General features: G+C 44.4%; 1 protein-coding gene across 3 annotated transcripts; it reads left to right on the top strand.

Moving 5' to 3' along the window:
• Positions 1-26,119: 26,119 nt before the first annotated feature.
• On the top strand, positions 26,120-47,681 carry LOC121009230 (peptidoglycan-recognition protein SC2-like). Of its 3 annotated transcripts, XM_040442206.1 has the most exons (7): positions 26,120-26,148; positions 31,358-31,430; positions 32,281-32,398; positions 34,610-34,697; positions 39,279-39,480; positions 40,442-40,560; positions 46,416-47,681. In XM_040442206.1, the coding sequence occupies exons 4-7, from the start codon at positions 34,649-34,651 to the stop codon at positions 46,610-46,612; spliced, it is 567 nt and encodes a 188-aa protein (XP_040298140.1). In that variant the 5' UTR covers positions 26,120-26,148; positions 31,358-31,430; positions 32,281-32,398; positions 34,610-34,648; the 3' UTR covers positions 46,613-47,681. The 3 variants fall into 3 exon arrangements, with proteins under 3 accessions (XP_040298140.1, XP_040298142.1, XP_040298141.1); XM_040442208.1 differs by lacking the exon at positions 31,358-31,430 and having other exon boundaries at positions 26,134-26,148; XM_040442207.1 differs by lacking the exon at positions 26,120-26,148 and having other exon boundaries at positions 31,266-31,430.
• The last annotated feature ends 24,408 nt before the right edge of the window (positions 47,682-72,089 follow it).

Raw genomic sequence — 72,089 nt, 5'->3', positions numbered from 1 at the left:
TCTGGGTATTTAATGGCTAAGCTATGTCGTTTTCAGACAACTATAATAGGATATGAGATTATAGGTTCAGTCCTTAGAGTTTACACACGTAGTAGTTTTTGAACATCAAAGGGTTTTCCTCAAGTGAAAAGAACTGTGACAAGTGGTATTGAAGCATCAGCCGTGATCGTATAGTGGTTAGTACTCTGTGTTGTGGCCGCAGCAACCCCGGGTCACGGCAAGTTTTTATTTTTCTTACTGATAATTTGTTTTTGCTATTTCATTTGAATATGTACTGTATATCATTATTTTCAAATTCCTCTTCTTTGTGCTTTTTTGTTTAATATATATTTACAGATTTAGTTTTACTGACTTAGAGGGGTTGTCCGAGTTATGGGAAAAATATATATAGCACTGTAAATCTGATGGTCAGCAATATATAACTAAGCTAAGCAAGTTTTAGGCAAAAAAAATTCCTCATTTCCCCTGTTCTCTTCTGGCCCATTGCTTACATGCAATAAAAACAATGTCTGCCCCTCCCCCTGCACTTCTAAGAGAGTGAATACAAGTGCTGCCCTGAGTGACATGTCTGCCTGCTGGGAGACTCAGCAGCATGTTGTATGTGTAGGACTACAAGTCCCAGCTGTATAATGACACTGCTAAGGGAGTGAATACAAGTGCTGCCCTGAGTGACATGTCTGCCTGCTGGGAGACTCAGCAGCATGTTGTATGTGTAGGACTACAAGTCCCAGCTGTATAATGACACTGCTAAGGGAGTGAATGCAAGTGCTGCCCTAAATGATATGTCTGCCTGCTGGGAGATTCAGCAGCATGTTGTATGTATAAAACTACAAGGGGGGGGTGGCCGGATGCCGGGAGGAGAGGTTGCATAGTGCCTGAGCTCCGTCTGTGGAACTCCGTTCAGCGGCACAAAGCGACTAAAGCAAAAGCGATTTCTCTCATACTTACCTGCCCCAGGACGGATCTTGTTCCTGCAGCTCCGCCGATGATGACAAGAGGGAAGAAGAAGGGAGCGCAGCCTCAGAAGATGACGGCGTTCTTCCATCCAGCCTCTGGGTCTTCACAAAATGGCGCCGATTCCCGCCACACAGAAGGTGAGCTCCGTTCCTCCTCTGCAGCGATATGCGACCAGCGATCTTCTGGGTCTCCCTCTTCAGCAGGCTCCAGTCCTCCAACTTCACAGGAACCTAAAAAACTTAAAATTGCTGATCTGGAGGATCGCTCCAGAAGAAATAACATTAGATTCAGAAGCATCCCTGAAAGCGTCTTAGACTCTCAGCTGCAAGAATTTATTTCAGACCTTATAGTGTCATATTTACCAGATACCCCAGGGTCAGAGTTAATCATTGACCGGGTACATCGGGTTCCTAAACCCAAAGCTCTACCAGCCTCTATTCCCAGGGACATCCTTGTCAGGATCCACTTTTACCATCTAAAAGACTCCCTGATGAGAGAAGCTCAAAAAAAGAGGAAGGATATCCCTGAAAGATTCTGTAATGTCCTCCTATTCACCGACCTCTCGCCAGCGACACTGAGGAGGAGGCATGATTTCCAAATCTACACCAAAGCATTAAGGGATAACAATATCCCCTACAAATGGGGTTTCCCTGTTAAGCTGATAGTGAGATACCAAAACTCATCAACTGTTCTAGTTTCTCCTCAGGAAGCATCAGAAGCATTTTCCAAATGGAACATCACTGTGCCACTGGAGGGAGCCAAAGACAAAGACAAAGCAATGAACTCTCCTTCTAATAAGTCCTCTTCTGACAGAAACCATCTCAACCTAACACCAGAGTGGACCAAAGTAGGAAGAAACCCTCCGTGATTTCCATTCTGGACAGTAACTAAAATACCTTATGTTTACTCCCATGTTATACTAATTTTACGGGGTTCCACACCCTGCTGCTCTACCTCTCAGAACACATATTCCAACTAAGTGTTCATATTCCCTAATCCATTGTTTCCCGTACGCCTCTCATACTAAGTGAGACACATCACATTTTGTGGTCACTGTTGGACCATTGTTATGTTATTGTTATTTATTACTTACTTTATTTTTTATGTTTTATTCTATTGTTTTGCAAGGTTACACATAAGAGGGCTACCTCTATCTCCTCGAATATCTGAAAGCAAAAGGTACAAGTTAGTCATGTACTTCTAGACAGCTTAATCAGATCAGAGACTCTAGCATGTTGCTCTGAAGTTCCAAGATGGCCAGTAAAGGTATAAAAATTTTCTCAGCAAATGTTAAGGGTCTTAATAGTCCCTTTAAACGCTCCACATGTTGGAATGAGGTGAGAAGACAGAGAGCTGACATTATCTGTATTCAAGAGTCTCATCTTAACGAGGAAGACTCCTACAGATTCTGCCATCCCTCCTTTCCGCACATTTTTTTTTCGCCAGCTTCAAAAAAAAGGAAGGGTGTGATTATAGGCTTTAAGAATACTATTGCTTTTCAATGTCATAATATAATTTCAGATAAAGAGGGCAGATATATCATTATTATATGTGACATAAACAACTCTAGATACACAATAGTGAACCTATATGCCCCTAACTCCGACCAGATAAATTCCATCAAACAAACTATTAAACTAGCTCAAGATTCCAAACAGGGATCTTTATTGATCTGTGGCGACTTTAATATGTGTCCTGACTCTTCAATAGATAAGCTACCCTCCCCTCCCACCTCTCTTAAAAAATCCCACCTCCAAGATTTCTTATTTCAGGAAGGGCTCCTTGATATTTGGAGGGTCCATCATGCCAATGGAAAGGATTTCACTTTTTTTTCACATCCACATAACACATACTCTAGAATTGACCTCTTTATCTCTGATAAATGGCTTCTCCAAAAAGTGCTGGAGGTATCTATTTCCAATATTACATGGTCTGATCATGCGTTTATAACCCTCATATTAGATGACATGTATAGCAATAGAGTATTTTCCCCGTGGAGACTTAATAATTCCTTACTCCAAAATTCCTCTATACGCACAGACGTAGAAAACTCATTAAAAGAATATTTTAAAACCAATGACAACAATTTGGTATCAGATATCACATTATGGAGTGCGCACAAAGCGTTTATAAAAGGTGTGCTGCTAAAACATGCGGCTATTCAGAAAAAAAATAGAAGGAAAATTCTAGATAAATTACTAGCTGACATTAAAACCCTGGAAGAATCCTCAAAATCTTCTCTAGATCCCCAAATTTTCAGTAAATTAAAAACAGCCAGACACCACCTCTACCTCCACCTTCATGAAAAACATGAATTCCATCTTCGTAAAGTTAAATCAGATCACTACTCTCAAGGTAACAAAGCCTCAAAAATTTTAGCAAATAGAGTTAAAAAAAGAGAAGTCAGGTCAAGAATCCCCTTTCTATATGACAATCAGGGCCAAAAACTGTGTAACCCCAAACACATAGCAGAGGAAATCGCCAAGTACTACGAAAATGTATACAATTTAGAAAAATCTACTGACATTGTCCAACCTACTACTGAATATATTAATGATTTTCTTAGTGGCATTTCCCTCCCAACTCTATCCCAATACCAAAATCAATCCCTTACGCACTCGGAAATCTCCGAAGCAATCCAGTCCCTCAAAAATAATAAGTCCCCTGGCCCAGATGGACTTACAAATGAATATTACAAGAACTTTTCACACATTCTAAATCCCTTCCTGAACAGAACATTTAATTTAATAGCAGAACAAAACTCAATCCCAAAAGACATGTTAAATGAACTGATCATTACGCTCCCAAAACCTAGTAAACCTGCAGATAAACCGGCTAACTTCAGACCTATATCTCTATTAAATTCTGATATAAAGATCTTTGCTAAAATCTTGGCAAAGAGATTATCTAGCATTCTACCTTCTTTAATTTCCAATGATCAAATTGGTTTTGTCCTCAACAGACAATCATCAGATGGTACTAGAAGGTTTATAGATCTTTTAGACGTGGCATATGCCACCCGGACGCCTTCTCTGCTTCTTTCCTTGGATGCGGAGAAGGCGTTCGATAGAATACACTGGAAATATATCTATGCAACTTTAAAAAAGTTTGGATTTGGGGATTTCTTCCTATCCGCAGTTATGTCCTTATACTCTAATCCAAGTGCCTCTGTATATTCGTCTAGTTTCCTGTCTGCCCCATTTAATATTAAAAATGGAACCAGACAAGGCTGTCCTATGTCACCCTTAATATTTGCTCTTGCAATGGAACCCTTTGCGGAACATATTAGATCCTCCTTGCTTATTAAAGGGATAATGGTAGGAAACACAGACCACCGTATAGCTCTTTTCGCAGATGATGTTTTAATCATAATGTCAAATCCAACTACTGCACTAACTGCTATTAATGATATTATTTCCAACTTTGGCAAAGCATCCTTCTATAAAGTAAATATCAATAAGTCCCAAATTCTTGACTTAGGTTTATCCCCAACTACCAAGCGTTCAATTTCCAATTCATACAAATTTCCCTGGGCTGATGGATCACTAACATATCTAGGCATCCAACTTGCCTTCCCCACTAGCAATCTGTACAAGGTCAACTTCTGGCCTCTATATAATAAAATTAGTGATTCTTTAAATAACCTAAGAATGGATTCTCTCTCATGGTTAGGAAGAATAGCTGCAATAAAAATGGTCATTCTTCCCAAAATTATTTACATGTTCCGTAATATCCCAATTACTATTCCCACTGGTTATATAACCAAACTTCAAGCCTTAATTAACTGCCACATATGGGGGAAATTTAAACCCAGAGTGAAAGCACTTATCCTTAATAAAACACTCAAAACAGGGGGTCTTAATGTCCCCTCCATTAAACATTATTATGCCTCCTCTATTCTTGACCAATTGAGATACCTGGTTAAAAATTACATTTCAAAAAAATGGGTCTCACTTGAAAAAAGTTTAATGGGATCTCATGATATAAGTTTACGCCTTTCCGCTACGGCGGTCTTTGGTATCAAAAATAATTCTTCATTATTAACTCTAAATGCAATACATAGCACCTGGTACTCCATTGCTAGAATAGAAAAGCTAATTTCCACTTCAGTTTCCTCATTACCTTTGGAAATCTGTGAATTAGCCATCCCAGACCTACGTTTTAAAAATTGGGTGTCCTCAGGCGTTACTGATATTGGTCAACTAAGGGCTCTTTCACACTTGCGTTCTTTTCTTCGGGCATAGAGTTCCGTCGTCGGGGCTCTATGCCGGAAGAATCCTGATCAGGATTATCCTAATGCATTCTGAATGGAGAGAAATCCGTTCAGGATGCATCAGGATGTCTTCAGTTCCGTAACGGAACGTTTTTTGGCCGGAGAAAATACCGCAGCATGCTGCGCTTTTTGCTCCGGCCAAAAATCCGGAATACTTGCCGCAAGGCCGGATCCGGAATGAATGCCCATTGAAAGGCATTGATCCGGATCTGGCCTTAAGCTAAACGTCGTTTCGGCGCATTGCCGGATCCGACGTTTAGCTTTTTCTGAATGGTCACCATGGCTTCCGGGACGCTAAAGTCCTGGCAGCCATGGTAAAGTGTAGTGGGGAGCGGGGGAGCAGTATACTTACCGTCCGTGCGGCTCCCCGGGTGCTCCAGAGTGACGTCAGAGCGCCCCATGCGCATGGATGACGTGATCACATGGCACGTCATCCATGCGCATGGGGCGCTCTGACGTCATTCTGGAGCGTCCGGGGAGCCGCACAGACTGTAAGTATACCGCTCCCCCGCTCCCCACTACTACTATGGCAACCAGGACTTTAATAGCGTCCTGGCTGCCATAGTAACACTGAACGCATTTTGAAGACAAATGCGTCTTCAAATGCTTTCAGTTCACTTGCGTTTTTCCGGATCCGGCGTGTAATTCCGGCAAGTGGAGTACACGCCGGATCCGGACAACGCAAGTGTGAAAGAGCCCTAAGGAAGGATGGTGTTTTTGTTGAATTTGCACATTTACACAGAGAATTCAACATCCCCAACTCAGATTTCTATAAATATCTAAGAATTAGACACTTACTACAATCCCCAAGAATCTTCAACTTTAACTCACACAACCACATACTGATGGACTGGATACACATGTCCCATAGCCTAGATAAAGGAATCACTAAAGGCTACCAATTATTGAAAGAATCAAGCACAAACCCCTTACAACATACCTTGGATCTGTGGAATTATGAGTTGGGTTTTGTTCTCACGGACTCAGACTGGAAAGAAGCTTTTATTTCTGTATCTAAACTCTCTAAATGCTCTGATCATTTAGAAGGGGCAAGGAAAATTTTATATAGATGGTACAGAACCCCTGTATACTTAAATAGGATCTTCCCTGAAATATCTTCAGAGTGTTGGAGATGTGGCCATGCTCCGGGCTCATATCTTCACATGTGGTGGGACTGCCCTACAGTTAAGTGTTTATGGGACTCAATTTTTAAGTTTATATCATCTCTAGCCTGTTATCCTATTAGACCTTCATCTAAGATGGCTCTCCTATCTATAGGTCTTATAGACCTTCCCCACCACTTCAGGTCTATAGCCAGCCACTTAATATTTGCCACTCGATTGAAAATTGCTGCCTGCTGGAAATCTGGAAATCTTCCTAATATTAATAGAATTTTTAGAACTCTGGATAACAGCTGCTTATATGAAGGTCTATGGGCATCCTCTAGGAACTCGAAAGTTTCTTTCCTAAAGAACTGGGATGTGTGGCTAAATAATAACAAATGTAAAATACCTCCTAATGCATCCATCAGATTATAAATTTCTTGCTCTCTGACTTGGATTTCTGCACATTAGTACTTACCTCATTATTCATGTACCTGTTATGATGTATTCTCTTATTGGTATAATAATATCTGTCTTAAGAAGTGCAATTATTTCCAACTTTATATGTTTAACAACTGCCTTAATTCGCCTTGTTACAAACATGTTCATATGACTGTTATCCATTCAGTATGTAACCTATTTTTATGAAAATGATAATAAAAATTATTGTAAAAAAAAAAAAACTACAAGTCCTAATGACACTGCTAATACACACAGGATCTTCCCCCTACCTGCAATGCTCTGCAGAACTTCTCTTTCAGCTCATGTGCCCAGCATTTGTCTCCTCACTGCCTGCACTTACACAGTAAACACTTCAGTTTGTGCAGCTGAAAGGGTTAAGAATCCTGTGAGAGCAATAAGCAGCAGCTGGCAGTGCAGGGGGCGTGGCCAGCACAGTGACTTGTGCAGGAACATTATCAGAGCAGGGAGAGAAGCTGACATCACAGGTCATGTGACCCTCAGTGAAATCTGAGAAACCAGCCACTGGAGATAAAGTGAGTTAATTGGAAAGCGGTTACATTTGCCTAGTTAGAAACATAGAAAGAATAAAAAAAATAACTCGGACAACCCCTTTAATGCAGCCCTATTGACTGAAGACATTTATGAAACATATTGTTAATTAAGATACTAAAGAAAAGAGTAATATATACAAATTTGTGATATTATACAAATGATAAGGTGTCATAAGCGTTGAGGCAACATCTAATTACTCTTTATTGGTTTGAAGCCTATATTTAAAAAACAAAACTTTCTTCAAATAATCTATTCACATAATTGAAATTATCTCATATTTTAGAGAAGAGCTTTGGTTTTTCCTATCCATATGGCCCAGGCTCTCTATCTAACATGAGCAAAACTATGGTGGAGTTAAGCTGGCCTTATACATTAGATTAATGTTAGTGAAACTCACTGATTTTGGTGAGACCAGCTGACTGTCTTATATGTATAGGAGCATCCTGACGGTAGATGCCAAGAAGGAGAAGTATTGGGCAGTTGATTTCAACATGCTCAGTCCTTATGTTCACAGATAAGCCATCGTTACGGTGTCTGGGAGCATCTTTCTAACCTTTATTGAGAATAACATGCCAAGTCAAGCATGCATATCTATGGGGGAGAGGTCAGGAGGGATAGCCATTGGCCAAGCAAGCTTTCCGCTAGCAGCCACCTAATGGCCAGATTTACATTCACATAAATGTAACAGATCTTAGTATTTAGAGCTCAGTGCTGCCCCTGATGCTTCATTGACTGAACGAGTTGCATTGTGGAAAAGATGGTATTCATACAAGGTACTGTAATGTTTTTTGTGGTTTTGGAACAAAATCATGGGAAAACGTATATTTCTGTCTTTGATGCAGATTTCACCCAGTGCTGTGCAAGATTGTAAACCATACGTATAGGGTCTCAAAAGTGGACCTTGAATCTTTCAAGGGACACACAACACATTCAGTGTAGGGCCAGACAGACACAAGTACCGTACCTAAAAATGGGTTTGGATGAGATTTCACGAAAGAGAAATCAGGAACTGTTTTTTTTTTGTTTGTTTTTTTAAATATACCACATCATACCGGGTTTAGTGTCTTTTTTTTTACAACAATAACAAGGCATAGGAAGATAATATCCATATATAATAATATCAGATGGCTGGGAGCGGTGGTCACAGGATCACCGGTTTGATTCCTATAGGGCAGGTTTGCATTGGCGTTAGGGAATTTCCGTTATAGGATAGTAGTATTATTTGGCCCCATAGACATGTATTACGACAGACCAAAACGGAATGCCTGTTAAAGGCTTCCGTTTTGCATTCCGTCCTAGAATTCCCTAACGCCAATGCGAACCTGCCCTGAGGTGTAAAAAACAAGTCAAAAAAGTGTTTTGAATAATAATGTTTAAGATTTCAAGTGAAAAAGTGCTTGTTTTTCACTTGCAAATGGCCTTTATTTTCTTAAAACAAAATAAAAATGATACATAATTGCTATCACAGCATCAATAACAACTAGTGAGGATGGAACATGCTCGGCCGAACACCTGTTCGACTCGAGCATCTCGATGCTTGGCACATGGCTGTACTCGGGCTACTGGCAATACAGTGATTGGCTGGCCGGAACGCAGGGCCGATCCTAGGGTCACAGGCGCCTGGGTGCAGAAATATTTCTGGCGCCCCCACATGGGCGTGGTTATCTTACTAACTCCTCCCCTTTACAATGTTTCTATGGCAACAACTTCAGCCCCCAACTTCAGCCCCACGAATCGGCGGCTCGGCTGCTCGGCTTAAAAAAAAAAAAAAGTCAAAAAAAAAAAAGTCCCGGCGGCTCGCTCGGCCAGGGCCGGACTGGGGATAAAAACCAGCCCTGGAAAAAGTTGCACACCAGCCCCACAGCATTGCGTCATTATTTACTTGTTTATAATAGGAGAAAGCATTCATTTTAAAACACGTGTGTAAACACGAATATGAACTTTGCCCCACGATAGCTCTTTTGTAGAACCCCCATAAAAACTTACAGTTACTTGACTTGGCCCTTGGGGATCTCGGACGCCACTTCAACACTTTGGCCGGGGGCTCGGCGGAGCTGATGTTGTGCTTTAACCTAATGAGAAAGATTTCATAATAAGGATTTGGAGAAAGGGCAGAGGGATAGCAGAGCAGGGAGAGGCTGGTGCTGCTACTAGGGGGTCATACCATGGGGGAGTAATAAAGCCCACCATAATGCCCCCCCAGTAGTAATAATTCTCCTTATAATATGCAAAACATTTGTAATGCCCCCAGTTGAGCTAATGTTCCCATAATGTGCCAATATAAAATACCCCTTCTCAGTGCCCCCGTAGATGACCCCCATAGTGCCCCCCCCTTCCCCATAGTACCCACCATAATGTGTCCCAGTATAAAATGCCCCTATACAGAGCCCCCATATAAAATATCTTCTTTTTTAGCCTCAGTAGATGCCCCTATAGTGCCCCCCAATAATCTGCAGTAAGATGTGCCCCCATAGATGCCCCCAATCATGTGCCAGTAATAAGAGCCCCCCCACCATCATGTGCCAGTAGCCAGAGCCCCCCCATATCATGTCAGTAGCCAGAGCCCCCCCATATCATGTGTCAGTAGCCAGAGCCCCCCATATCATGTGCCAGTAGCCAGAGTGCCCCCAATCATGTGCCAGAAATAAGAGCCCCCCCACCATCATGTGCCAGTAGCCAGAGCCCCCCATATCATATGCCAGTAGCCAGAGCCCCCCCCATATCATGTGCCAGTAGCCCCCCTTATGTGCCAGTAGCCCCCCTATGTGCCAGTAGCCCTCCTTATCATGTGCCAGTAGCCCCCCTTATCATGTGCCAGTAGCCCCCTTTTCATGTGCCAGTAGCCCCCCTTATCATGTGCCAGTAGCCCCCCATATCATGTGCCAGTAGCCAGAGCCCCCCCCCCCATATCATGTGCCAGTAGCCAGATCCCCCCCATTATCATGTGCCAGTAGCCAGAGTGCCCCCATATCATGTGCCAGTAGCCAGAGTGCCCCCATATCATGTGCCAGTAGCCCCCCATATCATGTGCCAGTAGCCCCCCTTATCATGTGCCAGCCCAGTAGTCCCCCCTTATCATGTGCCAGCCCAGTAGTCCCCCCTTATCATGTGCCAGCCCAGTAGTCCCCCCTTATCATGTGCCAGCCCAGTAGCCCCCCTTATCATGTGCCAGCCCAGCCCAGTAGTCCCCTTATGTGCCAGCCCAGTAGCCCCCCTTATGTGCCAGCCCAGTAGCCCCCCTTATCATGTGCCAGCCCAGTAGTCCCCCCTTATCATGTGCCAGCCCAGTAGCCCCCCTTATCATGTGCCAGCCCAGCCCAGTAGTCCCCCCTTATGTGCCAGCCCAGTAGCCCCCCTTATGTGCCAGCCCAGTAGCCCCCCTTATCATGTGCCAGCCCAGTAGTCCCCCCTTATCATGTGCCAGCCCAGTAGTCCCCCCTTATCATGTGCCAGCCCAGCCCAGTAGTCCCCCCTTATGTGCCAGCCCAGTAGCCCCCCTTATGTGCCAGCCCAGTAGCCCCCCTTATCATGTGCCAGCCCAGTAGTCCCCCCTTATCATGTGCCAGCCCAGTAGCCCCCCTTATCATGTGCCAGCCCAGCCCAGTAGTCCCCCCTTATGTGCCAGCCCAGTAGCCCCCCTTATGTGCCAGCCCAGTAGCCCCCCCTTATCATGTGCCAGCCCAGTATTGTACCTATATAAAAAAAAATAAAAAAATAATACACTTATACTTACCTCCAGCAATGCGATGCGATGCAGGCCGCCTCTTCCGTCTGTGTCCCTCGCTATACGGCTCAGGCGACGCGATGACGTCATCGCGCCATCACCGGCCTCTGATAGGCTGCCAGCACTAAGCCGGCAGCCTATCAGAGGAACAGGAGGGGACACACCTCTCCCTCCTCTGCCGCAGCACAGGCATCTGTATTGCCGTCCTGAGGACGGCAATACAGATGACTATGGAGATGAGCGCTTCCGCAATGGAGGCGCTCATCTCCTGCTCTGCCCTGCCGCCGGCCGCGGCCGCCCCCACTTGTCACCAGGGCCGCAGCGCTGGGGTGCGGGGCACCCACTGCACCCCGTGTAGGATCGGCCCTGCCGGAACGCGTCATCAGGTGCTATATAGCACCCGATGACGCATGTTTGGCTCATTCGTAGTCAGGGAGAGCTGTGCTGAGGAAGGGACAGAGAGTGTAGGGAGTGTAATTGAATATTTTTTTTGTACAAAAAAACGTTTCAGAAACCCAAAAGTCCTTTTAAGGACTATTGTGTGTGACAGCAGCAATATATATTTGTAGTGCAACCTGCGCTAAATTGCTCAGTGTTAGGGAGAGCTGTGCATAGAAAGGTACAGACAGTGTAGGGAGTGTAATAGGAAGATTTTTATACAAAAAACTTTTCAGAAACCCAAAAGTCCTTTTAAGGATCATTGTGTGTGACAGCAGCAATATATATTTTTAGCGCATCCTGCGCTAAATACCATGTCATAGCCAGCTGCAGACAGTTAAATTATTCGCGCCACATCTCCTGTGTAAAGTGTGCGCATCCCTAAAATATCAGCGACATCCAGTGCACTTTTTCCGTAGACGATGTCCGCAGCGGACAGTTACAATATCCGCACCACATCTCCTGTTTAAAGTGTGAGCATCCCTAAAATATCAGTGACATCCAGCGTACTTTTTCCGTAGACGGTGTCTGCTGCGGACAGTTAAAATATCCGCACCACATCTCCTGTGTAAAGTGTGCGCATCCCTAAAATATCAGTGACTTCCAGTGTACTTTTTCCGTAGATGGTGTCTGCTGCGGACAGTCAGATTAGCTGCGCCACATCTCCTGTGTAAAGTGTGCGCATCCCTAAAATATCAGTGACATCCAGTGTACTTTTTCCGTAGACGATGTCCACTTCTGACAGTGACCTTACCAGGGTCACATTTGCAGTGTAACATGTGGGCTTCAAAAATTTATCTGTAACATACAATGTAATTTTTCCGTAGACGATGTCCACTTCTGTCAGTGACCTTACGAGGGCTACATCTGCAGTGTAACGTGTGCGCTTCAAAAATTTATCTGTGACATACAATGTAATTTTTCCGTAGACGGTGTCTGGTTCTGACAGTGACCTTACCAGGGCCACATCTGCAGTGTAACGTGTGCACTTCAAAAATGTATCTGCGACATACAGTGTACTTGGTCAGCTTTCAAACGATACTCCCCCCGGAACCCAAAGACTTTGATTTCCCGGAAGCAGCTCGGCGTGTCATGGGAATAACGCTGTCAGATCGCCAGTTGTCATTGTTTATGATCGGATGGCCCCGGCTGTCCCTCTTAATCATGGCCCCAGTTCCGAAAACCAACAAAATAGAACCAGAGTCCTATTCCATTATTCCTAGCTGAAGTATTCAGGCGACCCGGCCTGCTTTGAACACTGTAATTTTCTTCAATAGTCAGCTCAGCAGCAGGCACTCAACTATAATGTTTTAGATGGTCAGCTCACCAGCAGGCCTTCGCATATAATTTTTTAGAGGGTCAGCTCACCTGCAGGCCCTCACCTACAATCTATTAGAGGGTCAGCTCACCAGCAGGCCCTCATCTACAATCTTTTACAGGGTCAGCTCACCTGCAGGCCCTCACCTAATAGGTAATTTGTGCGCGTGCTGCCTTGCTTGGAAGTGGTAGCCGTAGCTGTTTCTCAGGCTCCCTCTCCGGAATCAAAACCTGATTCCCCATTGCCCATGGTCACTGTGGTTCTCGCTGAAAATAACATTGAAAGTAGATAGGGCAGACATCCGAATGGATCGTCGCCGCCACGGGTATGTGCGATCGGGCCCCGGTTATCTAGAGTCAACAAAGTGGCAGCAGGCCCTCGCCCATAATGTTTTAGATGGTCAGATAAGCAGGCCCTTGCTCCAAATGTTTTTGAGGGTCACCAGCAGGCCATCAATCATAATTTTTCAAGGCTGTGTATGATGCCCTCCTTTATGTGTAATAAAGGGTGTATTGGAGTGCCGGTTCCTTGTAATTTTTGGCAGCCCTTTCACTTAGTGCATAGGCTTTATGAGTGTAGGAGTCCCACTACCTGAACAATTGTACCACAATGTGAATGAGGCCCTCCTTTATGTGATATACAGGTTGTATCGGAGTGCCTCCTCCTTGTAATTTTTGGCAGCACTTGCACTTTATATACAAGTAAATATACAGGAAAGAATGTTTCCTAACAAATTTTCCTCTAAAATCGATTTTATCTTCGGTTTTGTGGATATTATTGTCAGTCTGTAAAAGTGGCGTACTACTCGGACAACATCGTTCCCAGCAGCGACCTGGGAGTTCAAGATGCATCCAGACATCCTCCCCATGCTGTTCCCGAACCATTTTGGTGGTGTTTCCATCAATTTCTGACCTTTTATTATGAACCAGGCACCCTCCCCTCTTCAGAGCAGGGGATGCCTGGTATAATGCTGGGTTCTCCCATTGTCTTCCCGATGTGTTCGGCCCGAGCCCCCGAGCACTATGGTGCTTAATAAACACTAATAACAACCCATACAATACAAAAATTAAAATCTGCAGAAATTGCCATTGTCCATTTCGCATCCCAAAAAATACAATAATAGTGATAAAAAATGATTATGTACCCCATAATGGCATCAATGAAAACTACAACTCGTCCTTCAAAAACTAGCCCTCACAGAGATCTGTCAATTGAACAGTAAAATTGTTAGGGTATGACCAAACAGCGCAGTTGTGTCGCACTTGCAACGTGATTGTGCTGTGGTCAAGAACCATGTGGCCATAAAAGCAGCAGCGGGCTCTAATTAAACAAATGAGACCACACTGTTTAGACAGTCTGCATTGGTAATGGCTTCACAGATTTGCGGGTGCTACATGGCCATTAACAACGCTGACTGACTAAACAGTGCGGTCTCATTAGTTTAATTAGAGCCTCCTGTGGCTTGTACAGCATAACCGTGAGAGATTGTTGGGACGGAAGCGTTCCTTCCCGACAATCTGCTGCTTGCTTGTGGAGGACACAACTGCATTTACATGCAGCGATCTCATCCAGAGAAGGGGAGGAGCGATCACTCTTCCCCATAATGACTGATTGTTTCCCGGCAGCAGATTGTGTTTACACAGCACGATCTGCTGCCGGGAAACGAAGATTTTTGTGTTCACACAAACCATCCAATTACTCGATGAACGAGCATTTTGCATTTAAACCACCAGATCAGCGCTTATGACTGTTACTATGAACATTCGTTAGCGATGATCTATGCGATTCTCTGCCCATGTAAAGGACCCTTTAAATATAACTAAGTCGTTTTTTTAACTAAGTGTAACGTCAGGGCCGTCTTTAATATTGATTGGACCCTGGGCAAAAATTTACTTGGGCCCCCTGGATCCCGCCTTCCCACACCCTTGCATGCAATCACGGCCTCCACCACAACACACACACACAAAATATCCACACACCTGGTAGAGTACAGTGAATGACTGTAAATACTTCCAATTCTTAAGACTCCAGCGGCTCAGGATCAGTGCTCTGGGCAGCTGGGCTCAGGCTTGAAGTGGGCACCACTCTGCAGGAAGGAGACCGGGGCTCGGCTCACCCTAGCGTTACAGTGCACCCCACAGTATGCAGTAAAGCACCCTATTGTATACAGCACCCCACATTATGCAGTAAAGCACCCTATAGTATACAGCACTTCACAGTATGCAGTATAGCACCCTATAGTATACAGCACCCCACAGTATGCAGTATAACACCCCACACTATACAGTATACAGCACCCCACAGTATACAGTATACAGCACCCCACAGTATATAGTAGAGCAGTATAGCACCCCACAATATACAGTAGAGCAGTATAGCACCCCACAATATACAGCACCTCACAGTATACAGTATGCAGCACCCCAAACTATACACTATACAGCACCCCACAGTATACAGCACCCCACAGTATACATCCCTCCACAGTATACAGCACCCCATAGTATACAGTAGAGCAGTATAGCACCCCACAGTATAAAGTACCCCACAGTATACAGTACAGCAGTATAGCACTCAACAATATACAGCACCCACAGTATACAGCACCTCACGGTATACAGCACCTCACGGTATACAGTATACAGCACCCCAAACTATACAGAATACCGCACCTCACATAATACAGTAGAGCAGTATAGCACCCCACAATATACAGCACCTCACGGTATACAGTATATACCACCCCAAACTATACAAAATACAGCACCTCACAGTATAAAGTATACAGTAGAGCAGTATAGCACCCCACAATAAACAGTACCCCACAGTATACAGTACAGCAGTATAGCACTCCACAGTATACAGCACCCACAGTATACAGCACCTCACAGTATACAGCACCTCACGGTATACAGCACCCCAAACTATACAGTATACAGCACCCCACAGTATACAGTAGAGCAGTATAGCACCCCACAATATACAGCGCCCCACAGTATACAGTAAAGCAGTATAGCACCCCACAATATACAGCACCTCACAGTATACAGTATACAGCACCCCAAACTATACAGAATACAGCACCTCACAGTATATGGCATACAGTACAGCAGTATAGCACCCCACAGTATACAGCATCCCACAGTATACAGCAGCCCAAAATATACAGCCCCCCCACAGTATACAGTATAAAGCACCCCACAATATACAGTATACAGCACCTCACAGTATACAGTAGAGCAATATAGTACACCACAATATACAGCATCCCACAGTATACAGCACCCCACAGTATACAGTAGAGCAGTATAGCACCCCACAGTATATAGCACCCCATAGTATACAGTAGAGCAGTATAGCACCCCACAGTATACAGTAGCCCACAGTATACAGTAGCTTACAGTATATTAGTATAACAGCCCCTGTCACTTTTTCCTGATGTAATCTTCACAAAAAAAGCTCCACAGTTAAAGGGGTTATCTCATCTTAGACAATGGGGACACATTGCTAGGATATGCCCCCATTGTCTGATAGGTGCGGGTCCTACCTCTGGGACCGGCACCTACAAGGAGAACGGAGCGGAGAAACTTGAGGAGGGCGCACCGCGCATGCGCGGCCACCGCTCCCATTCATTTCTATGGAGCCGCCGAAAATAGCCGAGCGCTGGCTCGGCTATTTCCGTCTGCCCCATAGAAATGAATGGGAGCGGCGGCCGCGCATGCGCAGTGCGCTCCCATTCACTTCAATGGGAGAGGCGGGGAGCCTTGCCTGGTGGTGGACGGACCCCGGGAAACCCGGGGTCCTCCAGCCACAACTCTCCCCGGCTCCGTTCTCCTTGTAGGTGCGGGTCCCAGAGGTGGAACCTGCACCTATCAGACAATGGGGGCATATCCCAGGAGCAACTAGGCCCGGGGAAGCTGCCCCTTTTGCCCCTGTGTAATGTAGAATTTATGACAGCAGCAGGCTTTTAGTGCAATTCTTCTCTAGTTCCACCAAGGATATAGAGGTAGGTTAATTGGTGGCAATTTGGCACTTAGGTGATACTAGCCTAGTGGTTGTTTGGTGATGGGTGGCTTGGCTATAGTCCCTCACCTTACAGCAGAGTATAAAGGTGCTGAGGTAGCAGTTCACTCTGCTGTCTGGAATCTCAAGACTTTACTTAAGAACAATTTAGAATGGGTTCCTCTGAAGATTAGGTAGAAGGAGCACTGCAAGTTGCTTCCTTTACAGGGGGCAGAACCATCCCACTCCTACCAGAAGGGGAGAAACGGGGTGGTTAACCCTGTACCTGCCAACCTTTGCCATTCTTTCTGGTAGTAACGAACAGGAACAACAATAAAATACAATAAATTATACACAATTTGTAGTACCTGGGTTACTACACACAGTCAATACATTGCCCCCTTAAATAGGCAGTCCAAAGATCCAACTAGTTTATCACAGTGGCTCAGAATGGATATTAAAGCAGTTATCCAGGAAAATATATTTATGACTTATTCTCAGGATAGGTCATCAATATCAGATCTGCAGGGGTGTGAAACCCGGGGCCACCACTGATCAGCTGTTCGAAGAGGCCTTGAGTGGTACAGCCGCTTTCTAGGCCAGTCACATCACAGTCACATGGCCAAATTGCAGCTCAGCCCCATTCAAGTCAATGTGACTAAGCTGCAATACCAAGCACTGCCACTATATGATGTACGGCACTGTCCTTGGAAAGCTGCCAGGAGCCTGCATCAATGAAAGGGGCTCCTTCAAGTGCAGTGCCTCCCTGAAACAGCTGATCAGCAGGGGTGCCAAGACTCAGACCCCCACTGATGTGATAATGATGACCTATCTTGAGAATAGGTGATCATTATAATTTCCTGGATAACCTCTTTAAATTTGGTGCACAGCTAGACACTTTTGAATAGCATTTAATAGGACAACTTTATACCACCTGTTATATAGTTTACTTGCTGCCCTCTTTCCCACTAAGGCTTTGTTCACACCAGTTATTTGGTCAGTTATTTCCATCAACTATTGTGAGCCAAAACCAGGTGCGAGTGCATATCTAATCATTACACCTGATCCCTAAGTAGGCTTCACTACTGGGTTTGGCTTACAATAAGGCCTCATGCACATGACCGTGGTGTGCTTTGCGGTCCGCAAATCTCGGATCCACAAAACACGGATGGCGTCCGTGCGCGTTCCGCAATTTGTGGAATGGCATGGACAGCCTTCAATATAAATGCCTATTCTTGTCTGCAAAGAGCGGACAAGAATAGGACATGTTATATTTTTTTAGCGGGGCCACGGAATGGAGCAACGGATGCGGACAGCACACGGAGTGCTGTCTGCATCTTTTGCGGCCCAATTGAAGTGAATGGGTCCGCATACGAGCCGCCAAAACGGCGGCTCGTATGCGGACCAAAACAACGGCCGTGTGCATGAGGCCTAACTAATACAAATAATTAGTTAGGCCTGATTAAATAACTGAAGTGTGAACTCAGCCTTAGCCACACCAATTTCATGTTAGGTTACACTACTTTGAGGAAAGGGCCACAGTAGATTTTGTATTTTCGCTTACTGGCTTCATACAGTAAATACACTCACCTAAAGAATTATTAGGAACACCTGTTCTATTTCTCATTAATGCAATTATCTAGTCAACCAATCACATGGCAGTTACTTCAATGCATTTAGGGGGGTGGTCCTGGTCAAGACAATCTCCTGAACTCCAAACTGAATGTCAGAATGGGAAAGAAAGGTGATTTAAGCAATTTTGAGTGTGGCATGGTTGTTGGTGCCAGACGGGCCGGTCTGAGTATTTCACAATCTGCTCAGTTACTGGGATTTTCACGCACAACCATTTCTAGGGTTTACAAAGAATGGTGTGAAAAGGGAAAAACATCCAGTATGTGGCAGTCCTGTGGGCGAAAATGCCTTGTGGATGCTAGAGGTCAGAGGAGAATGGGCCGACTGATTCAAGCTGATAGAAGAGCAACGTTGACTGAAATAACCACTCGTTACAAGGTATGTAGCAAAGCATTTGTGAAGCCACAACACGCACAACCTTGAGGCGGATGGGCTACAACAGCAGAAGACCCCACCGGGTACCACTCATCTCCACTGCAAATAGGAAAAGAGGCTACAATTTGCACGAGCACACCAAAATTGGACTGTTGAAGACTGGAAAAATTTTGCCTGGTCTGATGAGTCTCGATTTCTATTGAGACATTCAAATGGTAGAGTCCGAATTTGGCGTAAACAGAATGAGAACATGTATCCATCCTCTGATGGCTACTTCCAGCAGGATAATGCACCATGTCACAAAGCTCAAATCATTTCAAATTGGTTTCTTGAACATGACAATGAGTTCACTGTACTAAAATGGCCCCCACAGTCACCAGATCTCAACCCAATAGAGCATCTTTGGGATGTGGTGGAACGGGAGCTTCGTGCCCTGGATGTGCATCCCTCAAATCTCCATCAACTGCAAGATGCTATCCTATCAATATGGGCCAACATTTCTAAAGAATGCTATCAGCACCTTGTGGAATCAATGCCACATAGAATTAAGGCAGTTCTGAAGGCAAAAGGGGGTCCAACACCGTATTAGTATGGTGTTCCTAATAATTCTTTAGGTGAGTGCATGTCTATAATGTTATGTGCCATATTAGGCAAAATATGCTCAAAATGTTGATGCAGATTTGTTCACCCCCAGGGAATTTTAAGGTAAACCTCTCCATGTGGCTGGACCTGCGGAAGGAAGCATACTTAACTCCCCCCCACCCCACCACTGGGTTCCGGCTCCTTCTCTCCCTCACCGCCATCACTTTCCGTCCTCTTTGTGTCAACATCTTATTTGACTCTGGTAATGTGTCCGCTGCAACCATGACCTAGTGACATGACACATGAGGGACACATGTGGCCAGTGAGTGGCTGCAGTGGCTATGTGACCTAGGTCAAACTGGATGTTGACAAGGGAAGAGCGGCTAGATGTTGACACCAAGGTGATATAGACAGAGGTTGTCTTCATGAGACAACCCTTTAAAGGCCACATTTCAGGCCCCCACAATAGGTGGGGTTGACCACCGCTGAATGTCATGAGTTGTCTCCCCTTTAAACAAAACAAGTGGCTCTCTACAAAAGCACAGCTCCCAGTATGCCCTGACAACTGCAGGTTGACCTTTCCTTCCAGTTATAACTGGCTCCAGGAAGTAGTCAAATTACAGCAGCTATGGAACTATCATTTAGTCACAGTGTCACCCAGGCATCATGGAAATGTATAGCCCCTGCTGTCTCCTTCCATCACCTTCTCTTCTATCTCCAACTTCTTTTAAATATAATTCAATGCTGATCTATTGCAGTCTGGGACAAAGCCATTGTGAGGAACAGCTCCATATGGAGTTTAATACCAAAAAACTGGAGATCTGGTTTAATATTATTATTTTTATACATAAATAGTCTAATCTTCGCAAAGGTTAATTTCCATCTTAATCCTATTAAAACATCATCTGACTTGCACAAATTATGTTTCTTAATATATAAAATGACAAAGTTTACTTTACCAAGGCAATTAAAATAGTGTGCCATCTTCCTTCCTCCTTTCAAGGCTCTATAAATCTATTCAAGCGTTCTCCAGGATGCACGCTGGTTTTCCTTGTCTAGGATGATGGCATCCACCATATATTTGTACACTGTCCTATTGTCTTATTTATCCGTGTCACACAAAGAACTATGTTTTCTTTGCCACGTTGACATCTAAAAATAATGGATTTAGATTTTATCTGAAGTGAATGGGAGCAGTGCGTCATCACCAATTCTGTCCACAACACTTCGGACAGAGCTGTGCCGTTCCGGCTCTGAAACTACAGCAGAACTGCTGAATGCTGGGGATGCGGGATATTGGACCTCACTCGATCCGATACTTATGGCTTATCTTAAAGGACAGGGCATCAATATTAAAATCCCAGAAAACTCCTTTAAGGCTGGCAGCTCAAGGGCATGTTCTTTCTGCTGCAGCTCTCATTATAATTGCACCCGCTTCAAACAGTAGATACAGCTAGTAGTAGTTGATGAATGGAACTGAAGATGTACGACCATGCTATCCATCTCAGGAGGCTGACGTGCAGATTACTAAACAGATACTATACCGTATGGACCAAACCAAATTTTCAGAATCTGACATGTGTCATTTTATGTGCTTTGAAATGTGATTCTGAGAATGTTTTCTCGTGACACCTTGTACTTCATGTTAGTAGTAAATTTGAGTCAATATGTTTTACCTTTATCTATCTCGTATCTCTTCTCTTATACTGTATATAAAAATAAATTTCTGCCTGTCTGTCTATTCTTTATGCACGACCAAGCAACTGGACCAATGGACACCAAATTTGGTGGCTCATAGGTACATCGGGTGTCTAGGAAGGTTTTCATAAAGGTCTTAGCTCTCTTATGGCCCTTATTGGCCAATAGAAGCTCGCAGTCTTCACCTCACTGACATTAGTACGTGACTTGTATTAGCTTCCTCTACATAATAAAAACTATTTACTGAAGGGAGACAACCCCTTTAAGGGGGTGGAGCAAGGGGTTGGGTAGCTGTGGAGGTCACATTTAAGGGGGTGGGGCACTGTGAAAGTCACAGTACAGGGGTTGGGCATTGTGGAGGCAATGTTAGGGGAGTGTGGTGCTGTGGAAGTCACTCATAGGGGGGAGATGCACTATGGAGGTCCCTGTTAAGGTGGCAGGGTACTGTGGGGATGACAGTTTAGGGGGTGGCCTTCTGTGGAGGTCACAGTTAAGCGGACAGGTGCTGCAGAGGTCACTGTTAAGGGGGTGGGCCTCTGTGGAGGTCGCTTAAGGGCGGAGGGCTGCTGTGGAGGTCACTTTTATGTGGTCAGGCCGCTGTGAAGGTCACTGTTAAGAGGTCCTGGTGCTCTGCTGGTCACTTTTTAAGGTGGCGGGGTGCTGTGGAGTTCACTGTTATGGGGGACAGTGTGGATCTCTTTTAACCACACACACAAACATTAAAGCAAGCTCTGTCACCAGGATCAACCCTATTAAACCATACATACTGCCTGGTAGGGCTCATCATGCTGATTAAAACAATACCTTTCTTTTGTCTATGCTAAACAGCTGCAGAGAAATCTGTGTTTTATTAATATGCAAATGAAAAGTTCTATCAGGAGGCAGGACTGAATCCTTTGAGCACTGCTGTGTAGCACCGCCTGTGCTCTGCATACTCCCCCCTCTCAGGGGCGTAGCTAGAAGTGACTGGGCCCCACAGCAAATTTTTGTATGGGCCCCAACCCCACCCCCCCATCCAATTTTTGATATTGAGCTGTCCACCTGTCATTTCATTTTTGATAAAAATCATTTTTATTTATATGCAAATTACTTTCCTAACGTGCCCAAAGGCCTGTCCCTCTCGCCGTTTGTGCCCAGCCGCGCCCATTATCACCAAGCCCAGCACCGTTCCGCTGTTAATTAGTCATTGCTGTCCTCTGCTTTTTTTTCTAATTTTTTTTCTAAGTCTCACATCCGGGCCCGCGCGGTGTCCTGGCAGCAGCCTCAAGTAATGTAATGTAATTGCGCATGCGCCAGAAAGCTAAGAAAGCTGGCGCATGCTCGATTACACTACTTGAGGCTGCTGCAAGGACACCGCGTGGGCCCAGACGTGAGTAACATCAGTGCATGCGCGAAACTACGGCGCATTTAGGAAAAAAATAAAAGACAAGGACAGCAGTGAATAATTAACCTTGGGCATGTTAGGAGGGTAATTTGCATATAAATAAAAACGATGAAACTTGACTGACACGCTGCCGGGAACCGGGCCCCTTGTAAGCCTGGGCCCCGAAGCAGCGGCTTCCTCTGCTTCCCCGGTAGTTAGGCCACTGCCCCTCCTCTTGATTGACAGAGCTTGATATGCTGAGAGCAGAGCTGTGTCCTAGTATCTATGTATCATATACTCTATGTACTATAGCTTCACCACACTGAGATCTTGTCACGGCGGACAGGATACAAGATACACAGAATATCAACAACAAGTGTCTAGGCAAGAAGCTGGGGATAAAGGTCACCTCCTGACAAATCCCTACCAGCTCTCCCTAGACTTCTATGCCCACGTCCGGACCCTGAAGGTGGGATTAAACGTGTCCCCGTGCCTAGGCTGAAGATTCCCTAAAATCCCTAAGATGGTGAAAGGGGGAAAGAGGCAGCCTGCTCCCTCAGGACCTGGAGGGGGCAGGCATCTCTCTAACAGCCTAGACAGACAACCACAAGAAAACAAAACCCACTTATCTTTTACTGAGCAGGAACAGCAAATACTTCCTTCCTTCCTCTGAGCCAGACAGAAGCTATAACCCGCACAGGACACTGGGAGTGGGCATAATTTAAACTCAAACCAACGACCCCACCCAGTGCACCTGAAGGGAGGCGGATATAGCTCAACTCCAAAACAAAAACAAAAGGCTACACACGTGCTGCTAACCTGGCAGACCTCCGCACATAGCCTGAGCAGGGCATGACAGTACCCCCCCTTCTACGGGTGACCTCCGGACACCCCGGCCCAACTTCATCTGGGTGGGATCTGTGAAAAGCCCTCACCAGTCGGCTGGCACTAACATCCACAGCCGGAACCCACATCCTCTCCTCAGGGCCGTATCCCCTCCAGTGTACCAGGTACTGAAGGGAACCCCGAAGAACTCTTGAGTCGAGAACCCTGGAGATCTCGAACTCTAAATTTCCATCAACCAGAACAGGGGGAGGAGGCAATGGCGATGGTTCCACCGGTTTCACATATTTCTTCAGTAAAGACTTGTGGAACACATCATGGATCCTCCAAGTCTGAGAAAGATCCAGACGAAACGCTACTGCGCCTTCACCAGGGGATTAGCCAGCACGTAACACGGGGAAGAGGAGGCAGTGGTGTGACCTGCAGACACAGATTGTGGACCCACCTATTACGGTGCTTTGATGTCATGTGGTGGACCATGCTGTTGGTGGTGAGGTTGCTAGTGTTCACTCCCCTGCTCATTTTTATAAGGCACAGGTTGCAAATTACTATTTTTTTTATCGTCTGCATTTTCCTCAAAAAAGCGCCAGACTGCGGAACACCTACCCCTTGGCAAGGGAGATTTCCGCAAGGGTGTGCTCCGGGGAACAGTTGCGGGCCTGTTTGGTGTGGCCCGCCTTCTCCCTTTTGCCACCCCACTGCCTCTTCCAGCCTGTTGCGGTGCTGCGGATACCTCCCCCTCTGTACTGCTGTCCTCGCTCGGCTGGCCACCTTCCCAGGTTGGTTCAGTGACTTCATCGTCGACCACCTCCTCTTCCACTTCCTCACTCTGCTCATCCTCCTGACTTGTTGACCTAACAACAACCTCAGTTATTGACAACTGTGTCTCATCCTCATCATCAACCTCTTGAGACACTAATTGCCATTGACTTTTTGGCAACTGTGTCTCATCATCATCATCCACCTCATGAAACACTAATTGCCGCTCCCCACTGTCATCTTCTTGTGACTGTGGATGCTCAAGAGTTTGGGAATCAGGGCACAAGATTTTATGTCCCTCTTCAAGCGGGCTTGTCGAGAGGCCCAAATGAATGAATGGCGCTGAAAAGAGCTCCTCGGAATATCCGAGTGTGGCATCACTTGTTTGGCAAGACTCTCCATGGTGGCAGGAAGGAGGATCAGGGTGAGGATTTTGTTGACCAGTCTCTTGGCTACTGAAACTGGACTTGGTGGAAGACAGGGTGGTGCTTAACCGACTGGAGGCATTATCAGCTGCAATCCACCTGGTCGCACTGGTCTGACTTCGAGAGTGTTGTCCTGATCCGCCCTGCAAACTGGGACATGAAGCTAGGTATCGTAGGTGATTTTTTTTTTTTTTGTGCTCTGGCAGTAGACACAGTTTCAATGCGCCCAGGGCCACGGCCTCTGAGTGCACCATCAGCATCACGGCCACTTCCCTGTCGCTTACTGCTCACCTTCTTAATATTAAATGTTATATATGCTTGAAAGTATGTCACACGTACAGTACCGTGGTTATTGTAAGTGTATGCGCATTTAAAAAAAAAAAAAGGTATTTGGGATGTGGAAACGTCACACAGGAGATATACAGTACCACAGATAATGTCGCTGATGTCAGCAGCGGCTAATTAAAAATTACAGGGAATGTCACAGGAATTTGGGATGTGGAAACGTTACACTGGAGATGTAGCACAGCTAATGTCACTGTCCGCAGCGGACACCGTCTACGGAAAAAGTACACTGGATGTCACTGATGTTTTTGGGATGCGCACACGTTACACAGGAGAAATACTGCAGATAATGTCGCTGATGTCAGCAGCGGCTAATATAAAATTACAGGGAATGTCACAGGTATTTGGGATGTGGAAACGTTACACAGGAGATGTAACGCAGCAAATGTCACTGTCTGCAGCGGACACAGTCTACGGAAAAAGTACACTGTATGTCACAGATATTTTTTGGATGTGCACACGTTACACAGGAGATGTAGCGCAGCTAATGTCACTGTCTGCAGCGGACACCGTCTACAGAAAAAGTACACTGGATGTCACTGATACTTTTGGGATGCGCACATGTTACACAGGAGAAATGCCGCAGATAATGACACTGATGTCAGCACCGGCTAATATAAAATTACAGGGAATGTCACAGGTATTTGGGATGTGGAAACGTTACACAGGAGATGTAGTGCAGCTAATGTCACTGTCCGCAGCGGACAACGTCTACGGAAAAAAGTACACTGGATGTCACAGATATTTTTAGGATGCGCACACGTTACACAGGAGAAATACCTCAGATAATGTCGCTGATGTCAGCAGCGGCTAATATAAAATTACAGGGAAAGTCACAGGTATTTGTGATGTGGAAATGTTACACAAAAGATGTACGCCAGGTAATGTCACTGTCCACAGCGGGCACCGTCTACGGAAAAAGTACACTGGATGTCACCGATTTTTTTGGGATGCGCAGGGCTGTCTTTACCACAGGGCAAATGGGGCAGCTGCCCCTGGCCCAGTTGCTGCTGATCACTCGGCGCTCGGCTGTGTAGTCTGTGTGGAGTCATGTGACGCTGGCCACGTCACATGACCCCTCTGGCTCCCTATTTAAACAGGCAGTCTGCTGGCCACAGATTGCTTGTTATTTAGGTTCCACCTGCGACTTTGTCTTTCCTGGCGTACTTAACTCCTGCTGAATCCCTGACGATCCTCTGCCTGCTCCTTGTGTACTTTGCTGCTCTCCTGGTATTCTGACCCCGGCTTCCTCCTGACGATCCTCTGCTGACTCCTTTGGTACTTCACGACTCTCCTGGTATTTATGACCCCGGCTTCTCCTGACTATTCTCTGCTTGCTCCATTTGTTCTTCGTAGCTTTCCTGGTATAGACTCGGTCCGTTCACATTCTATTGTTTGTCTGGTCTGTCCTCCCTGCACTTATTCCAAGCTAGGGATTGCCGTCCAGTTGTCCCCTGTCATTAGGACTCGCGAGGCAAGTAGGCAGGCCAGGGGTGAGGGTGGAGCGCAGTGGTCACTTCCCTCCCTCCTGTGTGTGTGTACGCGACTGTTACAGAATAACAGGCCTACTGGAACCACTGTACCATGAATCCTCTAGTGACCCTGACTGAGCATGTGTCAAACCTGACGCAGATGGTGCAGGAGCTAGGGGAGAAGATTCATTCTCTAGAAATAGGACAAGACGCCGCTGCTCCTCAGGCCTCTGGTCCGAACTTGAGCCCTCATATGGAGCCACCGACAGAGGGATCCCCAGGAGTGGGCTCTTTTCTTTACCCCCTGATGCTAGTTGTTTAACCACAGTAGAGGGTTTTTTTCAGGCTCTGGGTACCCTGTATGATGAACTAGACAGGGCCCTGGTAGCCGAAACCACGCTGAAAGCATTGGTTCAAGGCAACCTCTCTGCGGAGGAGTATTGCACCCAATTTAGAAGGTGGTGTGTTCCCTCAGGGTGGAACGAGCCAGCTTTTAAGTGTAAATTCAGGTCAGGCCTATCCGATAATCTAAAAGACCTACTAGTGAGTTATCAGCTCCCAGAGACTTTTGAGGAGACTATGACCCTAGCAGTCCGACTCGACCGACGTGTGAGAGAAAGATGACAGGAACGACAGTTCTCTTCTCAGGTGCTGGTCCAGTCTGAGGTTTGTACCAGTAGTGGTGTTGAGGTCTCCTCAGAAGAACCTATGCAAATTGGCATGACCAGAGGGGATCAGCACCGCAGACGTGGGATCTGTTTCTACTGCGGAGATCCTGACCATTGGATTAATCAGTGTCCAAAGAGGATCCTTTCTGATAAGGCTTCCAAGACAAGACCACAAAGGGACCAGGTACTCCCTGTTATTACTAAGAGTAAGCTTTTAGTTCCTATAACCATTTCTCTCGGTTCTAATAAGTGGTCGGGTCAGGCCTTTATAGATTCGGTTTCAGCGGCCAGCTTTATTGACCATGGGTATGCTACTAGACAGGGTATTCCAATTTTTGTTTTACCTACACCCATCCATATCATGGCCATCGACTCCACTCCCCTGGTAGGGGGTACTGTGAGGTCATGTACCTCAGAGATTTCCTTAGCTGTGGGAGTGTGCCACTTAGAGAAATGTTCCCTGTTAGTCCTGGAGAACTTACCTGTCGAGGTGGTATTGGGGATGCCGTGGCTCCAATTACACAATCCTACGATTGATTGGACCAGAGGGGAACTGGTGAGTTGGGGCTCGTGTTTGTCTAGAATACGGGTTGGGTTCTCTGTGGAGTCTGAGGTATTACCCGCAGTCATAAAGGAGTATGCTGATGTGTTCTCGTCATTGTCCCCGGAGGCTCTTCTTCCCCATAGACCTTATGATTGCACCATAGTCCTGGAGAAGGGGGCAAGGTTTCTTAAGGGGCGTATTTACAATCTTTCCAAATCTGAACGTGAGGCCATGGAAGATTACATTAAGGATAGTCTCATTAAGGGGCACATTAGACCCTCGGTTTCTCCTATGGGTGCGGGGTTTTTCTTTGTTAAGAAGAAGGATGGTGGTCTTAGACCCTGTATAGATTACCGGAAATTAAATAAGATCACTAACCTCCCATTGATTCCGGATTTATTTAACCAGGTATGAGGGGCGGCCTGGTTTTCTAAGATTGATTTAAGAGGAGCATACAATTTAATCCGAATCAAAGAGGGGGACGAGTGGAAGACAGCGTTCAATACCCCGGCTGGTCACTTTGAATATCTCGTTATGCCTTTTGGACTCAGCAATGCCCCGGCTGTGTTCCAAAATTTCATGAACGATATTCTTAGGGAGTTCTTGGGAAAATTTGTTATTGTATATCTTGACGACATTTTGATATTTTCCCCTGATTTTAAGAGTCATGTGTTTCATGTTAGACAGGTGTTGGAGGTGTTGAGAGAGAACCAATTATCTGCTAAACAGGAGAAATGTGTCTTTGGGGTGCAGGAGATCCTATTTCTCAGACATGTTCTGACTCCCCACGCCATAAAGATGGATCCTAGCAAGGTTTTAGTGATTAAGGGATGGGTAAGACCATCATCCTTAAAGGCCTTACAACGTTTCCTTGGTTTCACTAACTACTACCGTAAGTTCATAAAGAATTTCTCGGTAATCGCTAGACCACTAACCGACCTCACTAAGAAAGGGGCTGATCTGGAAAATTGGTCTACTGAGGCCTTAGATTCATTTGAAACCCTAAAGGAGGCTTTCAGTAGCGCTCCGTTCTAACCCAGCCAGATCAGGAAAATACTTTTATCATGGAGGTGGATGCTTCTGAGGACGGGGCAGGAGCAGTCCTCTTGCATGGTCCTGCTGCCCTCACTAACCTGAGACCTTGTGCCTTTTTTTCCAGAAAGTTTTCCCCCTCTGAGAGAAATTGTGACATAGACAATTGAGAGTTACTGGCCATTAAGTGGGCATTTGAAGAATAGAGACATTTTCTTGAGGGGGCAAAACATTGTGTTACTGTTGTTACCGATCATAAGAAGCTAATGTTTCTCGAGTCGGCTAAAATGTTAAATCCCTGTCAGGCTAGATGGGCATTGTTTTTTACTTGCTTTAATTTTTCCATCACTTTCAGACCAGGAAGTAGAAATGTGAAGGCCGACGCACTCTCTCAGAGTTTCTGTGCATACCAGCCTACAGAGACTCCACCTGAAACCATTTTACCAGCTAAGGTCTTCCTAGCAGCCTTGTCTCAGGATATCATGACTCTCATCAAGGCTGAACAACACCTAGCTCCGTCGTCCACTCCTACAGATAAGTTGTTTGTTCCCGTACAGCTTCGTCTCCAACTGCTGGGTGAGTGTCATGACTCAGTTTTTTGTGGACATCCGGGCATTGAGGGCACTAAAGAGCTGGTTTCCAGATCATTCTGGTGGCCTACTTTAACTAGAGACGTCAAGTCTTATGTGTTGGCCTGCAAGGTTTGTGCGAGGTCTAAAACCCCTAGGACTCACCCGGCTGGGGACCTACGACCCTTACCCATTCCCAGTACACCCTGGTCTCATATCTCGATGGATTTTATCACTGATCTGCCACCTGCGGAGGGTAAGACTGTGGTTTGGGTAGTGGTTGATAGATTCAGCAAGATGGCTCACTTTATTCCCCTGCCTAAACTCAAGAGTGTGAAGACCCTAGCATCTTTGTTTGTGGAACAAATTGTACATTTACATGGCATTCCAGAAAATATTGTATCTGACAGGGGTGTGCAGTTTGTGTCCAAGTTTTGGAGGGCCTTCTGTCTGAGATGCCAGATTTCTCTGTCCTTTTCATCTGCTTATCACCCTGAAAGTAATGGACAGACTGAGTGCCTCAATCAGTCGGTGGAACAATTTCTCAGAGCATATGTTGCAGATGATCAACAGTTGTGGGTGAAATACCTTCCGTTAGCCGAGTTTGCTCTGAATAACCGTGTTAATTCCTCTGCTGGGGTCTCTCCTTTTTTTTGTAACTATAGCTTTCATCCTCATTTTCTTTCTGGGTCACCCCTCTCTATCACAGTATGGGCTCGGGTTCAATCGAACCTGGAAAAAGCTCAAAATACTCAAAGAGTCCAGGCCAATAGGAAACGTTCCACGGGGGGGAACTTTCAGGTGGGGGATAAGGTGTGGTTGTCCTCTAAAAATCTTTCACTCAAAGTTGCTTCAAAAAAGTTTGCTCCTCACTTTATAGGGCCATACGATCATATCATTTAGGTTAGAATTGCCCGACTCGTTCCACATTCACAATGTATTTCAAGAGTCCCTACTAAAAAAATACATCAAACCTGTTGTACCGTCACAAGCCGCGCCTCTGCCTGTTCTGGTTAAGAATTCTGTGGAGTATGTGGTATCTAAAATTGTGGATGTCAGGAGAGTGCGTAATTCCTTGCAGTATCTGGTGCACTGGAAGGGCTATGGACCCGAGGAAAGGTCTTGGGTACCAGCTAGGGAGGTTCATGCGCCTAGACTGGTTAAGAAATTTCATGAGGATCATCCCGAGAAGCTGTCACCTGAGTCCTTGGGTCCGGTGGCCCAGCGTAAAAGGGGGGGTACTGTCATGGCGCGGTCTAGGAGACGGGCACGTCCGGAGCACACACGCATCATCAGCGCGTCCAGCGTCGCCCGCGCTCCTGATAATACTATGCACCCCCGCCGCATGTCTATGCGCATTCATGAGAATGGTTTTAGGGCTGAGCGCCGAGCTGATCACTCGGCGCTCGGCTGTGTAGTCTGTGTGGAGTCATGTGACGCTGACCACGTCACATGACCCCTCTGGCTCCCTATTTAAACTGGCAGTCTGCTGGCCACAGATTGCCTGTTATTTAGGTTCCACCTGCGACTTTGTCTTTCCTGGCGTACTTACCTCCTGCTGAATTCCTGACGATCCTCTGCCTGCTCCTTGTGTACTTTGCTGCTCTCCTGGTATTCTGACCCCGGCTTCCTCCTGACGACCCTCTGCTGACTCTTTTGGTACTTCACGACTCTCCTGGTATTTATGACCTCGGCTTCTCCTGACTATTTTCTGCTTGCTCCATTTGTACTTCGTAGCTCGGTCCGTTCACATTCTGTTCTTTGTCTGGTCTGTCCTCCCTGCACTTATTCCAAGCTAGGGATTGCTGTCCAGTTGTCCCCTGTCATTAGGACTCTCGAGGCAAGTAGGCAGGGCCAGGGGTGAGGGTGGAGCGCAGTGGTCACTTCCCTCCCCCCTGTGTGTGTGTGTACGCGACCGTTACATGATCGGTAACGAGCATTTATAGGAGCAATAACTTCGGCTCATAGGAGCCAATACATTCTAATACTATACGGAGCTCCTGCTCCGTACAGTATTAGAACGAAGTTTTATGCGAATTCGCTCATCCCTAGTGATCATCTGCCAGAAAATCTGGCAGTCTAATACACCCTTAAGTTGTGCAGTTCGGCCTCCATGGACCAGACTTGTTTTTTCAGCACATCCAACAGATGCTCAATCAGATTGAGATCTAGTCATTTGGAGGCAAAGTCCTCAGCTTGAATTCTTTGTTATGTTCTTCAGACCATTCCTGGACAAAGCATTATCCTAGTAGAAGAGGCCACTGCCCTAGAGAATACCGCTGACATGAAAGGAGGTACTTGTCTGTACAATATTTCAGTAGGTGCTGCATGTCACATTCACATAAATGCGATGACCAAGCCTTTCCTAAAAGAGCAATTCCCAGAGCATCACACTGCATCTCCTTATCTTCTTCCCATTGAGCATCCTGGTGCCATCTCTCCTCCAGATAAGTAATGCATAGCTGCTCACATGATGTAAAAGAAAACATGATTCATCAGACCAGTCCACCTTTTCTTTATTACCCCATGGTCCATTTCTTTCTGTGGTGCAGCCCCATAAGCAGCAACCTGTGATGGCCTGTGTGTTCCGACCTCTTTCTATCATAATCAGCAGTAACATTGTCAGCAGTTTTACAGTAGTTCTTATATGGGATCTGACTAGACGGGCTAGCCTGCACTCCCCATGCACATCAGTGAGTGGCTTTCCTTGGACCATTTTTGGTCAGTACTAACCACTGCATTCCAGGAATACCCTACAAGACTGACCGTTTTGAAGATGAACTGACTCAGAAGTCTAGACATCACAATTTGTCACTTGTCAGAGTCGGTCAGATTCGGACACTTGGCCATTTTTTCCTGCTTCTAACAAATCAATTTCAAGAACTGACTGTTCATTTGCTGCCGGATATACCCTAACCTTGACAGATTCCATTGTCATGAGATATTCGATATTATTCACATCACCTCTCTGTGGTTCACTGTTCACTATTGCAAAAATACAGGATGTTGTCCAGTTATTAAATCTTCATGCAGAAGGAAGTGGAATAATCATCCACAGAATTAGGCATATGTGCCATTATGAACAATGCCATATAATAATGCTAATGCCGTAATGCAAATAATTGTTCTTTAGTTTTGTGACAGCCAGATAACACTCATAAAGCAGCGTCCCTCCCTATCTACACTGAGTGCCAGCTCTCAGGTCTATATAAAGGATGATGAGAGCACCAATTCTCAATATCAGAAGAGATTCTACATAAAGGTGAGTCACATTGCAATCTCACACATTTACTATATCTGAAGATTTTTTTTCTAAATCAATATTTATTTCCAATAAGAAGACATTTTATTGCAGCAAACATAGAAACATAGAAACATAGAATGTGTCGGCAGATAAGAACCATTTGGCCCATCTAGTCTGCCCAATATACTAAATACTATGGATAGCCCCCGGCCCTATCTTATATGAAGGATGGCCTTATGCCTATCCCATGCATGCTTAAACCCCTTCACTGTATTTGCAGCTACCACTTCTGCAGGAAGGCTATTCCATGCATCCACTACTCTCTCAGTAAAGTAATACTTCCTTATATTACTTTTAAACCTTTGCCCCTCTAATTTAAAACTATGTCCTCTTGTAGCAGTTTTTCTTCTTTTAAATATTCTCTCCTCTTCTACCTTGTTGATTCCCTTTATGTATTTAAAAGTTTCTATCATATCCCCTCTGTCTCGTCTTTCTTCCAAGCTATACATGTTAAGGTCCTTTAACCTTTCCTGGTAAGTTTTATCCTGCAATCCATGTACTAGTTTAGTAGCTCTTCTCTGAACTCTCTCCAAAGTATCAATATCCTTCTGGAGATATGGTCTCCAGTACTGAGCACAATACTCCAAATGAGGTCTCACTAGTGCTCTGTAGAGCGGCATGAGCTCTACATGGCAACAAATAAATTTTAAACGGCTCCACATGATCATTGCAAAAACAATTTCCACCTGACAAAATCTAGAGATCGTTTAAGGTGCCTGTAGATGATCAGGTTTTTTAGATGGAGTTTTGAAGGTAAAATCAGGTATGGATTCAAACATGAGGATAAGTAAAAGCTGTACTTTACACTACCTCTGCCTTTTCGATCCACACATGGTTTTATCTTCGAAACAGCATCTGTAAAATCAAAACCTTACCATGTATGGACAGCCTAAGGCCTCTTTCACACGGGCGTTGCGGGAAAATGTGCGGGTGCGTTGTGGGAACATGCGCGATTTTTCAGCGCGAGTGCAAAACATTGTAATGCGTTTTCCACTCGCCTGAGAAAAATTGTGCATGTTTGGTACCCAAACCCGAACTTCTTCACAGAAGTTCGGGCTTGGGATCGGTGTTCTGTAGATTGTATTATTTCCCCTTATAACATGGTTATAAGGGAAAATGATAGCATTCTGAATACAGAATGCATAGTAAAACAGCGCTGGAGGGGTTAAAAAAATATATAATAATTTAACTCACCTTAATCCTCTTGATCGCGCAGCCGGCATCTCCTTCTGTCTTCATCTTAGCTGTGTGCAGGAACAGGACCTGGTGATGGATCATGTGATGGACCATGGTGATGGATCATGTGATGGACCATGTGATGACCGGAGTGACGTCACCACAGGTCCTGTTCCTGCACACAGCAAAGATGAAGACAGAAGGAGATGCCGGGCTGCGCGATCAAGTGGATTAAGGTGAGTTAAATTATTTATTTATTTATTTTAACCCCTCCAGCGCTATTTTACTATGCATTCTGTATTAAGAATGCTATTATTTTCCCTTATAACCATGTTATAAGGGAAAATAATAATGATCGGGTCTCCATCCCGATCGTCTCCTAGCAACCGTGCGTGAAAATCGCACCGCATCCGCACTTGCTTGCGGATGCTTGTGATTTTCACGCAACTCCATTCACTTCTATGGGGCCTGCGTTGCGTGAAGAATGTTGAATGTAGAGCATGCTGCGATTTTCACGCAACACGCAAGTGATGCGTGAAAATCACCGCTCATGTGAACAGCCCCATAGAAATGAATGGGTCGGGATTCAGTGCGGGTGCAAAGCGTTCACCTAATGCATCGCATCCACGCGGAAAACTCGCCCGTGTGAAAGGGGCCTAAGACCTCAAAGCCATTTGTGCAGACTTTGAATGGTGCAACAGAATCCCTCTGGGTCAGTATTATAGACCCCATGTTGTGCCATATGGTAGTTTCATGATGCAGTATATTTTCCACAGAAGCAATTCATTATCAAAGGTCTTGCAGTTTATATAATTACATCTTATACTAACTAGGGCTACACCTAGACTTTTTATAGCCTTTTTTGAGTGACAGCTGTAGTCCAAACCAGTAAATTCCTAGGAGCTTTCTGAGTACATACACTGAACGTAAATCACAAACATGATGTGAAAAAACCTGATATATGATCACTTATTGTAACATCTGTCTGTTCAGTCTCTCAGATAACTTTACTGTGTTGAACTTCCATTCACTATGATTCGGCTCATACTACTCCTGGCGGCCGCCTGCGTTATGGCATATGGTAGGTAATGTTCATATCTTCTATTGAAACCTGTTATGGAAAGTGGTTGCCCAACCACTGTGCCAACCAACCAGTTTCACTTTGGGCTAGGGCGTTATTCTGGTAGTCCCCTGCTTTTAACCCTAAAACCCATGTACAGGGATCTGGATTTTGCTGCAGGGGTGCAACCAGACTACTTGGAATTGTACCAGTGTGGTTGGCAACTGACCCCCACAGGAGTCAAAGACACTGATGTGAAGCACTGAAGGATCAGGCAATACTTGTAGTCAGGGCAAGCAGAGTTCACGCAAATCTGTAAAATTAGTCCAAGGTCAAGGCAAGCAGGCAGCGGAGGGTCAGAATCGGTAAACAGGCAGAGTTCAGTACATGGGCAGACCAAAAAGAACAGCACACCATAACTTGAAAGTAGCAAGCTAGACAATCTAAAGCTCAGGCACCCTCCAACTGGAGAAGGTGCTTTATATATTCTTAAGACAGACAGCCATAGGATGTGTAAGAATTAGGGAATGTGCAAGCTGGTCCTTCAAGAGCCAGTAAGCGCATATACCCTACGGGCAGGGAGATCAGGCTGGGCAGAGAAGCACAGGCTTCTGACTACAGTTGAAGAATGAGACTACGACAGCCAGGCCTGCTGTGGGTTAGGGCTCATGCACACGAACGTATTTTCTTTCCGTGTCCGTTATTTTTTTGCGGACCGTAAGCAGAACCATTCGTTTCAATAGGTTCGCAAAAAAAGGAAGTTGCTCTGTGTATATTCTGTTTCCGTATGTCTGCATTTCTGTTCCGCAAAAAAATAGAACATGTTCTATTATTGTCTGCATTACGGACAAAGATAGTACTGTTCTATTAGATGCCAGCTGTTCCGTTCCTCAAAATACGGAATGCACATGGATGTCATCCGCATTTTTTGCGGATCCATTTTTTGCGGCCCACAAAATACATACGGTCATGTATATGACCAATGAGGAAGAGGAGAGGCAGGTGGTCTATGCTGCCAGGCAGGAGTGGGAAGATGAGTAGAGTTTCACCCGTTTCCTCCCAAGAGAGTCCAAAAGAGTCGGACAGCGGCGGGCATGGGCTACCGTGCTAACAAACATGATTTTTTTTTGTTATTAATTTATGTGACCCATTCACTGTTACTAAGGCTGGAGCTACACCTATACTTTTTGTAGCACTTTTGATTGATTTTAACTATCGAGTGACAGCTGCAGTGATTGCATACAAATCAATCTATTGCTTTGGACTACAGCTAGAGCTCAATATTGAAAATCAATTAAAAGCACTGCAAAAAGTATAGGTATAGCTCCAGCTTAAGCATTTCACTTTGGGTGGTACAGACTGCATTGCCCATACCACATCACCAAAGCACTGCTCAGAGTGTCGGAGGAGTCGTTCTTTATATTAAGAGTAGTTACATGTGGATTTTTTACATGTATTTGCTGTGGATTTCCCCTTTGGAATTGCAAGGGTGAAACAAGCAGCGGAAATCCACAGCATAAAGTTACTTCCTCTGGATTTAAAATCTGTAAAGTTACTTCTTCTGGATTAAAAATTTCTGTTGTGGAAATTTTATCTAGAGCGTGGATTACATTTTTAAAAATCCTAGCTGCTACTGCATATGCTTCAGATTTTCTGCCGCAATTCCATTGCAGAAAATCCACAGAGAATATGTTATGTGGCCAAACCTTTGGCTCTTGCACACGACTCATATTGGAGCTAGTTGCTTGAAAATTTGACCATCTGCAGATCTTAGCAACACCTGCTACTTCCTCAATTTGCATGAGACACACAATAATGGCAATTTCTTACTTTTTTCCTTAGTTTTTCCAACCAGGCCACCCACTTATCAGCTGCTTGAGAAGGCAGCTGCACTCGCAGTAGCACTGTGGCCTTCTCCAGTTTTCCCTAGGCCATGTGACGTCACGTTCATCGGTAACATGACCTTAGGTGCAGCTCAGTCCCATTGAAGTGAATGGGTCTGGGCTGCGATACCAACCACAGCTTCTATACAATGTAAGGCGCTGTGCTTGGTGAGCTAACAGAAGGCTGCGGCACTACTGTGAGCCCTTCTGCCATCTCAAACATCTCCTTCTGCCATCTCAAACATCTGATCAGCAGGGTTCCCAGGTGCCGGACCCCCACCAATCAGATACAGATTTTTTGCTAGAAGCCTCACTATTCACTGGGTGTTTTTATTTTTGTCTTTCTTGCTTCTTTAAAAAAAAAAGCAGCAGGATCAACTTGCAGGATAAAGGGCTGGATGGACAGATCTCTTTTTTCAGCCTTACCAACTATGGGGAACATTTATTAAGACGCCGGTCTTAATAACCCCTATACCTGGCAGTGGATCCGCCAGAGTTATGAAGAGTTTACTGGCTTTTGTGGATCCTCCGCTACTTCTAAATGTAAGACAGCTTCCTTGCTGTCATACATTTAGACCATTTTCTATGCCAAAAATTTAAAATGGTAAATGAGATGGGCCTACCAGCTGTCCCCTTTTCCGCCCACTTCGCGCCCCCTTTTTTAGACCTGGTGCGAGTGGGGAGAAGTCGCAGATAGCTGTGCAAAGGACCTTTGCAACGCAATCTGCGCCAGAAATACGCTTAATTTAGGCGGATTTCTGTTTGATAAATGACCCCCTGTTACTATTTTACTATGTTGGAGCTTTTGGCGTGTTTTTCAGAAGCTTTGACAGCACCCCCTATACAGGGGAAAACACCATAAAGAAGACACTAATGGTAAACCAGACTGTGTCCAAAAACACGAGAAAAAATGCTTCAAAAGCTGCAGATGGCCAAAATAAAACACTGCACCTATTTTACCTGTAGACAATCTGTGTAAGGACCCTAAGGTGTACAAACATGCGATCATATGGAGAAATTCGCGCCCGCCATATTCTTTTACATTGTGAAGAACTTTGACCCATGACACATCCATCAGCTGGTACAGGACAGCCAATTGAGAAGTTTCAGCACATGGACATACCCCCTACCTTATAAATAAACCTGATCTGGCCGCCATTTTACATTCTGTTTTTTGCCAGTATAGGGAGAGGTTGCTGTGTGGAGCAGGGACAGGCTGTTATGGACACCAAACGCTAGCTAATATGGCCACAAAAGTCCTTTTAAGGACTGGTATAGGTGTGCTATCGATAGGTGTGACATACTGAGGGGTGCGATATACTTATAATATACTTTTATAATGAGTCAAAAACACATAGATCTGTATAGTGATCACCTGGAAGTCAGGGGCTAGGGGCTTACTAGGGACATTTTTATATAGGGTAAGGTTCCGGACGGGGTCGCTCTTATCAGGGCGGGTGGTCTCTGGTTAGGCTATCAGGGCCAGAATAGCACCCCCCTGTAGGGCAATATCAGGGACTGTTCTTTGCCCACCCGGTCCTTCAATACCACATCATCATCTAGCCCAGGGATGGATGTTTTTTGCTTTCCCTCTGGGATTCATAGATGTGCACTGGAACCCCCCGGATTGTGGTAGGACATATGGTTTCTGATTTAGTACCACCGAGCACTTGTTATTGCCGACCACATCTATGCTTTTTGCTTAACTTTAATAATTTAATTTATTTTCATTTTGAGGGATATCTTTTCCATTCACACGTCCGCAAAATGGGTCCGCATCCGTCCTGCAATTTTGCGGAACGGGTGCAGACCCATTAATTTTTAATGGGGCCGGAATGTGCTGTCCGCATCCGCATTTGCGGATCCGCACTTCCACATCTGTGCTTCCGTTTTCCGCAAAGAAATAGAACATGTCCTATTCTTGTCCGCAATTGCAGACAAGATTAGGCATTTTCTATTATAGTGCCGGCGATGTGCGGTCCGCAAATTGCGGAATGCACATTGCCGGTGTCCGTGTTTTACGGATCCGCAAAACACTTACGGACGTGTGAAGGGAGCCTCATAGTAACATTATTAAAGGTTACGTTTTATCTTCATGTATATTCTAATGGATTGCCTTCCTTGTACAATGTTATAATATACTTTCTATGTTAGACAGTATATTATAGTGCATTTGTATTGTGCGGCAGTTGTGTGCGGTTCTGCTGCGATACTGCCGGTATATAGAGGGACAAGCGTCATTGGAACAAATCATTTCTACTGGTGTGATATACCAGTCGCCCCCCCCCCAAAAAAAACTGATTGAAGCAGGGTGTTATATACCAATATACTTTCTTTATAGTGCATTTGGGTACTGTATAGTGCATTTGCGCATGCGCGTACGCGAAAATAATATTGCCGATATTTCACATTGAAAAAAATAATGAATGGAGATTGCAAATTCTAATAATAGATCTGGTATGTCACTGTCCATGTTGTGGGACTATCTGGTATGTCACTGTCCATGTTGTGGGACTATTATTTCTTGGCTGCAAATATGAGCTGAAGGTTTTTTAGGTTCGCCTGCCATTAAAATGAATGGGACCCCGCCGCGAACTTGCGGTTTGTGAACATTTGATCGCGTTTTCACGAACCGTCCCGGCAGATGTTCGTCCATCACTAATGACAATAAACAGAAAACAGTAATTCTTTCTAATATTATTTTTTCCCTAACATCCAGGATGTCCCAGTATCATCAGTAAGTCAAGCTGGAGTACAAGAAATACAAACTGCAGAACTGCATTAAAAACTCCGGTCCCTTGGGTGATCATCCATCATACAGTCACCCCGACCTGCACGTCAAGAGCTGCTTGCACCACACAGCTGAGGAACATTCTAAACTATCACACCCGTACTAATAAATGGTGTGATATTGGTTACAAGTTAGTATTGAGCTTTGTAATTCGTGACTGCGGTGGTGGGGATGGGGGGGGGGGAGGATATTATTTTATTTTATACATGTTTTACACTGTTTGTAGGAATATTTTATCTCTGACCATAAAAATATTTAGTTTCCAAAATGCCCCATAGGCACTAATTAATGGTGCAACTTTCCAGGAAGTCACCTGTATGGACAGCAGAGCCTATGCTAATGTAGGCACTTTGGGGAAGACATACAGAACATTGTGATGGGGCATATGTTTGCCCAAGGCTCATGAACTTATATTCAATTTTATTCAGCGGTGGGTAAATGTCAAGGCTAGCCTTATAGCCTTATTACACCTGAAGGTAATCGTGAAGATCATCGGCCTACAAGCATTATGTATGAACGCTCGTTTGCAATAATCTGGCAGTGTAATACTGCCATCGATTACTGGATGAATGAGCAAACGCTTATTCATCGGGTATTGGTAATCTTTTAGCAGGTTTAAAAATCCTCGTTTGTCAAACAATGATTCATTATAGAGACGAGCGATCAGACGAGCTTCATCTGCAGGTTAATAGGACCCTTAAGGATGTGTGACCCTTGCGGCTGCACAATCAGCCATTCCTGCGAAATGGACACAACAGATGATCTGGCACCTTAAAGGGCATCTGTCAGCAGATTTGTACCCTGGCTGAAAAATTATGTTTTAATATATGCAAATAAGCCTGTAGGAGCAACTGGGGTGTGGCCATTACACTTAGAGGCTCAACTTTGTCTGCAAATACCACACCCTCTCCGCTTTGATTGGCAGGGCCAGGTGTAAGGACATCTACACTGCCTGGCCCTGTCCGTCAAAGTGCAGAGGATGCACCAGTTACTGAGGGAGCAGAGCCTCGAGGAATAATGGCAATAGGATGTTTCAAGTTTCATGGAATGGATCAATACAAAATGAAATATTTTCCCTGATTGTTTCACAGCTTTATCATTGGCAATGACGGCAACATATATGAAGGTCGTGGCTGGTCAAAACATGGGTCTCATGCCAAAGGTTCCAACGCTCTATCCATTGGGATTGCTTTTATTGGAAACTTTCAGAGTAAGTTGAGAAATCAGTGACATGAAGGTTGTGGACCAAGTAACTCAGTTTTTCTTTCTCTTAAAAGCATTTTCCTACATTAACAAGTGGTGGCGAATTACTATGATATGCCATCATTACTAATAATGGAGGTCTGAATGGTGGGGTCTCCATGATTCTCAGAAGGATCCAGCAGGTTTTCTGGAATAGTGCTGCAGACTGCACAGAGAAGTCATGTAAAAAAGCACAATGCATTTTTTATTTTTTTTTAAGACAGACATCCAGTCAGTGGCCTCCATTCTATGGGCTTGTTTAATGAATGCACAAGCACCTTTCCTAGCTCATATGGTAAAGCAGACTACTAAGATGCAGCGTGAAAGGCCATGAGTAAAGCACAGAGGCCCCTTAAGATTTTTTGCCTGGTCCTACACCCACTCCTAACATAGAGTATTCCATAACATGACACTATGGGAAGCAAACAAGATGCACTAAACCTAAAGCCTTTTATGTACAGCATTACAGCCTGTATTATAGCCCTGCATTTACCAGATTCGGGTGGATATAGTTTTTTTGGGGGGGTCAAATAAGCACTAAGCATTGAGTAATAAGTTCCCAATATAGATATGTGCAGTTATCAGGCTGGTGGTGGGCAGTTATCTTTAGGCCACGTGTAGCACAAGTTTACCAATTTTTTTTACTAAGGGCTCATGCACATGGTCATAGCTGTTTTTGTGGTCTGCAAATTGCGGATCTGCAAAGCACGGATACCGGCCGTGTGTGTTTCGTATTTAGCGGAACGGAACATCCAGCCCTCTATAGAACTGTCAGAGTATAGCACATGAGCTATTTTTTTTGCAGGTGCCGCAGTGTGCTGTCCATGTCTTTTGCAGCCCCATGGAAGTGAATGGGTCCGCATCTGATCTGCAAAAAATGCGGATCGGATGCGGCCAAAAACAATGGTCGTGTGCATGAGGCCTAACTTGAATTCTCTCATTTTGGAAACCCCACAATTGTCCTCCAACAGGCGACACCTGAAGGCTTTGCTGGCCATGACACCATGAGAACTGAGCAGTTCTGGCATAAATCACCTGAAGAGATTCATTGTGGATAAATGTAAAGTTCTGCATCTTGGTAGTATTAATCTCCATGCATCAAATGTCCTAGGGGATGTAACACTGGGGGAGTCACTTATAGAGAAGGGTTTGGGTGTCCTTGTGGATGGTAGAGTAAATAACAGCACAATGTCAATCAGCTGCTTCTAAGGCCACCAGGACATTGTCATGTATTAAACGAGGCATGGACTCGCGGGCAGGGATGTTATATTACCACTTTACAAAGCGTTGGTGCGGCCTCATCTGGAATACGCAGTCCAGTTCTGGGCACCAGTCCATAGAAAGGACGCCCTGGAGCTGGAAAAAGTACAGAGGAGAGCGACTAAACTGATAAGGGGCCTGGAGAGTTATGAAGAAAGATTAAAAGAATTGAATGTATTTAGTCTTAAGAAGAGACGTCTAAGGGGGAACATGATTAACCTGTACAAATATATAAATGAGCCATACAAAAAAATACGGTGAAAGCTGTTTCATGTAAAATGCTCCCAAAAGACAAGGGGGCACTGCCTCCGACTGGAGAAGAAAAAGTTCAGTCTCCAGAAGCTTCAAAGCTTCTTCACTGTAAGAACTGTGAATCTGTGGAACAGACTCCTCAGGACGTGGTCACAGCAGGAACAGTGGACGGTTTTAAAAAGGGTTTAGACGAATTCTTAAAAGTAAAAAACATTAATGCTTCTGAAAACGTGTAGAAATCTGAGTCTCACTTTCTTCTGGGATTTGCGTCCCCATCGATCCCTTGGTTGAACTTGATGGACTTATGTCTTTATTCAACCGTATTAACTATGTAAGAGAGACAGTAGCATTATTTTCTTTCTCCTTCTAAAAAGAAGGGGTAGAGTAAGACAATGTTATATATAAACCATCTGGGAACTTCACCAATTGGAAAATCAAGGAAGACTCGTTTTGGCATGTAGATGGCGATACATACGCTTCCACTCCCCACTAAAATTTATAGAAGATACAGAAACCTATGAATGAATGCATTGGGCTACTTGCATATCTCCCATTTATTCCAGTGAAGATTGAATACAAATACACACCAACTGTCTGCTAAGGCCTCATGCACACGACCGTTGTTTTATTCCGTGTCCGTTGTTCCGTTTTTCGTGATTTTCTGCGGACCCATTGACTTTTAATGGGTCCGTTGAAAACTCAGCTAATGCACCGTTTGTCATCCGCGTCCGTGATCTCTGGTTCCAGTCCGTCAAAAAAATATAACCTGTCCTATTTTTTTCACGGAAAACGTTTCGCGGACCCATTCAAGTCAATGGGACCGTGAAAAAACGCGGAGGCACACAAGATTGTCATCCGCGTCCGGGTCCGTTTTTTTCCTATCATTTGCATGGCAAATTTGACTTAGACTTTTTTTAACTTTCCTTCATGTCTGGTGATCCTCCAAAAATAAAGGAAGACACACGGAAACAAAAACAGAAACGGATCACGGAACAACGGAACCCCATTTTGCGGAACGGAACACAACAACGGTCGTGTGCATGAGGCCTAAGACTGGGTTTACACATTCTATTTCATGATATATTTCGCTGTCAAAATATCATAAAAAACTGCTTTTACTGCGATTGCTGCAGTTTTGTGGTGTGGTAATTGTTCATGCAGTCTTTACAAGAAAAACACGTTTATTTAACAGTATTCACCTGTAAAAAACAAGAACCATGTGTGACACAGTAAAGGGAGTTGTATTTTCCTCCCAGTGTGTGCTCCTGGACTGATTAATGGCCAGGTGGGGTCATGTGCCGGTCTGGGTTTTGACAATATCTAGCTGCCTTTAACCCCTTCAGTACCCTGTCATTTTTCACCTTAAGGACCAGGCCATTTTTTGTGTTGATAACTTTAAAATGCTTTGACTTATCCAGGCCATTCTGAGATTGTTTTCTCATCACATATTGTACTTCATGACAGTGGTAAAATTGAGTAAATTTTTTTTTTTATTATTTATAAGTAAATTCCAAATTTACCAAAAATTTAGAAAAATTAGCAAATTTCCAAATTTCAATTTCTCTACTTTTATAAAAGATAGTAATGCGTCCAAAAATAGTTATTACTTTTCATTCCCCATATGTCTACTTCATGTTTGGATCATTTTGTGAATATCATTTCATTTTTTGGGGACATTAGAAGGCTTAGCAGTTTAGAAGCAAATCTTGAAATCTTTCAGAAAATTTCCAAAACCCACCTTTTAAGGACTAGTTCAGGTCTGAAGTCACTTTGTGAGGCTTACATAATAGAAACCACCCAAAAATGACCCCATTTTAGAAACTACACCCCTCAAGGTATTCAAAACTGATTTTACAAACTTTGTTAACCCTTTAGGTGTTCCACAAGAATTAATGGAAAATAGAGATAAAATTTCAAGATTTCACTTTTTTGGCAGATTTTCCATTTGAATAAATTTTTTCCAGTAACAAAGCAAGGGTTAACAGCCAAACAAACTCAATATTTATGGCTCTGATTCTGTAGTTTACAGAAAAACCCAATATGTGGTCATAAACTGCTGTACGGGCACACTATATTGCGCAGAAGAAAAGGAACGCCATACATTTTTGGAAGGCAGATTTTGCTGGACTGGTTTTTTGACACCATGTCCCATTTGAAGCCCCCTGATGCACCCCTAGAGTAGAAACTCCATAAAAATTACCCCATTTTGGAAACTACGGGATAAGGTGGCAGTTTTGTTGGTACTATATTAGGGTACATATGATTTTTGGTTGCTCTATATTACACTTTTTGTGAGGCAAGGTAACAAGAAATAGCTTTTTTGGCACTGTTTTTATTTTTGTTATTTACAACATTCATCTGACAGGTTAGATCATGTGGTATTTTTAGAGAGCATATTGTTACGGACGCGAAAATACCAAATATGCCAACTTTTTTTGTTGTTTGTTTCAGTTTTACATAACAAAGCATTTTTGAAAATTATTTTTTAGTGTCTCCACATTCTGAAAGCCGTAGTTTTATTTATTTTTTGGCGACTGTCTTGTGTAGGGGCTCATTTATTTTGGGTTGAGATGACGTTTTGATTGGTACTATTTTTGAAACAGAAAGAATTATGTTTTAGTGTCTCCATAGTCTGAGAGCCATAGTTTTTGCAGTTTTTGGGCGATTGTCTTAGGTAGGGTATGATTTTTGCGGGACGAGATGACGGTTTTATTGGCACTATTTTGGGGTGCATATGACTTTTTTCGCTTGCTATTACACTTTTTGTGATGTAAGGTGACAAAAAAATGTTTTTTTTTTACACCGTTTTTTTTTTTATGGTGGTCACCTGAGGGGTTAGGTCATGTGGTATTTTTATAGAGCAGGTTGTTACGGACGCGGCAATACCTAATACGTATACTTTTCTTTTTTTTACTTAAGTTTTACGCAATAACAGCATATTCTGAGCCATAGTTTTTTTTCTTTTTAGGCGATTATCTTAGGTAGGGTCTCATTTTTTGCGGGATGAGGTGACGGTTAGATTGGTACTATTTTGGGGGGTATACACCTTTAAATCGCTTGGTGTTGCACTTTTAGTGATGTAAGGTGACTAAAAAATTTTTTATTTAGCACAATTTTTATTTTATTTTTTTGACGGTGTTCATCTGAGGGGCTAGGTCATGTGTTATTTTTATAGAGACGGTCGATAGGGACATGGCGATACCTAATATGTGTACTTTATTTTTTTCCTCTATTTAAAAACATTATAATTTCCCTTTATTTTGGCAAAAGGATATATATATTTTATTTTTACTTGAAACTTGTCATTTTTTTGGAAATGTTTTTTTTTTTTTACTTTCTTTTGTCCCACTCTGGGACTTCTACTTTTGGGGGTCTGATTCCCTTTACAATGCATTCCAATACTTCTCTATTGGAATGCATTGGCTGTAAGTTTAATACAGTGGGCTGGATCTTACAGGCTCTCCCCCAGACGGCAGCCCCCATGCTTAAGCCTTCCATGCCATCGGGTCCCCGTCACATCGCATGTGCCGCGGTCAGCGCGGACCACGTCACATCAAGGGTTGATACGCATCGATGCCGGCGCATGCAGCAGGGGTCCGGCTATCAGTGACTGCCGGACCCCTGCCGCAGATCGGGCGGGCACATCTCCTGCACTCGCCAGATCACAGTCGCCGTACACAGGTCCTTAAGTCACGGACATCTGCGCCATACATGTATGGCGCGGGTCCTCTACGGGTTAAAAGACAGCTGGGTTTACCAGAAAGGATCTCTGTATTGGGATATGAGGCTTTTGTCAGGCTTGGAGGGCTGAGACCACTGTGAGGGGAAACAGGCCGCCTAAAGCCTGTTCATGGACTCTTTGAGGCAGAACTGCCAACAGGGTGTGAACTAACACCAAAACCACAAGGTGACTTTTTGTGTTGAATGTGACTTTTTGTTTATGAACTTGCCAAGTGTGAATAAACACTGAACTGTTTGATTTAAGAACTGGTTGGTGCCTCTATACTGCATCCGCTTATCCTGTCTACCAGAGCGAATCCCTACACATTGTAAAAATTCATGCATTTTTGTCATGTGGTCTTTTGTAGTATTTTTTTCCATGAAAAAAAAAAAATGCGACAGGTAAGAAACGTACGAACCAATCGCGTTTTTATGGTATGTAAAAGTTATATCATTTGATTGTTTTTGCGGAGAAGATGCAGGGACATAAGGAAAAGAAGAAAATGAAAAATTATTTTCACTGAATATTCTTCACATTGTTCTCTTTCCTCTGCCGTACCTCACATTTTCTTTTTTCTCCCCTACAATCAGACGGTCTTCCATCTCAAGCAGCCATAAACGCAGCCAAACGTCTCATCGAATGTGGGGTCAACCTCAAGAGGATCAGAAGGAACCACACCGTGAAGGGTCATCTCGATGTCTTCAGCACTGCGTGTCCTGGAAATGCTTTATATAATAACATCAAAACATGGGCCAGGTTCAAGTCTGGCAAGCAGTCATTGCCATAGGGAGCAATGCATACTGCAAGAATTGTAGCATAATAAAGCTGCACGCTGCACTTATGGTGTCTCCTGTATTTAATCGCAACTGGGGAAAACATAAAAAAAGAAAATTCATAATAAACTCTAGGTCTACACATTCAAAATGAGCCCATTGTATAGCTCCTTGAGGTGCTGTTCATGGTTACTCAGTGGTATTCTTTTTTATGCACCAATAAACATCTATAGATGCTTTCTTCTCCTGGGGAAAAGTCAGAGGTGGACTGGGAACTTAGGCCGGTTTCACATCACCATTTAGTTTCCCGTCCTTCTGATCCCTCAGAAGTACTGAAAAATAAACAAAAAAACAGATCCTGTATTTTAAGCATTCATTATGCACAGTTATGCACTTTTTGCATCAGTTTTAGCCATTTCCGTCAGAGATCCGTTATTTTAGATGAAATAAAAAACATTTTTCCATCTAATCCTTAAAAATTAGAGCCTCCTGTGGCTTGTACAGCATGACCGTGGGAGATTGTTGCGAGGGAAGCGTTCCTTCCCAACAATCTGCTGCTTGCCCAGAGCTGTGGAGGAGCGATCGCTAACGCCATCACTCTTCGCCATAATGACTCGTTGTTTCCCGGCAGCAGATTGTGTTTACACAGCACGATCTGCTGCCGGGAAACGAGTATTTTTGTGTTCGCACAAACCAACCAATTACTCGATGAACGAGCGTTTCGCATTTAAACCACCAGATCAGCGCTAATGACTGTTACTATGAACACTCGTTAGCGATGATCTATGCGATTCTCAGCCCATGTAAAGGACCCTTTAAACATAACTAAGTCTTTTTTTTACTAAGTGCAACATAGAATTTATTACAGCAGCAGGCTTTTAGTGCAATTCTTCTCTAGTTCCAGCAAGGATATAGAGGCAGGTTGATTGGTGGCATTGGTGGATATCAAAAATAGGCCTTAGATCCAAGTATTTTTACCAAATTAGCCATTGATAATTATATAAAGTATATGGTACCAATATCTATAGTGAAGAACATTATGATTTCATTTGACTAATGGACCTGAATAACTGGTTCAAAATGATTGACGAGGGAAGAAACATATATTTATATATACAAAAAATAAAATATAAAAATAAAAAATAAATCAATTAAATGAACATAATTAAGGCTGTAAAAATCAAAAATATTATGGGAAATAACCACCATGGAGCTGTAGCTGTACTCCCTGAAGACCTGAAGCCTACAGTGATCCTAATACTCTGGAAGTGTGATTGACTGATTTGCACCTTAATCATGTATATATAGATATATGAACAAAAAAAAAAAAAAATTGCAAGTAATGAATTAATAAAAAGTTAATGCAAGTAAAATAATTAATAATGCAGACTTTTGCTATATAGCCAGCCTATTTTTTTTAAATTAAATTTCTCTCTTTTTTAATTTTTTAATTTTATATTATTCTATATTAAAATTATTAATACCTTAGCATACAGTATTATATAAAAATAAAATAGAAATGAAGTCCTGGAATTAAATAAATAGCAGAGAGATATCTGGTCCTATTATTGAACATCCTACTTTTCTGGAATAATATAGTGAAACGAACAGAATTAATAAACAATAGTCTAGGTGAGGCGGAGATAGGGATTCTGAGAAAATCTGTCTAAATCCAAAGACATGCGCACTAAGTAAAAGAAGCCAAAAATGCACTTAGTCCCAAGACATGCGCAGTAGCACACGTAGTTGAAAAGGAGAATTCCACTATCCCCGCAAACACTGTAGGAAAACTGAGGGACGTGTGGACTTACAGCCTATCATACCTCAACAAGGCAATATATTGGAGTCTATTGGTTACCTCCTCTGCCTTTAACACGAGCTGGTGGTACAAGACAAAGGCTGAACGGACGGGATGATCCCACCCCCAATCTTTAAATAGTCCTGAAATTAAACACTCGTGTTCGTAGTAGCTCCATCACCCCTGAAGATGCCATGTTAGGTGGCGAAACATGTCGGGAGAGCTGCGATTAGGGTTTTAAGTTAAAATGGTCATGTATGGACGCAGTTCTGAATGTAGTTGTAACACGGAGTGCGCTGCAGGCACTCCGATACCTTTGTGAAAGTTTGTGTCATCATATAGGCAGGGAGAAACAATGATTAGGGATATATAGAGTTGTGAATAATATAAATCAGGGATAGCTATCCTAGGTAAAGCAAGCTACCCATCCCATAATAGACCCTAATTATATCCACTTTGAGAGAGAGTTTTATTGTGGCCAAGTGGTAAGCTACGGTTACATAATAGCTCGATGTGAGCAACATTTCAATACTACTTCATGTCAACTCTCACTCTATAATAACTGAAGGGTACGAAGTGAATATCCCTCAGAGATCTCCCACCCACTGACTATAAGTGGCGAATACTCAGTAATAATTATTCACACAGTTGTGCCTCATGACCACTTTATTTTAAATCAAATATCGTTTGGTTGTTTCTCTTAAAATAAATAATAAATGTTACATTTTAAAATAAAAATGACCAGAAACAGGAATTGTACCATATATTGTTGGCAATTTGGCCATTGGCAATTTGTTTGGTGAAGGGTGGCTTGACTATAGTCCCTCACCTTACAGAAGAGTCTATAGGTGCTGAGGTAGCAGCTCACTCTGCTGTCTGGAATCTCAAGGCTTTACTTCAGAGCAATTTGGAATGGTTTCCTCTAAAGATTAGGTAGCAGGAGCACTGCAAGTTGCTTCCTCTCCACTCTGCAGCTAGACAGGAACTCCCCCTCCTGGCAGGGGGCAGAACCATCCCACTCCTGCCAGAGGGGGAGGAACGGGGTGGTTAACCCTGTACCTGCCAACCTTTGCCATTCTTTCTGGTAGTAATGAACAGGAACAACAATAAAATACAATTAATTATACACAATTTGTAGTACCTAGGTTACTACACACAGTCAATAGATTACCCCCTTAAATAGGCAGTCTAAAGATCCAACAAATTTATCACAGTGGCTCAGGATGGATATTAAAGGGGTTATCCAGAAATAGATATCTATGCCTTATCCTGAGGATAGGTCATCAGTATCAGATCTGTAGGGGTGTGGCACCCAGGGCCACCACTCATCAGCTGTTCGAAGAGGCGTTGAGCGGTACAGCCGCTTTCTAGGCCAGTCACATGGCCTAATTGCAGCTCAGCCCCATTCAAGTCAATGTGACTAAGCTGCAATACCAAGCACTGCCACTATATGAAGTACGGCACTGTCCTTGGAAAGCTGCCAGGAGCCTGCATCACTCAAAGGGGCTCCTTTGAGTTCAGTGCCTCCCTGAAACATCTGCCAAGACTTGGACCCCCGCTGATGTGATAATGATGACTAGAGATGAGCGAATCAAAGCTGACAAAGTGGAACTTCAATTCACAGCAAATGCGAATTTCCTCGAGCTTCATGGTAACGAATCGCAATTTTCTTAAAATGGCGGCTACATGTGTGAGGACATGGGACAAGGAATTCTGGGAAGGCAGGATCACCCAGATTGACATTCCTGCATGCAGCCAATCAGCAGCCAGCCAGCCCTGTGATGTCACAGCCCTATAAATACGACGGTCATCTTAGAGTCAGACATTTTCCAGTTTTCAGAGTGCAGGGACAGACGTGTGAAGGCACAACAATAGGAAAAACAATTGTGAAAAAAAAGACAGAACAAATAATTTTCAAGTGCAGGGAAAGGATACGGAGGAATAATTTCACAGCATCTTAGTGCAGGGAGAGACGTCATAAGGCGCTAGGAAAATTGATAGGAAAGCGATTGACAAGTGCAGAAAACGATTATTTGGGGATCCAAATAGCCATTAGACAGCTCTGTTATTCAAGCTTTTTGTTATTGGCAAAAAAGCTCACTGAAAAAAGTGGCCTAAACCGGTGAAAATGCTCCAAACCCAGACACTGTAGCATGTCTTTAACCGGGGGAGCAATTCCTCCGCATGCGGTCCGCAGACAGCGGCAATCCCCAGCAAAAAATGTGTAAAATGGAGGATGCCGGGGTGAACCGCATGCACAACAAGATCATCTTACACAAAATGATACATTGTGCAGATGAAAAAATATATATACACACAAATCACTGCAGAAAATGCACCAAAATGATACACAACTGACAATACTAGCTAACTCCTCAGGCCAATGTTAAAAGCTGAGAACTCTGCAAGTGTTATGTTGAAAAGCCTTTAGCGACTTATATCTTAGCATCTTATTTAGTGCGACAAGAAAAATATTTTCTCAATTCACTTCTGCAGTTATTTTTGGTGAAAGTGTATAGGGGCTGTAAGAAGGTACAAGGAATCATCGTGGATGATAGGTACGTGGTTCCTGGCCTCGGTGGAGTAAGAGCCGTTTTTTATGTGTCATGCTGTTTGACACCTTAATACTTAGTATGGCTGTATAGCTGATCCAGGACTGCTCTTACTGGGAGTAGTCAAAGTTCTGGGTGGGTGACTACTCCCCATGATCCAGGCCGGGTTTTGCCAGGCCTAAAAACAAGCCAGCACTGCCAGGTGTGGGGAATTGCATACCTCAGTCTGACAGTGGAGCTCAGGAGGTCTGTTTGCTGGGATCTGAGGCGTGTGCCGTGCTGAAGGGCTTAGACCCGTCTGTAAGGGAAACGGGCCCCCTAAAAGCCTGCTATGGACTGTTGAAGGCAGAACTACCAACAAGGTAATTTTTGTTATGTGGACTTTCCATTGTGTGTGAACTAACACCAAGATTGCAAAGTGACGTTTTGTTTTTGCTTTATGTGTGAATAAACACAGAAGTTTGATTTAAGAACTGATAATTTGCCTCTGTAATGCGTCCGCACACCCTGTCTACCAGAGCGAACTCCCACAATTGGTGGAGGATGCGGGCAAGAGCAGTAAGGCTGGCGTGAACGCTGATATTTTTGGGTTCTGCATTTTTCCAGGCACGGTTGTATGTCATACATTAAACCAGCTGTATTACAACCAGTGCCCCACGACAAAATGGAGGCTGCTGTGAAGACCCTCATGGAGGCTAATCTGCAGCAGCAAGAGACAAACCTGCAGCAACGCGAGGCTAATAAGCAGCAGCAGAACACCAACCAGTTGCTGCTTCAACATGTAATGGCCTTGCAGATATCAGGAGCAACCCCGAAAGTCTACGATGCCCAGGAAGCAGTCCATGCTGCGATTCCTAAGATGATCCCCGCTGACGATATCGAAACCTACCTGGCGATGTACGAGAAAGTGGCCATCAGGGAGAAGCTCCCCCGAGGCCAGTGAGCTGAAGTCGTCACTCCATTCCTGGCATCCGGTACCCAGCGAGTGTATTTCGACTTGCCAGACAATCAAGCGGCCAACTACCAAAAAGTAAAGGGTGTGATTTTGGCAAGACTGGGGGTGAATGTGTTGGTCCGGGCCCAGCGGGTACATCAGTGGGGTTTAAGCTGGCGGAGCCTGCAAGACCCCAGTATTATGATTTATTCCACCTCTTGCAAAAGTTGCTACAGCCTGATGTGCTGAGTCCAAAGACTGTGCTGGATAGACTATTGGCTGATATGTTCTGGAGGGCTCTGCCACCCCCTCTCCAGCACTGGATCGGCCAGGTGTCTCCTGACAATGCCCTGGAAATGGTGGACCTGGAGGAGCGCTACGAGGCTACTAAGAATCTTACAGAGGGTTTTTTGGGAGTGGGGGCAGTCAAACCGCATAAATCTCCATCCCAGACCCGGTGACTTGTACCAACTAGTGTTGATCGAGCACCAAAGATCTCGGGTGCTCGGGCCGAACACCTTGGGATGCTCAGTTGCTCTACCGAGCACCCAAGCACAATGGAAGTCAATGGGAGAACCCGAGTATGAAACCAGGCACCCCCAGCTCTGAAGAGGGAAGGGTGTCTGGTTCATAGGAAAAGGTCAGAAATTTATGGAAAGACCACCAAAATGGTTCTGGAACAGCATGGGGAGGATGTCTGGATGCATCTTGGACTCCCAGGTCGCTGCTGGGAACGATGTTGTCCGAGTAGTACGCCACTTTTACAAAAAAACTGTTAGGAAACATTCTTTCCTGTATATTTACTTGTATATAAAGTGCAAGTGCTGCAAAAAATTACAAGCAAGAGGCACTCTGATACAAACTATATATCACATAAAGGAGGGCCTCATTCACATTGTGGTACAATTGTTCAGGCAGGACTCCTACACTCATAAAGCCTATGCACTAAGTGAAAGGGCTGCCAAAAATTACAAGGAACCGGCACTCTAATTCACCCTTTGTTACACATAAAGGAGGGCATCATACACACCCTATAAAAATTTTGATTAATGGCCTGCTGGTGACCCTCAAAAACATTTGGAGCAAGGGCCTGCTGATCTGACCATCTAAAATATTAGGGGGCGAGGGCCTGCTGCTGATCTGACCCTCTAAAACATTAGGGGTGAGGGTTTGCTGCTGAGGTGACCATCGAAAAAATTATGGTTGAGGGCCTGCTGCTGAGCTGACCCTCTAAAAGATTATGGTTGAGGGCCTGCTGCTGAGCTGACCATCGAAAAAATTATGGGCGAGGGCCTGCTGCTGAGCTGACCATCGAAAAAATTATGGGCGAGGGCCTGCTGCTGAGCTGACCATTGAAAAAATTATGGGCGAGTGCCTGCTGCTTAGCTTACCATTGAAAAATTTATGGGCGAGTGCCTGCTGGTGATTTTACCATCAAAAACATTATGGGTGAGGGCCTGCTGCTGAGCTGACTCTCTAAAAGATTGTAGGTGAGGGCCTGCTGGTAAGCTGACCCTTTAAAAAATTGTAGGTGAGGGCCTGCTGGTGAGCTGACCCTCTAAAACATTATATGCTAGGGCCTGCAGGTGAGCTGACCCTCTAAAACATTATATGCTAGGGCCTGCAGGTGAGCTGACCCTGTAAAAAATTATATGCGAGGGCCTGCAGGTGATCTGACCTTGTAAAAAATTATATGCGAGGGCCTGCAGGTGAGATGACCCTCTAAAAAATTTTATGTGAGGGCCTGCAGGTGAGCTTACCGTGTAAAACATTATATGCAAGGGCCTACAGGTAAGCTGACCCTGTAAAACATTATATGCGAGGGCCTGCAGGTGATCTGACCCTGTAAAAGATTGTAGGTGAGGGCCTGCTGGTGAGCTGTCCCTCTAAAAAATAATATATGAGAGCCTGCAGGTGAGCTGACCCTTTAAAAGATTGTAGGTGAGGGTCTGCTGCTGAGCTAATCATTTCAAAAATTGTGTGGACGAGGGCCTGCTGCCGAGCTGACAATTTTACAAATTGTGTGGAGATGTAGCGCAGATAATGTCGCTATCACCAGCGGCGACAAAAATGACACTGAATGTCGGGAGCCTGGCAGCAGAGCTGAATGGCCGCAAGTTAGATCGTTCTGTTGCAGGCTGAGAGAGAAAAGGGCATTATAAGCAATATTCATCTGCAAACATGGGTAAACCCTTGAGAGAAAAATCTAGGGACAACTCGGCACACACGAAGCCTTCCTCAAGCCAGGGAGACCTGGATAAATTTGTCAAAAAGACGTCGGCGCTGCAGGCTAAGAAGCCAGAGAAAATGGCGCCGCCAGAAGATCCTGAACAACAGCCTGAGGCCTCAGATTCAGGAGATGGGGATAGCAGCGACTGCTCCGTCTTTGAAAGAACACCTCCCGGTCTCCAGACCTTTTATGAGGAAACTTCTAGCAGAAGCACTAGACCTAATAGTGCAGGAATTGAAGGAGTATAAGAAAGATCTCCAACATATGGGGGAGCGGATGAAAGCAGTGGAAACTGCACAGTCCGCCATGATAGAATTTGGTTCAGCAGTAGCTCACTCTCTGGACTATACCCAAGCCCATCTAAATACACTGTACACACAGCTGGAAGATCAAGATAATCGTGGCCGCAGGAACAACCTCCGACTCAATGGCTTTCCTGAAAGCATTATGCCAGACGCCATTGAAGCCGCATTACTTACCTTCTTCACCACCCTTGCTGGACAGGATGCGACTCAAGATTTCTCTCTGGAGAGAGCTCACCGGTCACTGAGACCACCACCTGGCCCTGCAGACCCACCTAGGGACATTATCTGTAAGCTTGTTAGCTACCAGGCTAAGGAGTGTATCCTTAAAGCAGCCCGCGGCAAAACTTCTTTGAAGTTTGAGGGAGCTACGGTAGCCATTTTTCAAGATCTCTCCCCAGTCACTCTGCGCAAGAGAAGAGCGCTGAAGCCACTATTGGAGGTATTAAGGGAGAAGAAACTTCTGTACCGCTGGCTATTTCCATTTGGGCTTCTCATAAACGCGCCAGACAACAAGAAGTTAACTCTCAGATCTTACAGTGACTTACCACGAATTTATGATCTATTAGGTATTGGAGACCTAGAGATCCAAGATTGGAACATTGTTCAGGAGGTCACAGAAGTACCACCGCTGCCATTACCTGCATCGTGGACTCCAGGAAGACAGAATAAGTCCCAGAGGCAGAGGCAGAGAAAGAAGAGCGGGAATGGAACCACGAGGAAGGAGTTTGGTGGTGATACCTGAAGTTTTACCCTCTTCTAAGATGTTAAGTCAAGGACTTTAATGTCATAAGTACAAGGGGTGAGAGGTTATAGAGTCGCTTATAAATTAAGAATGATCTCTGCATTGTTTTCCCCCATTTTCCTTTTCCCTCCCCCCCCCTCCCCATCCTTACTTTTCATACCCCATCCTCTCACCTCATTATCTTGCTTGCTGTAAGATAACTGTATATGTCACAGGGTGATGTGTAAGAGTACAACTGCTGGCGAGCTTATCTTACCCTAAGAGATATAATATGCACTGAGATTAGTGCTGATCACACTTTTCAGTTGTTGAAATATTAACATAGTAATCAGACAGAATGTTTGAGTACCAGAGATTTTAAGTAGATAGCCATGTTCGTAGCACATCCTAACTATCGGTACTGATTTACTATATAGAGAGATAATTTTCAAGTGTCCTTAGAGAACAATTCTTCCATGTTTCATTAACTGCCCGACCTTCTCTGTCGGTTCTTAGACAGACTTCCCCCACCCACAAGAGCCATCTTCTATCTGGAGGATGGGTTCTATTCCTCTAGTGATGGAGGATCGGCCTGCCCACTCTTACTCTCTCACATGCCTTGTTAGAGGGGATCCTTGCTCTACGTGGGGGAGAGTGGGAGTGGGTGATACTAGGAACCTTTGTTCCGTAAAAATACTTTATGTTCCTCTGTTTTATTCATGTGTTATTGGTTATACCCGGCAAGGTGGAAAAATTGTATTGGTTGCAGAAACATGGCCTTTATTGAGAGATAAGTCATATATGATAGTGGTATGGATCCCCTGAAAGTTACATCACTTAATGTGAATGGTTTAAATGGGCCACAAAAAAGAAGCAGAGTTTTCCAGATGATAAAAAAGGAGAAAGTAGATATCCTACTTTTGCAAGAAACTCATTTCAGGCATAATAGAATACCCCCACTTTTCACTAATATGTTTTCCACTTGGACGCATAGTACACATACATCAGCTTCCAAGGGAGTCTCTATAGGGTTTAGGAAGGGTCTCCCTTTTCAGATACAGGAGCAATCAGTTGATCCAATAGGGCGTTTTGTATTTGTGAAGGGGACACTCTTTGGTAACAAGATTACGGTGGCGAACGTGTATGCTCCCAACATGAATCAGGTCAGATGGCTAGTGGAGGTATTACAGAAGTTACATGTGTTTAGAGAAGGGGCTCTATTGCTGGGAGGTGACTTTAATTTGGTTCTGGATCACCCTTTATATTCCACATCTCTTCTTCCAAGACACTCTGCTCCCCAAGTTAAAAAACTGAGGAAAGCTTTAGATGCTCACCAGGTATCAGATGTATGGAGAGTGCTTCATCCTCAGGGAAAAGATTACACTTTCTATTCGGCAATACATGGCACGTATAGGAGACTAGATTACATGTACCTATCAAATCATCTCCTTGATAGAATTGAGACAGCGAGCATAGGACCAATCACTGTCACGGACCACGCACCAGTCTCTTTGAGAATTCACTTCATGGGAGCTCCTCCCAAATCCTGGACTTGGAGGCTCAACGAGACCCTCTTAGAAGATGTTAAGCACAGAACACAGTTAGAGGAGAAAGTAAATATGTTTTTTGAGATTAATAATGACCCACAGATAGCCACCCCTATCACATGGGAGGCACACAAAGCTTTTGTTAGAGGGGAGCTGATTGCCTTGGGGTCGTGGGTCCGTAAAAAGAGGACGAAGGAAGTAGACTCAGTGATAGCTCAAATATCTGTACTTGAAAACCTTAATAAAAGACATCCCTCCAGGACTACTCATGAAGACATAATCAAATTACGTCTTCGACTTAAAGATCTCCTAAATATTAGAGCAGCAAAGATGCTCAAGTTGTCGAAGTTTCAGACTTATATTCATGGTAATAGAGGTTCAAAATTGCTTACGCAATTAATAAAAGGTCAAAGGGAAAAAACACATATTGCACGCATCCAAAACAATAAGGGTGAGTCCCTGACCTCAACACCAGCAATAGCAAATTAATTTGCATCCTTTTATTCCTCATTGTACAACTTGCAAACAATAGATCCTGAGGATAAACAAAAGAAAACTGCAGCTTTCATCAATTCGGTGGTGGTTCCCAAACTTGGTCCTGAGGAGGTAAATAGCTTAATGGCTCCCATCATGGAAGAGGAGGTGAGGGAGTGTCTACTGAGTATCCCTACTGGTAAAAGTCCAGGGCCGGATGGTCTTCCCATAATATACTACAAAAAACTTCAGAAGATATTAATACCCCAACTCACTAAACTTTGCAATTCGCTATTGGGAGGTTCTCCTCTTACCTCACAGTCCCTGATGGCCCATATAGTAGTTCTTCATAAGGAGGGGAAAGATCCAAGTAGATGCGGTAGTTATAGACCCATCTCGCTCTTGAATGCGGACGTGAAGTTATGGGCTAAAATTCTTAGCCAAAGAATAGCCAAGTTTCTGCCTCGTCTGCTTGGAGAGGAACAGGTGGGCTTCGTGGGGGGCAGAGAGGGTAGACATAATGTAAGTAGGATTTTCCATGCTGTCCATTATGCTAGAAAGGAGAAGACTCCCTTGATACTTGTAGGGACGGACGCGGAGAAAGCTTTCGACAGGGTAAGCTGGAGATTTATGAGAGATGCTCTCCTGCACTTTGGCTTCCCCTCCGCGTTCGTCTCTGCAATCTTCACTCTTTATGGAAGTCCTTTAGCAAAAGTCTTAGCTAATGGATATCTCTCTGCTCCCTTCAGAATCAAAAATGGGACGCGTCAGGGGTGCCCCCTGTCACCTACTCTCTTTGTGCTTGCTCTGGAGATTTTTCTAAATAAAATAAGGGCGTCAGACAAAATTAAGGGTCTACAAGTAGGGAGATACACACACTCAGTAGCAGCTTTTGCCGATGACCTTTTACTATTGGTCACTAACCCAGAAGAAGCTTTACCGGAAATTATGATATTACTTGAAAATTATGGAGAAATCTCCAATTTCAAAATAAACCATGAGAAATCGGAAATACTTAATGTTTCCATAGAAAAGAAAAGAGCAAAAGACCTAATCCCACTCTCGCCATTCCAATGGCCAGGACGAGCTATAAAATTCCTGGGAATCCAAGTGCCATCCGATCCCCAGCAGTTCTATAGTTTGAACTATCCCCCCTTATTTACGAAGATTAAGACTTATCTCAATTCTATTAAAATCCCATTCCTGTCTTGGTTAGGTAGGAAAAACATACTGTCTACATATGCTCTACCACAGATATTATATATACTAAGATGTCTGCCCATAAAGATTCCTGACAGGCTTTTTGCAGACTTTAGGAGGCTTTTTACTAAATTTTTATGGGCTAGCGGAAGGCCACGTCTCTCTTATCTTCTTCTTATCAAGAAGAGGACAGAGGGAGGTCTCTCTTTCCCTGACTTGAGGACTTACCATCATGCAATACATCTAGAAAGATGGACCGAATTAGCAGACTTGTCCAATAACAAGTTACATGTAGACATTGAACGTAGTCTTATGGGTACAAATGCCACAAGGTACATGTGGGTTGCAAGTAAAAATAGAAAGAAGCCCTTGTTCACATCTGAAATGACTAACACACTATGTTTTCTTATTGTCAGAAAACAACAGGACTCCTGATGCATCAGAATAAACTTTCCCCACTAGCCCCTCTTTCCGTCCTACCTTACTTTATGAGAGGTAAGAGGAGTGTAAGTCAACAGTGTTGGTACAATCTCACAGAGATGAGAATCTCAAACTTGCGCAAATCGACGATTTTGACTCCTTCATACAAGAATTGTTGGAGAAAATCCCGAGATCCTTTAGAAACTCGCTAGCTATAAGAGATTTGACCATCACTTGTAGAGGTTATATGAAGGAATACACTAAGGAAGCTTTAGATCCCACTTGGTTAGAAAACCTTTCATTATCTTCCACCAGGCCCCCCCCCCGAAAATACTGTCCTATTTATACTCCCAGCTACTTCTCGCTTCAACTCCTGAGAGGCTTCTGTACTTAAAGGCATGGGAACAAGAGCTTCAGATAAGCATTTCTGACGCAGATGTCAAATTTATTTTAGCTCATTCCCATGGCTTTTCCAGAAGTATTCGATTACAGGAGAATTCTTTTAAGATTCTCACAAGGTGGTACAGGACGCCGAGCTTCCTACACAAAATTAATCTGATTCCAGATGACAAATGTTGGAGATGCCTTGAAGGAAAGGGGACAATTTCACACATTTGGTGGTCTTGCTCCTCCCTGAGTCTTTTCTGGGGAAAAATAGGGGAAACGATCAACGCTATATGTAACACTCGCTTATCACTATCACCGGAATTAGTTTTACTGTGGAAACCCCAATTAGGTTTTACACCCTCAGCTGATAATCTCCCTACACATTTGATAGCCGCTGCGAAAATCATTATACCAAGGAGATGGAAAGAAAGAGATCCCCCGAGGTTGGAAGAGTGGATGGAGGAAGTTCATCACATTTGTCTTATGGAAGAACTAGTGGGATGGAATTTAGGAATAAGGGAAAAGTTCCTTAAGATTTGGAAACCCTGGCTAAATTTCCACGAAAAGAGGGTAAAGATTAGTAACGTCCTATAACATACACGTTACTGGGTATTCATAGAAAGTGACATTCACTGGCCCTAAGTAGAATTGAGAAGGGATTTAACTTTTGGTGAAACTAAGTGATGGTCTCCTGATACACAAGTCATAGGAATATGATTCATACAAAATTGACAGTCAACCACTGGCTGAGATTGCACAGTTCCTTGCCGGGGATGGTTAATTGTTTTTGGAGTTGAATATATATATATTTAATACTAAAATAATATCCTGACGTATTGTTTTGTATCCCTGTTCTATATTCAGTGATAACTTTCGGTTTGTATAACTGCAGGTCTGTATCTGTATTGAAAGGTGTATAAACGTGTTACCTTGTATATCTGCATGAGATTCTATGGATTAATGAAGATGTATTATCAAAAGTATAATTTCCATGTCAGGTCTCTCTTGCATAAAGCAGGGGGTACTATTATTGTACTGTTATTACACTGCTCTTTATAAATAAAGAATTGTAAAAAAAAAAAAAAATGACACTGAATGTCACTGATATTTCAGATGCGCTAACGTTATACTGGTGATGTAGCGCAGGTATTGTCGCTGCCACCAGCAGCAAAAAAATTTGACTGAATTTCACTGATATTTCGGATACGCAAACGTTATACAGGAGATGTAGCGCAGCTAATGTCACAGTCTGCAGCGTACACCGTCTACGGAAAAAGTACACTGGATGTCACAGATATTTTTTGGATGCGCACACTTTACACAGGAGATGTGGCGCAGCTAATGTCACTGTCCACAGCGAACACCGTCTACGGAAAAAATACACTGGATTTTTTTGTATTTTTATATTTTAATAGTGAAGACTTTTTTTTTGTTTATTTATCTTTACATAAAACATTGGGAAGGGGGTGATACTGTCTATAGCTTGCAGTACATGGCTGCCTCCCTTTTCTGCCCGCTGTTCCGCCATGTACTTGTACTTATTATGGCAAATATAAGCGCACACACTCTGCATATATATATAATAAAATAAGCAGTAGTAGATGGCAGAACAGCAAGCAGGGGGGCGCAGACAGGGTCAGGGGGGCACAGGCCAGGGCAGCGCAGACAAAGGCCGGGGAGGCTCAGACAAGGGCTGGGAGGGGGAGGGCACAGACAAGGGCTGGGGGGGCACAGGCCAGGGGGGCGCAGATAAGGGCCAGGGGCTGCACTGAATGGGCCAGGGTGGCGCACACAGGGGCCAAGGGGGCACAGACAAGGGCCAGGTAGGCGCACACAGGGGCGCAGACAAAGGCCAGGGAGGGCACAGATAAGGGCCGGTCAGGCACAGATAAGGGCCAGGGGGCGCAGACAGGGGCCAGGGAGGTGCAGACAGGGGCCTGGGGGCAACAGGCCAGGGCAGGCACAGTCAAGGCCCAGAGGGGTGCAATCGGGTCAGGGGCTGTGCTGAAAGAGCCAGGGGGAGGCACAGACAAGGGCCAGGGGCTGCACTGATAAGGGCAAGAGGGGCATTAGTAACAAAGTAACATAGTACATAAGGCCGAAAAAAGACATCTGTCCATCCAGTTCGGCCTGTCATCCTGCAAGTTGATCCAGAGGAAGGCAAAAAAAAAAACTGTGAGGTAGAAGCCAATTTTCCCCACTTTAGGGGAATAAAAATTCCTTCCCAACTCCAATCAGGCATCAGACTAACTCCCTGGATCAACGACCCCTCTTTAGTGGCTATAGCTTGTAATATTATTACGCTCGAGAAATACATCCAGGCCCCTCTTGAATTCCTTTATTATACTCACCATCACCACCTCCTCAGGCAGAGAGTTCCATAGTCTCACTGCTCTTACCGTAAAGAATCCTCTTCTATGTTTGTGTACAAACCTTCTTTCCTCCAGATGCAGAGGATGGCCCCTCGTCACAGTCACAGTCCTGGGGATAAATAGATGATGGGAGAGATCTCTGTACTGATGTCACCGCAAAGAGCTTCTCAGATGTCTGGTGGTGACAGTACCCCTCCTTCTACGAGTGGACTCCGGACACTCAGAGCCCACCTTCTCAGGATGGGACCTATGGAAAGCCCTGATGAGACGAGTGGCCTTAATGTCCGTCACTGGGACCCACATCCTCTCCTCAGGACCATAACCCTCCCAATGAACGAGGTACTGGAGAGAACCGCGGACAACACGAGAATCCACAATCCTAGACACCTGAAATTCAAGATTACCATCAACCACAATCGGAGGAGGAGACAAAGATGAGGGTACAATGGGTTGGACATAAGGTTTTAATAAGGACTTATGAAAAACATTCAGTCTGAGGAAGATCAAGACGGTAGGCAACAGGATTGATGACGGACAAGATTTTGTAAGGCCCAATAAACTTAGGACCCAACTTCCAGGAGGGAACCTTCAATCTTAGTAGACAACCACACCAGATCACCAACATTCAGGTCCGGACCAGGCACACGTCTCTTATCCGCCACACGCTTATATCTCTCACTCATGCTCTTTAGATTATCCTGAATCTTTTGCCAAATCGATGACAAAGATGAGGAGAATCTGTCCTTATCAGGCAAACCAGAAGACCCCTCTCCAGAGAATGTCCCAAACTGCGGATGAAACCCATATGCACCAAAAAATTGTGACTTATCAGAGGACTCCTGACGACGGTTATTTAACGCAAACTCAGCAAGGGACAAAAAAGAACACCAATCCTCCTGATTCTCCGCCACAAAACAGCGCAGATATGTCTCCAGATTCTGATTGATGCGCTCTGTCTGACCATTCGACTGCGGGTGGAAAGCAGAAGAGAATGACAACCGAACCCCCAAGCAAGAACAGAAAGCCTTCCAGAATCTGGAAACAAACTGTGTGCCCCTATCAGAGACTATGTCTGAAGGAATACAATGCAATTTGACAATGTGATCAATAAATGCCTGCGCCAGCGTCTTAGCATTGGGCAAGCCAGGAAAAGGAATGAAATGCACCATTTTGCTAAAACGGTCCACCACCACCAGAATCACAGTCTTCCCCGAGGAACGAGGCAGGTCCGTAATGAAGTCCATGGACAGATGTGTCCAAGGACGGGAAGGAATGGGTAACGGATGGCCGTGAATGAGGGACATTGGCATGAGCGCAGGTCTCGCAGGCTGCCACAAAACCCTCAACCGACTTACGAAGCGCCGGCCACCAGAATCTCCGAGCGATGAGATCCACTGTGGCTCTTGCCCCCGGGTGCCCAGCAAGGACAGTATCGTGGTGTTCCTTAAAAATCTTGTGTCTTAAAGCGAGAGGCACAAACAACCTCCCAGGAGGACAAAGATCAGGAGCCTCTGACTGGGCTACCTGAACCTCTGCCTCCAATTCAGGATATAGAGCAGAGACCACCACACCTTCAGCCAAAATGGGACCCAGGTCTTCAAAATTCCCACCTCCCGGAAAACAATGTGACAGGGCCCCCAGGGCGGAAGGTGACAACAAAATTAAACCTTGAAAAGAACAAAGACCATCTGGCCTGTCTCGGGTTCAGACGCTTGGCTGACTCCAAGTAGGCCAGATTCTTATGGCCAGTAAACACGGTAATAGGGTGTCTGGCTCCCTCTAGCCAATGGCGCCATTCCTCAAAAGCTAACTTGATGGCCAACAACTCCCTATCTCCCACATCGTAATTTCTCTCTGCGGAGGAGAGTTTCTTCGAGAAAAAGGCACACGGTCGCCATTTGGCAGGAGAGGGACCTTGAGACAAGACCGCACCCACACCCATCTCAGAAGCATCAGCCTCAATTATGAAGGGTAGAGAAATATCAGGTTGTACCAAGATGGGAGCGGAAGCAAAACTCTCCTTGATATTAGAAAAGGCCTTACGCGCCTCTACCGACCAGGAGGAAAAATCTACCCCCTTTCTAGTCATATCAGTGAGTGGTTTAACAACAGAGGAATAATTCAAAATAAACTTCCTGTAATAATTGGCAAAACCCAGAAAACGCATCAGCGCCTTTTTCAAAATGGCCCTCAGGGGTATTGAAGGCCGTCTTCCATTCGTCTCCTTCTCTGACCCTGACCAGGTTGTATGCCCCTCTTAGATCCAGTTTGGAAAAAACTTTAGCCCCCACAATCTGGTTAAACAGGTCCGGGATCAGAGGAAGCGGATAAGGGTCACGAATTGTGATACTGTTCAGCTCCCTGAAATCCAGACATGGTCTTAAAGAACCATCTTTTTTCTTAACAAAGAAAAAACCAGCGGCAACAGGTGACTTCGAGGGTCGTATGTGTCCCTTTCTCAGACTCTCAGAGATATAAGCACGCATAGCGACCCTTTCAGGTTGGGAGAGATTGTATAAACGAGATTTAGGCAGCTTGGCGCCTGGGGTGAGATTAATAGGCAATCGTACTCCCTGTGAGGGGGCAATTCCTGAACACCACTCTCAGAAAACACATCCGAAAATTCTGAGAGAAAAGATGGTACAGTCTTAGTAGAAACCTCTGAAACAGATATCATGAGGCAATTCTCTCTGCAAAAGTCACTCCAACCATTTATTTGCCTTGCTTGCCAATCAATGGTTATGTTTAGTGAGCCAGGGTAGCCCCAACACTAGAGGAGTAGGCAACCCGTTTAGGACGAAACATGACACATCCTCAACATGAGTATCACTCACAATCAAACGGATATTGTGAACTATGCCCTTTAACGATTTCTGAGAAAGTGGAACGGAATCAATAGCAAAAACAGGTATATCCTTTCCCAAAGTGCATACCTGGAAACCATGAGTTATAGCAAATTGATTATCAATAAGATTGACAGCTGCTCCACTATCTACAAAAATCTCACAAAAAATATTCTTGCTCTCTAGCGCCACCCTGGCAGGTAGGACATAACGGGAACTACAAGCAAACGGAAAACCTTCAATTTCCGCATCAACCTTGCCAATAGTAACAGATGGAATGTTTTTAGAGGATTTTTTTCTTTATTACTCTCAAAAACTGCCTGAATCTCCTAGAGGGACAAACATTTGCCAAATGATTTATACCTCCACAACAGAAACAAACCTTCCCATGAGAGCTGAATCCTCTATTGTCAGAGGCAAGCAAACCCAGCTGCATGGGCCCCTGCTCAGAAGGGATTGAGAGCGACTGAGACCCCTGTGCACTGAATGAGACCGCCGCACTGTCCTTGGACTGAGTATGACAGGAAGGAGTGATCTCTCCTCTCTCTATAAGACGCCTGTCAATACGAACGGCCCGAGACATGGCAGAGTCCAAGGAGGTAGGTCTCTCATGAAAGGCAAATGCATCTTTCAATCCCTCTGAAAGACCATGGCAAAATTGACTTCGGAGTGCAGCATCATTCCAACCAGTATCAGCTGCCCATCTCCGAAATTCTGAACAATATATCTCTGCGGACTGTTTACCCTGGCATAAAAGACGTAATGTAGACTCAGCCAGAGCAATACGATCCGGATCATCATATATCTGACCCAGGGCTAAAAAAAATTCATCCACTGAACAGAGGGGCCGTGCCCCCACCGGCAGCGAAAAAGCCCAGGACTGAGCGTTATCCCTGAGCAGCGAGATGATGATCCCCACCCTCTGCTCCTCATCACCAGAGGAATGGGGAAGTAGGCGAAAATGGAGTTTGCAAGCCTCTCTAAAACTAACAAAATTCTCACTACCCGGGAGCGAGATCTTAGGCTCAGAACAAACTCCATGAACGCAAGCTGAACCGGTCACCTGAAACTGCGAAACAGTTTTACGGAGATCTGCTACCTCCAATGAAAGGCCCTGCATGTGTTCAGTCAAAAGTGAAACCGGATCCATGCTTGAGACGGTTTTGGCGGTTTATAATGTCACGGAAGGTGTACAGCAAACTAGAAGACACAAAAGGAAGATCCGGCTGACTGGATCCAAAACTAAGGAACCAAAGGGATAGCCCTGCAACAGACCTGGCTCTCTCCCTAACTGCTCAGCCTATGCAAAAATCTCAATGGTAGATGATCGCATATCCTCGTACCTCGACTGTATAACACCTGAACACCCTATAATAGTGAGGGGACACGACCACCGGCTCCCTACACTTGATACGGAGGGAGTCAGGGATCCAGCAAACAGGGAAATACAAATGAATGAACAAAACTTATCTGTAGAAGACTCAGTAGTAGCATCCAGCATGCATACACTCCAGGAAGTTGTATAAACCGCAAAGTGATGTAGTATGGGAAGGGATTTAAAGGGATGCAATCAGTGCAACTACATGACAGCTGAGAGAGGCTAACGAGATGAGAAAATGAAAGCAAAACAAAAGGAACCTCAAGGAGGAGGTTCTAAAGGACGTCTGTCAGAGCTTCTCAGATGTCTGGTGGTGACAACTGACCCCTGATATATTTATACATAGATATTAGATCTCCCCTCAGTCGTCTTTTTTCTAAAGTGAATAACTATAATTTTGATAATCTTTCAGGGTACTGTAGTCCCTGTCCCCCATTCCAGTTATTACTTTAGTTGCCCTTCTCTGAACCCTCTCCAGCTATTTCTGACTTGTTCACAGGAGCCCAGAACTGTACACAGTACTCCATGTGTGGTCTGACTAGTGATTTTTAAAGTGGTAGGACTATGGTCTCATCACGGGCATCTATGCCCCTTTTGATGCAGCCTATTATCTTATTGGCCTTGGCAGCAGCTGCCTGACACTGGTTTTTGCAGCTTAGTTTGCTGTTTATTAAAATTCCTAGATCCTTTTCAAGGTCAGTGTTACCCAGTGTTTTACCATTTAGTATGTACGGGTGACTTGCATTATTCCTTCCCATGTGCATAACTTTACATTTGTCAGTGTTAAACCTCATCTGCCACTTATCTGCCCAAGCCTCCAATCTATCCAGATCCCTCTGTAGTAGTATACTGTCCTCTTCAGTGTTAATTACTTTACACAGTTTAATGATCTGTCCTGACCTCATCTATCTTTTTCTGTTCACATTCCCAGTTTCCCACATAGGAACTAGGGGCTAGGAAAAGATGGTGGGTCCATTGCCATGCTAGCTGGTGGGTCCATGGGGAGAGCTAGCTGGTGTGTCCATGGGAAGAGCTAGCTGGTGGGTTCATGGGGAGAGCTAGCTGGTGGGTCCATGAGGGGAGGGGGGCCCGGCCAGGCAAACTTTATTAGAAAATCAATTCAACTCTCAACTGACTCCGTGAGAGCCAGAACAGGTGAACAGAGCAGCGGCACTGCGGCAGCACAGAGAGCTGACGGGGGGCACACAGGCAGTGCAGCGATCACATACCTGAAGCCCGGCACAGTGACTGATTTGCGCGCGCTGCTCTGCCGCTGCTCTGCCGCTGCTCTGCCGCTGCTCTGCCGCTGCCCTGCCGCTCCTCTCTTGCCTGTCGCGCTGTTTATCCTGCCTGCTGCTCAGGTCAGGACTCAGGAGTCAGACTGATTCGGTGGGGGGGGGGGGGGGGGATGGGCCGCAGAGGGCTAAGTTTTTTTCAGATGATGGACAGGCCGGCGCTGCACTGTATGTGAAGGGGCCCGGCCTGGCCTGAAAAACTTTATTAGATAATTAACTCCTTGGTGTCAGGTTGCCGGGCCCCTTGTCAGCCCGGGCCCCGAAGCAGCCGCTTCCCCGCTAGTTACGCCACTGCTCAGGATTAACTAATCATAACTCTATAAGACATAAAACGGCCACAATAAGACCATGCTTAATTAACTGTGAATGCTACTTTGAACAAGCCAACACCATTAAGACACCTTGCTAACATTTTTTATTGCTGTGGAACGAAACATCTTTTATTAGTTCGAGAGCTCCGCACTAACAATAAATAGGGGGACCGTGACTATATTTTATGTTATGATAAGTGATAGCATAAAGAAAAAAATGGCGTGGTGTTAAACAGGCAGGAAGTGCTCAGACCCATATGCAGTTGTGCATATATAGTATATACAGGGGAGCAAACCCTGCACTTGTGGCATGTTGCTAAAGGCGATCCCCAGCAAAAATGCATACAGTGGAGGATGCCTGCAGCGCACCACAAGTACCACAATAAACATCTTACACAAGAGAGCAATTATGTGGATGTGATAACCAATATAACAATATAATAATAGCAAAGACAGGTGCACTCTGCGGTCATACTAAACCCTCAAACTGATGTTAATATTGAGAGACTACTGTAGGATATGTTGGCTAATCTCTCAATTTTAACATCAGTTTGAGGGTTTAATATGACCGCAGAGTGCACCTGATTTTTTTTTTGTGATTCATGTATGATATACGATTATATGTATATTGCATTTAAAGAGATTAAATGGTATTATAATATTGGTAAAGAGCCGGGCAATTTTTGCAAATTTTATTATAACAGCTAGGTGGTATAGCAGGCTGAGCTATATTCCGCTGAGCTTCCTTATTTGTATTGTAATTACAGAAGTCCCTGAACACAAGTTGCTTAGCAGCATATAAACTAACACGAAGGAGAAGAAATGGTTCACACGCTTAATAAAGTGAAACAAGCACGAAATACGTGGACTGGGTTTCACATTATTAAAGAGGACCTTTCATCAGTTTTTACTTGCTAAAAATACAACCTCACGCAGAAGCCCCAGATTAGGAGATGTCATTGCACTCTTTTTTAAACTCCTTCCCGACCAGCGCCGTAATAGTACGGTGCTGCGGGAAGTGACTTCCCGACCAGTGCCGTAGTACTACGGAGTGCTGATCGTGCGGGTGCAGGAGCTGCGCCCGACGGATCAGCTGCAGGGGGCCGACTGTTCCTGTTAGCCAGACCCCTGCTGTATGCGCCGGCATCGGTGAAAACACCGATGCCGGCGCACTAACTCTCACTATGTGGCGGTCAGCACTGACCGCGGCATGTGCGGGCTTGTGGACGGAGGGAGCTCCCTCCCCTTCCCCATCGTGTACCCGTGCTGATGTGACAGGGACCTGATGGCAGGTAAGGCAGCCCGATGCCTTCCACAGGCATCGGGGCTGCCTTCCATGTAAGGATGTGAGATCCAGCCCCCTGGATCTCACAGGCAGGAAGGCTGTAAGTGTATTACAGTGTGTAATACACTTACAGCCAATGAATTACAATACAGAAATATTGAAATGCATGTACAGGGGATCAGACCCCCAAAAGTTGTGGGAAAATAAAGTTTTGCATAAAAAAAAGAAAAAAAAGTTTCAAGTAAAAAAAAATAAAAAGTATTCTTTTACCATAAATAATTGTAAAAAAATAGGAAAAAAAAAAAAAGTATACATATTAGGTATTGCCGTGTCCGTATCAACCAACTCTATAAAAATATCATATGATCTACCCTGTCAGGTAAATGCAGTAAAAAAAAAAGAAAAAAGGGCCAAAACAGCCATTATTTGGTCACCTTCCCTCACAAAAAGTGTAATACCAAGCGATCAAAAAGGCGCATTTAGTCCAAAATGGTACCAATCAAACCGTTATCTCATCCCGCAAAAAAATGAGACCCTACCTAAGACAATCGTCTAAAAAATAAATAAATATAAAAATGATAGACATATTAGGTATCGACGCATCCGTAACAACCTGCTCTATACAAATATCACATGAGATGCCCCCTCAGGTGAATTCTGTAAAAAAAAATTGGGGGAAAACGATGCCAAAACTTGCCTCACAAAAAGTGTAACACCAAGCAATCAAAAAGTCTACACCAAGCGATCAAAAAGTCTTATGTACCCCAAAATGGTACCAATCAAACCGCTATCTCATTCCACAAAAAATGAGACCCTACCTAACACAATCGCCAGAAAAATAAAAATAAATAGGGCAGTCAGAAAATGCCAACACAAAAACAAGATTTCATTCTGTTCAAAAATGCATTTACTGTGTAAAACTTAACAAAAATAAAAATAATAGACATATTGGGTATCGCCGCGTCCGTAACAACCTGCTTTATAAAAATATTACATTATATGCCCCCTCAGGTGAATACTGTAAAGTAAAAATGAAAAAAAACAGCCTTTTTTTCACCTTGCCTCACAAAAAGTGTAATACCAAGCGGTGTGTTGTCGTATTCAGGAAAAAGTGTATAACAAATTATGAGGTGCTTTTTCTCCTGTTACCCCTTTTGAAAATGAAAAATTTAGGGCTAAAGCAACATTTTATTGAAAGAAATGAAACTTCTTTTTTTTTTATATATCTTTATTAATATATAAAAGAATTACACAAAGAGAGAATTTTGAGTAAACACTCAGCATAGTTAATACCTTTTTTCCTTCTCCCTCTTCCCACAACCCAACCCCCCCCACCCCCACCCCGGCACTGTGATGCGTCCACCCTCCCCTCCCCCCCTGACCACCCTTCAAGAAAAAGAAAGGGGCAGGTAACAGGGGGAGAGAGAGAAAAAAATAATAATAATTATAAAATATTACAATCAATCAGATCTTCCAGCCATCCCATATCCTAATCCACTTCTCATCTACATCTCTCTGCCTATACAGAATCTGTTCATAATTTTTTACCTTGTTAACTAAGTTTATCCAGGTGTTTAATTCTGGGTTATGCCGAGCAAACCAGGTCCGGCTGACCAAAATTCTAGCTAACAGCAGTATCCTCCCTAGAAGGATCTTTTGATATTTATGACTACTTATTATGGAGAAATCATTCAGCAAAAACACTTGTGGCTCAAAGGGGATTCGTATTTTAAGTTTGTAAATAAGAAAGTTATTGATGCTATTCCAGTATTTTCTAAGTTCTGAACAAGTCCAGATCATATGGAGGTAATCCGCACCTAAGGTGTCACATCTAGGGCACTTGGATGTATCTCTTAGCCCACATTTGTTTAGCCATATAGGGGTAACATATAGTCTATGACAAATACTAAACTGTACTAGAACATGGTTGAAATTATGGGATAGTGTACCTAAATTAGCAAAGATATTCCCCCACCCTTCTAATTGTATATTTGGACAATCCAACTCCCAGGGTCTTTGTCCTGGTGACTGTGTATCACAAAACCGTGCCTTAAGTAATAGTTTATATATATTTGAAATCTTAATTCTTAGGAGTGTCGTCCCTGTCCAATCATTTAAAAAGCATGAACTATCTATATCCAACATTGATTTATCATCCAGACTAAATAATGCTGACCGCAACTGAAAATACAGTATTTTTCGCCCTATAAGACGCACCGGTCCATAAGACGCACCTAGGTTTTTGGGGAGGAAAATAAGAAAAAAAATATTTCTATTACTGGGGATCTGTGAATGGCGGACACTGTTATGGGGGGATCTGTGGATGACGGACACTGTTATGGGGGGATCTGTGGATGATGGACACTGTTATGTGGGATCTGTGGATGACGGACACTGTTATGGGGGGATCTGTGGATGACGGACACTGTTATGGGGGGAATCTGTGGATGACGGACACTGTTATGGGGGGATCTGTGGATGACGGACACTGTTATGGGGATCTGTGGATGACGGACACTGTTATGGGGGGGATTTGTGGATGACGGACACTGTTATGGGGGGATCTGTGGATGACGGACACTGTTATGGGGGGGATTTGTGGATGACGGACACTGTTATGGGGGGGATCTGTGGATGACGGACACTGTTACGGGGGGATCTGTGGCTGCCAATGTTACAGGGGGGATCTGTGGCTGGCACTGTTACAAGGGAGATTGCTTTGAGTCGGACCGTGCGCACCTGTAATTTGCCCACTGGCTCCTGGTATTGCCCATACGGCCCAGGTAGGTTTAGCGTTAGGTTCCCGAGCTACTTGAGAAACCTTGGCGCGGTGCTCGGGCTCAGACATGTCCTCCAAGCAGGATATGTTGGCTAATTCTCAATTTTACACCAGTATGAGGGTTAGTAAGACCGCAGAGTGCACCTGTATTTGTTTTTGTTATGTTATTTTGACTGTCTATCACATCCACACAATTGCTATCCTGTCTAGGATGTCCATTGTGGTACTTGTGGTCCGCTGAAGGCATCCTCCATTGTATGCATTTTTGCTGGGGATTGCCATTAGTAACGGGCCACAAGTGCAGGATCTGCCCCCCCGGTATAGATGCACCACTGCATACGGGGTTGAGCACTTCCTGCTTTTTAATACCACGCCAATTTGTAGTTTATAGAAGGAGCCAAGTTTGTAATAATTTCAACACAGGTGGTTGTTCCTATTGCAGTTACAGAGCCCTCAACGTATGCTCCTTGTGTTTTAGGGCCCACCCTCGTTCCTCCTGTCCCAAGAAGGCATGAAAAAAAATCCTGACTAGCCGACATTAACGTGGACCTCCTGGCGGCTCTCCTCCGGGGCCACCACGACGAGAACTTCGTGGCGTTCCTGTTGGCAGGTTTCTCGGAAGGATTCCACACCGGGCTCGTCGCACTACCGCAGGTCTCT

This window comes from Bufo bufo, chromosome 8 (genome assembly GCF_905171765.1).
Source record: "Bufo bufo chromosome 8, aBufBuf1.1, whole genome shotgun sequence".
In the NCBI taxonomy this organism is placed as follows: domain Eukaryota; kingdom Metazoa; phylum Chordata; class Amphibia; order Anura; family Bufonidae; genus Bufo; species Bufo bufo.
The sequence above is the reverse complement of the archived record's forward strand: the minus strand, read 5'-3'. Positions and strand labels throughout refer to the sequence as shown.

Coding starts and splice junctions, on each gene's coding strand:
- LOC121009230 (XM_040442206.1), top strand. CDS start 34,649: ATGATTCGGCTCATACTACTCCTGGCGGCCGCCTGCGTTATGGCATAT. Junction 34,698..39,278: donor CGCCTGCGTTATGGCATATG/GTAGGTAATGTT, acceptor CCTAACATCCAG/GATGTCCCAGTATCATCAGT. Junction 40,561..46,415: donor TTTTATTGGAAACTTTCAGA/GTAAGTTGAGAA, acceptor CCCTACAATCAG/ACGGTCTTCCATCTCAAGCA.